At 38.3% G+C, this 72,089-nt stretch overlaps 1 protein-coding gene and 1 long non-coding RNA gene across 8 annotated transcripts; both read left to right on the top strand.

Moving 5' to 3' along the window:
* Window positions 1-14,095: 14,095 nt before the first annotated feature.
* LOC132115735 (uncharacterized) lies at window positions 14,096-14,396 on the top strand. The gene is made up of 2 exons (XR_009425551.1): window positions 14,096-14,257; window positions 14,353-14,396. It is a non-coding gene; the product is annotated as an uncharacterized LOC132115735 (long non-coding RNA).
* Window positions 14,397-20,804: 6,408 nt separating this feature from the next.
* LOC132116158 (pleckstrin homology-like domain family B member 2) lies at window positions 20,805-67,633 on the top strand. 7 transcript variants are annotated; one of them, XM_059524785.1, is made up of 24 exons: window positions 20,805-21,113; window positions 28,962-29,030; window positions 29,101-29,224; window positions 30,699-30,881; window positions 35,692-35,811; window positions 38,227-39,374; window positions 44,658-44,996; window positions 47,877-48,014; window positions 48,999-49,136; window positions 51,050-51,178; window positions 52,824-52,979; window positions 53,216-53,326; window positions 53,447-53,536; window positions 53,828-53,962; window positions 54,400-54,597; window positions 55,215-55,391; window positions 55,466-55,609; window positions 56,265-56,370; window positions 58,604-58,802; window positions 61,724-61,814; window positions 62,150-62,296; window positions 62,586-62,805; window positions 62,893-62,978; window positions 66,295-67,633. In XM_059524785.1, exons 1-24 carry the CDS (start codon window positions 21,090-21,092, stop codon window positions 66,433-66,435), a joined length of 4,413 nt encoding a protein of 1,470 aa, XP_059380768.1. In that variant the 5' UTR covers window positions 20,805-21,089; the 3' UTR covers window positions 66,436-67,633. The 7 variants fall into 7 exon arrangements, with proteins under 7 accessions (XP_059380768.1, XP_059380767.1, XP_059380769.1 ...); XM_059524784.1 differs by having other exon boundaries at window positions 47,874-48,014; XM_059524786.1 differs by lacking the exon at window positions 51,050-51,178 and having other exon boundaries at window positions 47,874-48,014.
* Window positions 67,634-72,089: the final 4,456 nt, after the last annotated feature.

Below are 72,089 nucleotides of genomic sequence, written 5' to 3'. Positions count from 1 at the left end.
AACGTTCTCACAAACGCAAGACGTGAGACAAACCAATATATAAGGAGTGTGTAATGAGTGACAGCTGCTGCTGATGACAATTAACGGAGACGCCCACAAACTAATCAGTGCAGACGCGAAACACACAGACTTCACCACAAAGTGCAAAACCCAGAGATCACAGTTTACCAACCGTGACACTATTACTATCTATGATTCTGTTGTGCAGATTATTGAGAAATGTAAATTCTTGGGTGTGACTCTTTCTCATGACTTGAACTGGAGCTCTAATACGAATAGCTTGCTAAGAAAGCGAGACAGCGGCTCTTCTTTTTACGTAGGCTTCGAGAGTTTACTCAAAATACTAAGATTCTTCAGAATTTTTATTATTGTGTAATTGAGAGTGTCCTAACTAGTTGTATTACTTTGTGGTTTGGTAATCTCACCCTGAAAGAGAAGAAGGCTTTGAACAAAGTGGTCCGCTCAGCAGCTACAGTTGTGTAGCATAATGTTTTAAGAGGTGCTAAAAACCAAGTGTGCATTATGCAGCTCGTCATAGGCACCTAGAGAAGAGGCTGACTTGCATGGAGTGGCATGCTGATCAAGAACGATGAAGTACTGTTGAACTGAACTCTTCTGAGGTCTCACAGCCAGGAGGTAGGGCTGAGCAATAGCTGCAATTTCTCGAAGATGCTCCTCGATGTTTGTGCCACTCTGAGAAAACCAAGCAAATTGAAGAGAACTATCATTGATATGTTAAATATTAAACAGAAAAAGAAAATAGAAGAAGAAAAAAAATGTCTTAAAGGCAACAAGGTGTTTTTCTGCTTGAGAGGCAGATACCTTTCCTGGTCTTTTCCGGCCTTGGACAGTAGGTGGGATCAGATGCAACAGAAGTATAATTGAAGATAAGTCACTCTCCCAAATTTTTAAACACATACATTATGTTAGCCAAATTTGACCACTAATGCAAACTGGAAGTTAAATAAAATAATAATAAAGAATATTGAAAAACAAAAGAAATAAGTATGAGGACTAAATCTTTCACCTTCAAGTTCCTTAGATAATTTGTTCAATATTTCTAATCCAATCTAAGAAGAGGCAGACAAGGATGACCCAAAATATTTTAGTCATGCTATGTAGTTAATAAAGTCTTACTTGTATCACACTTGATGTTGTTCATTGCCATGGTGGTGTGAAAAGTTGTTAAATTTAGCTACAAAATTGCTAATTTGGAAACACTGAGAGAGAGAGAGAGAGAGAGCGCACGAGAGAGCTTCTGTTGCATGATCTTGATTGCTGTTCACTTCATTAGAGCATGCATTTGGATTTGGAACTAAATCGTAAATATAAAACAAACAAAAAAAAAACATCAGGCATACACGATTAAAACTAAAGGTAAACTATAAGTGTCTATCTCATTCTGCACCAATGCAAACGTGAGCATATGTGCATGTTTAGCTTGCTTTAAAATTATTGTTATTTTTTGTATGCAAGGTTTCGCGTACAAAGTTCACTTGATGCAAATTACATCCCTAAATAGTAATTGTGTACTCTTATAATGTATAACTAGTGGTGCATTATTGTAGGAAAATTGTTTTGTGATTACAGTATTGAGCTGCTGCAACGGCATTAAAAAGAACAGTGAAAGTAACAACAGCTTTTACAGTACATTTTAACAGGTATAGTTAGGTGTGGAAATAAATGAATGAATTTTCTGTTTGCAGACTTCTACCTAACAGTCCAGTTCTTGCATTGTTTCAGTCAACTCAGAGATGAATCGGCTGAGTGAATGATTCACTCTGCGGGAGAATGGGTGAGCTCTGGATGTCACCACACAATCTGATGATAATAATAATGGCTTTAAATGTGAAAGTCTTAAAATGGAAAGTGTTGGTGGAGAGATGGTTTTAGGTCAGTGGTTAATCTGCATGATATCTAAATAAACAACTCTGTTTAGTACCTCTGTGAGAATTTGAGATAACAGCAGGTGGGAAAGAGAAACTCATTATGAGAGGTTGACCTTAACACAAACAGAACCTAGCCTTCGTCATGGCGATTAGGTGGTCAGTCATACTGAAACTAATCTAAAAACAGCTGTCATAAACTGGAAAACATACCGTTACCAATACAAATGCTAGTTCTGTCTCACAGCATTAATACACAAACTCATACACATGCAAAGCTGTTTCTGGCTAGATTCCTTTGATATCAATTTGTTGTCAAAGAAATGTGTGTATCTGATCTGCATTTGCATCAGCATTATAAATGAGATATGGAAATAATTTGATTTTTGTGTGTGTGTACAGTTTTAGTAATTTTGTTCTGTTTTTAACATTTTTAGCAGCTTTTTATTTTTTATTTCATACAGTTTTATTCTTTTATTCAGTTATAGTTTTAGTTATTTTAGTACATCAAATCAAACTAAATTAAAATGAGAAATGACACCTTGGCAACTAGCTGAAATAAATCTGCTTTTAACTTTTATTTCAGTTAACTTTTATTTCAAGAAGAGGAAATTATTTTGGGGTTTTAGTTTTACTTTCACATTTAGTTTGTTAACTATTATAACCCTGGCTGTATAAGTGCTGACGACTGTGTGTCTGTGCTGTGTTTACCAGAATTCAGCTATTCCTGCTGTGCTGACTCTAATCATCATAGGATTAATGTTTCACTTCCACTCTGATAGAGAGAGAAGTGTACAAATGGAAAAAAACGCCAACAACCCATTTGAGCACTCTATTTGTGAACACCTTCAGTTTAACAGATTCTCATGGTAGTCTTTGTGTACATAACTCATTAAGTTGACATGCAAATCAACATGTTCTGATTAATAACTAAAAAAGGTGGTGAACCAAGAAACAAATGTTTGAGTCATCTGAGTCAAATGTTTGAGTCTTTGGTTCCATCCATGTTTGTAGTTCAAATAAATTTTTGACATTTTGAACATATATACAGTATTACTGGTTATGGCCTGTTAATAAATCACAAGAAATGGAAAAGTCATGGGGCCTTTGAATGTTGTTAGTAGTCAAATCTGCTTTTTTTGGCTGTTTTGGGTAACTATGTGGCTACTAAGGTGAATGGTTCTACTACATTGTAAAGTGGTTTCTAAGTTATTTTGAGTGTTTACTATACCATATGTTTACTCGCTAGAACCCAGCATCTACCAACCAAGTCTAATTCTTGTTCCTAAACAAGTCTCATATTCCTATTTATGTGTCATTTTTTGGTCCATTGTTATCGTCTAAGAACAATAGCTTACCTCTCCTTAAAGCAACAGTTTAATTAAAATTAATGTAAAATTAAAACAAATTTACAATTTGGCTTTTTTTTTTTTGGAAAGTGTAAAAGAAGATAAAAAAACATACAATTTAAGTCAATTGGGACTAAACCTGTTTGGTTGCCACAATTTTTGTGGGGAAGTCATGGCCTAGTGGTTAAAGGGGCATTGTTGGGAAGTCATGGCCTAGTGGTTAAAGGGGCATTGTGGGGAAGTTGTGGCCTAGTGGTTAAAGAGTTTGACTCATAACCCTAAGGTCATGGGTTTGAGTCTCGGGCCGGCAATACCATGACTTAGGTGCCATTGAGCAAGGCACGAACCCCCAACTGCTCCCTGGGCGCCGCAGCATAAAGGGCTGCCCACTGCTCCAGGTGAGTGTGTGTGTGTGTGCAATTTGAATGGGTTAAATGCAGAGCATGAATTCTGAGTACGGGTCACCATACTTTGCTTTATGGCACTTTCACTTTCATTTTTTTTTAAATATCTTCTTTTGTGTTCAGCAGAAGAAAAATTCATACTTTTTATGGAATAACATGAGGATGAGTAAATGATGACAGAATGTTTGGTTAAACTTTACTTTGATTGTTCAATTAGTAGAGTTTTAGTAGACTGCAAAGTTACTTGTAGTCAACAGAATGTCTAAAGGGGACCTGGGACCATCAAAATAAATTGTTACAGTATTTTCATTTTTGAGTGGACCATGCCTTTTATTATTTGGATAATTCAAGTTTTGACTGTTGCTCAAGATTTGTGTACTGAAGTTTCATTTTTCAATACGACTTGTTCTAAATATGTGCTATACAGCAAGTATTTTTTAAGTTTTTAGCCTTTATCGTATTCTATAACAAAAACAATCTTGTTATCACTAGTTTTATTTTGATTTCCTGAGACCACTATTTAGCTTATAGCCCATTAGCATCGCCAGCTTGGTTCCTAATCCAGGTTCTAATCCCACGTGCATTGCTAATATTCTATTCACACACATTACCATTGCTTTACTTGCGTTACTTGCTTTAATGGTGGATGTATGTCTACCTTTGAGTGCAGGTGAGGACACGTTCAAGCTGCATTCAAGCATTCTTCCCAGATATCCTTCACTCCGGTGCTGGGACACACCCACAGCAGAGGTTGCTATGATGGCTTTTGTTCCACACACTTAATTGATAGAATTACTTGCACTGTCCAATCTATTAAGACTGTGTCTGTTCTCCAAATAGTGAGGTCAAAATATAAATTTAATGTAGCATCTATAAAAAAATCTGATCGTGGTTAAACCAGAAAAATTTTAAACAAATGAACAAAAACGATTTTTTTAGTTTGGGCTCATAAACATTAGATCACTCACACCCAAAGCAGTTATTGTAAATTAAATGATCACAGATAATAATTTTGATGTACTCTGCTTGACTGAAACCTGGCTTAAACCAAACGATTGTATTGGTCTAATTGAGTCTACTCCACCAAACTACTGTTATAAGCGTGAGTCCCGTCAGACTGGTCGTGGGGGAGGTGTTGTAACAATATATAGCTCAATGCTACTCAGAAAACAGGATACAGGTTTAAATTGTTCAAAATACTTCTGCTTAATGCTACACTGTCAGATATGCAAAAGAAATCTATTGCATCTTGCTCTGGCTACTGTGTATAGACCACCAGGGCTGTATACAGAATTCCTAAAAGAATTTGCAGATTTCCTCTCACACCTATTGGCTACTGTTTATAAAGCACTAATTGTCAGAGATTTTCACATTCACATTGATAATACAAATGATGCATTAGGACTTGTGTTTACTGACCTAATAAACTCTTTTGGAGTCAAGCAAAATGTCACCGGGCCCACTCATCGTTTTAATCATACGCTAGATTTAATTATATCGCATGGAATCGATCTTACTGATATAGATATCATACCTCAAAGTGATGATGTTACTGACCATTTCCTTGTATCGTGCATACTGCATATTACTGATATTAACAATATGGCTCAACATTATTGTCCAGGCAGAACTATTGTTCCAGACACCAAAGACAGATTTGCAAATAACCTGCCTGATTTATCTCAACTGCTCTGTATACCCATAAATACACATGAACTAGATGAAATGACTGGCACCATGGGCACTATCTTCTCTAATACATTAGAAGCTGTTGCCCCCATCAAACTGAAAAAGGTAAACGTACTATGCCGTGGTATAACAGTAGTACTCACTCTCTCAATAAAGAAACTTGTAGTCTTGAGTGCAAATGGATAAAAACTAACTTGGAAGTTTAAAAAAAATAGTGTGGAAAAACAGTATGTCCAACTATAGACAGGCCCTAACCGCCAGGGCTGATTATATCCACAAACTCATAGGAAATGACCAAAACAATTTTATTTAGCACAGTGGCTAAATTAACAAATAATCAGACACCACCCGATCTAAATATTCCCTCAAAGTTAAATAGTAATGACTTTATGAATTTCTTCACTGATAAAATAGATAACATCAGAAATACAATAACAAATGTAGATTCTACAGAGTCTAAAACTTCAGCTTCATCCATCGCACCCAAAGATGAACTGCAGTGCTTTACAACTATAGGACAGGAAGAGCTAAATAAACCTATCACTGCATCTAAACCAACAACATGTTTATTAGATCCTGTACCCACTAAATTACTGAAAGAGTTGTTACCTGTAGCAGAAGAACCGCTTCTCAATATCATTAACCCGTCGTTATCTTTAGGTCACGTCCCAAAACCCTTCAAGCTGGCGGTTATTAAGCCTCTTATTAAGAAACCACAACTAGATAAATTACAGACCCATTTCAAAACTTCCATTTATGTTTAAAAATTTTGAAAAAGATGTGTCTGCTCAATTGTGCTCCTTCCTACAAAAAACAATAAGTTTCAGGCCCCACCATAGCACAGAAACTGCAATTGTTAAAATTACAAATGACTTGCTTCTTGCGTCAGACCAAGGCTGCATCTCATTGCTAGTTTTACTTAATCTTAGTGCTGCAATCGACACCAAGCTAACAAAGTGTGTTCAGAAAATGTAAAAGATTGGATGACAAATAATTTTCTACTAGTAAATTCGGAAAAGAGATATTACTTATTGGACCATAAAAAAAGTACAAAGAATCTCATAGATTACAATTAGCAACTAGATGGATGTAATGTTACTTCCTCTACAGTCAGAAATCTGGTTGTTATATTAGACAGCAACCATGTTTCCCATGTTACAAAAACAGCACTCTTCCATCTTGGAAACATTGCCAAGCTCCGAAACATCATGTTACCTGCTTCTGATGCAAAAAAAGCTAGTTCATACATTCATGACCTCTACACCGGACTATTTTAATGCACTGCTAGGTGGTTGTCCTGCATCTTCAATAAACAAGCTACAGGAAGTGCAAAATACGAGTCTCTGCACTGGCTGTCTATTAAGTTCCGTATCAGTTACAAAATATTATTACTCACCTATAAGGCCCTTAATGGTTTAGCTACTGCATACCTGACTAGTCTTCTACCACGCTACAATCCCTCATGCTTCCTAAGACGCTAGACTTTTGGTAGTTCCTAGGATAGCAAAGTCCACTAAAGGAGGTAAAGCTTTTTAGCATTTAGCTTAACCCAAACTCTGGAATAGCCTTCCAGATAATGTTTGGGGTTCAGAAACACTCTCTTTGTTTAAATCTAGATTTAAAACACATCTCTTTGGCAAAGCATTCAAATAATGCATCTCATAATTTTGAACTGCAGTTTGGACTGCATATCTTATCAAATATGCATTTTTATTCTTTAATTCAATTCAATTCAAGTTTATTTGTATAGCGCTTTTTACAATACAAATCATTGAAAAGCAACTTTACAGAAAATTAAGTTTCTACAATATTTAGTAGTATTAGACAGATAAGTGGTGACTGTCAGTTTATGTGCATATGACAGGAATTAAATACAATATGACAGAAAAATTAATACAAGACGTAGTCAACCAGACGATGAACACTATTAACAGCAATTATTATGTGATTGCATAGTACTGTAAGTACAGTAGCAATATTTGTTAGTTCAGTATGTTGTTTCAGGGTTAGCATCATCTGAGGTTCTCTGAGAGGTTGGCATCATCTCTTCTCAGGTGTTCTGGATCCAGACTGGAGCTTGTGTAAATCCTAGTTACCACGGGATGTAAATCCATTGGTAAAACAGAAGCCCCTTTCACACTGCACGTTGGGCCCGGAAAATTGCCGGATCATTGCCGGGTTGCCTTCTGTGTGAAAGCAAACACGTCCCGGGCTTGATTCTGGGATTGATCCCGGGTTGGGTAACATTGCCGGGTTCAGTCCCTGGATGAGCACTGTGTGAACAAAAGCCAGAACAAATGCCGTAAAGGGTGTGTCGTAGTGATGATGCACATTATCGTGCGACTCTTTTAGCGGGTGTTTTGAAGGCAGATCAATATTCGCGGAGAAACAAATATGTGCAAACTGTAATGAAGCAGAGATCAGTTAGTTCCTCACTTTCCACACTGATGCTGAGATCATTCGCCAGCTTAAGTGAATGTTAATGTGCCTAGCATTTTCGACTCTTACATTACACGTCACATCGTGACGTCACGTGTCTTTACAGGACCTTTATGGGTTGTGTGTGAACGCACTCACATATTCCGTGTAATCACTGGCAGTGTGAAAGGAGCAAAATCTAGTGACCCGGGAACAATTGCTGGGACACATTACCCGTGTATTTTTCCGGAATCGCAGTGTGAAAGGGGCTATAGAAACAAATAGAGACATAATTAGCGTAACTGCTGTTCCAACAAAGTAAAATTAATTAGTTTAACCCAAGCTAAAGAATAAGAATGCGCATTTGATCAGATACAACTTCGAATGCTTGGCGAAAGAGATGTGTTTTTAATCTAGATTTAAACAAAGAGAGTGTGTCTGAACCCCGAACATTATCAGGAAGGCTATTCCAGAGTTTTGCGAAAAAGCTCTACCTCCTTTAGTGGACTTTGCTATCCTAGGAACTACCAAAAGTCCAGCGTTTGTGACCTTAGAGAGCGTGATGGATTGTAGCGTGGTATAAAGCTAGTTAGGTACGCAGGAGCTAAACCATTTAGTGCATTATAGGTAAGTAATAATGAATGCAAGAATGCTAGTTCATTAACTTTTCTGCATCAGAAACAGGTAACATGTTTCGTAGCTTGGCAATGTTTCTAAGAAGGAATAATGCTGTTTTTGTAACATGGGAAATATGTTTTTTTTTAAAGACAAGTTGCTGTCTAATATAACTCCCAGATTTTTGACTGTAGAGGTGTAACGTATGACAGACACAGGATGTAAACGCAAGGCGTATTTATTGATAAACAGCAAGAAGTCAGAATCACAGATCACAATCGCAGGAGACACAGGCGGCGGACACAAGGCTGATGGTGGTTGACGCAGGGACTTCTGTGGACAGCTGGTGGTGGTGCTCAATCCAGTGATGATCTCTTGTATCCCGGTGAGTGAGTAATCCACGTGAAGAAGTGGTAATCCAATGTAGCGTGACGATCCAGGAACGAACGACGAAGACAGGAAGACTAGGCAGGTACAAGGACACAGGAACAACACGGGAGCACACCGGGGAGAAAACAACGATCTGACAACATGAAACACCAGTTACTGAACTTATATAGGGACAAACAATTGAAACCAGCTGGCGCTGCTGATCATCGCTGATCAGTGACCATGCCCACACACACACACACACACACACACACACAACAGCACGCAAGACAAAAGAGAGACAGTGAATTCATGAACCGTGACAGTACCCCCTCCCCTAAGAACGCCTCCTGGCGTTCCTTGGCGGACTTACCTGACGATTGTAATCATCGATAAGAGAGCGATCCAGAATGTCTCTAGCGGGAACCCAACTTCTCTCCTCCGGACCGTAACCTTCCCAGTCCACCAGGTACTGAAATCCGCGTCCCCTCCTTCTCGAGTCCAGAATACGATTAACCAAATAAGTAGGTTACCCATCTACGAGACGCGGCGGGGGAGGAACCGGGACAGGCGGATTAATCGTGCCCAAAACACGGGCTTGATCTTGGAAACATGGAAGGCGGGGTGAATTCTCCTGTACGTAGGAGGAAGTTTGAGGCGGACTGTCACCGGACTAATGATCTTGGTGACAGGAAACGGGCCAATAAATTTAGGGGCAAGTTTATTAGAGACGGAGCGGAGAGGAATGTTCTTAGTAGCTGACACTGGTAACGAGTTATGGGCGTACTCCACCATAGAAAGTTGTTGGCTCCAGGAGGAAGGATTCTTGGAAACCAAACATCGCAATACTCTCTCCAAATCTTGGTTGGCTCTCTCTGATTGACCATTGCTTTGGGGGTGAAACCCCGAAGAGAGACTAACCGTTGCCCCTAATAATCTACAAAACTCTTGCCAAAATTTGGACACAAATTGGGGACCCCTGTCGGAGACCACGTCCAACGGGAGGCCATGTAACCGAAAGACGTGATCTATGACAGTAACCGCTGTCTCCTTGGCTGAAGGTAATTTGGGCAAGGCCATAAAATGAGCCGCCTTCGAGAACCGGTCCACAACCGTCAAAACGACAGTCTTGCCCTGGGAGGGCGGTGACGAAATCTAGCGCGATGTGGGACCAGGGTCTCGAAGGGACTGACAGCGGTTGTAGTAACCCATCAGGGGGTCGGTTGGACGTCTTACCAGTGGCACAAACAGAGCAAGCCAAAACAATACTGGCTATACTGGAGCAATGACCCCACTGAATGACTTCAGACCAATACTCCTCAGGCACGAATAACCGGTTCGGTGGGCAATCGGGCGGAGGCGTTACCCCTTCTAAGGCCTTCATGACCCTCGATTCGACCTCCCATCTGAGAGTGGAGACCACTAATGTCTCGGGTAAAATACACTCGGGAGTAGACGGGCATTCGGAATGGTCAAAAATACGAGATAAGGAATCGGGTTTGATGTTTTTGGAACCCGGGCGGTACGAAAGAGAAAAATCAAAACGGCCGAAAAAAAGTGCCCACCGAGCCTGCCTAGAGTTGAGTCTTTTAGCAGTTCTAATGTACTCTAGGTTCTTGTGATCGGTCCAAATGATAAAAGGTATCCCAGAACCTTCTAGCCAGTGCCGCCATTCCTCCAGTGCTAACTTGACTGCCAACAACTCCCGGTTACCAATGTCATAATTACGTTCGGCAGGTGATAAACGATGAGAAAAAAACGCGCAAGGGTGAACCTTATCGTCTGTGGCAGAACGTTGAGAAAGAACTGCTCCTACCCCCACCTCTGACGCGTCGACCTCCACCATGAACTGCCGTGATGGATCAGGGGCAACGAGGATGGGAGCCGAAACGAAGCGGCTCTTGAGTTTGGCAAATACAGCCTCCGCTGTATCGGACCACCTGAACGTTGTTCTGGGGGAGGTCAAGGCGGTCAGAGGAGCGACTAGTTGGCTGAAGTTACGAATAAAACGTCGATAAAAATTGGCGAATCCCAGAAACCTCTGTAGGGCCTTACGGGAATCTGGACTTGGCCAATCTATCACAGCCTTAATCTTATCAGGATCCATACGCACTCCCTCAGACGAGATGATGTACCCTAAAAAGGGGACGGACTGTGCATGAAATACGCATTTCTCCGCCTTGACAAAAAGCCCATTCTCTAGCAACCTCTGAAGCACTCGTCTGACATGCTGAACGTGTTCCTGGAGAGAGGAGGAAAAGATCAATATGTCAACCAGGTAAACATTTATGAATTGATCGACCATATCTCTCAACACGTCATTGACGAGTGCCTGGAAGACCGCGGGTGAGTTGGAGAGCCCAAAGGGCATAACCAAGTATTCAAAGTGCCCTCTAGGGGTATTAAATGCGGTCTTCCATTCATCTCCCTTCCTTATGCGAACCAAATGATAAGCGTTTCGTAAATCCAATTTTGTAAAGATGGATGCTCCCTGCAATCGTTCGAAAGCTGAAGACATCAACGGCAAAGGATAAGTATTCTTTACCGTGATGTTGTTCAACCCTCGATAATCAATGCACGGTCGCAGAGACCCATCCTTCTTCCCCACAAAAAAGAATCCCGCCCCCGCTGGAGATGAGGAAGGTCTAATGAATTTTGATGCTAGAGAATCAGAAATATATTTCTCCATAGCCTCCCTCTCTGGAACAGAAATTGAATATAACTTGCCCTTGGGCGGAGACCCACCTGGTACTAAATCTATAGCACAGTCATAGGGACGATGTGGAGAAAGAGAAGCAGCACGAGACTTACTGAAAACTTCTCTCAGGTCCTGGTACTCCTCGGGCACGTTAGATAAATTCACCACCTCCTTCTGGAAAACAGACACAGGTACAGACGAACACGCAGACACCAGACATGACTCATAACACTTATTACTCCACATGGAAATGGTGTTGTGCCCCCAATTGACTCTGGGATTGTGTTGAGTGAACCAAGGGTGACCAAGAAGGATGGGTGCCAGAGGTGAACTTATGAGGAGGAATGTTATAGTCTCAGTGTGGTTGCCGGATGTGATGAGAGTGATGGGTTCGGAGGCATGAGTAATGTTGGGGAGCTGTTGTCTGCTGAGAGCCTGGACAGTGATGGTGTGAGTGAGGGGGGTAGTGGAAATATGGAGATGATTAGCCAGTTTAATGTCCATAAAATTACCTTCGGCCCCTGAATCCAATAATGCTTGGGTGTCGTGAGTGTTGGTTGCCCACCTTAGTCTTACCGGAAGGAGAGTAGCTGATGATGTGATGGATGAGGTCTTCTCGGTGGAGATCCCGCCCGATAGGAGCCTCATAGTCACTATCGGGCTTGGTCTTTTACCGGGCATGAGTGGATGAAGTGGCCCATCCTCCCGCAGTAAAGGCACAGTCCATGGGATCTCCGCCGTTCCTTCTCCTCCCGGGAAAGCCGAGCTCTACCCACCTGCATGGGTTCCGGATCGTAGGGGGGGCTGACCGTATCCGAAACTTCAAGACGTCGATTCTCCATGCTGCGAACTGGATGATCCTGCTGGAAGCGGCCCATACGGTTCAGCCGAGCATCTACTCGAAGAGCTAATTCGACGAGCCCATTGAGACTAGTGGGAAGGTCCAGCATGTAGATTTCTCTCTGAATACGGTCAGCCAACCCATGCAGGAATCTGTCCCACTGTGCCTCCTCGTTCCAACGACACTCTGCAGCCAGGGTGTGGAGCTGGATGGAGTACTCCGACACCGAACCGTGACCTTGGCGAAGATCAGCGAGTAGTCTGGCCGCCTCCCTACCCGCCGCCGCCCGATCGAAAACCCTCCTCATCTCCTCGGAGAGTGCCTGGAACGAGGCGCAGCATGGGTCTTGATTCTCCCACACCGCCGTTCCCCAGAGAGCCGCCCGGCCGGAGAGTAGCGTTAATACAAATGCAACCTTGGATCGCTCTTGGTTGAACGTAAGAGGCTGTAATGCAAAGTGCATAGAACATCGGGTCAGAAAAGTTCTGCAAAACTCTGGTTCACCTGAATATCCTTCGGGTGTTGGTAGTCTCGGTTCGCGCCGCGCCTGCGACTCTGGAGGAGGGGGTGGAGTCGGCGGTGTGGGTGGCGCAGTGGAGACTCGGAGCTGTTGGATCTGCTGGGTGAGCTCGGACACCTGCGTCACTAGCGCTTGGACCGCCCGCCCTGTGAGGGAGATGTTCTCCTCCTGAGAGTCCATTCTAGCGATACTTCGAGCCGCGAACTCGTCCCATGTAGAAGCGCCTGCTACATCCATAATGGGTCAGATCGTTCTGTAACATATGACAGACACAGGATGTAAACGCAAGGCATATTTATTGATAAACAGCAAGAAGTCAGAATCACAGATCACAATCGCAGGAGACACAGGCGGCGGACACAAGGCTGATGGTGGTTGACGCAGGGACTTCGGTGGACAGCTGGTGGTGGTGCTCGATCCAGTGATGATCCCTTGTATCCCGGTGAGTGAGTAATCCGCATGAAGAAGTGGTAATCCAATGTAGCGTGACGATCCAGGAACGAACGACGAAGACAGGAAGACTAGGCAGGTACAAGGACACAGGAACAGCACGGGAGCACACCGGGGAGAAAACAACGATCTGACAACATGAAACACCAGTTACTGAACTTATATAGGGACAAACAATTGAAACCAGCTGGCGCTGCTGATCATCGCTGATCAGTGACCACGCCCACACACACACACACACACACAACAGCACGCAAGACAAAAGAGAGACAGTGAATTCATGAACCGTGACAAGAGGAAGTAACAGTACATCCGTCTAGTTGCAAACTGTACTAGATTCTGTGTACTGTTTTTTGGTCCAATAAGTAATATCTCTCTCTTATCTGAATGTAATAGGAGAAAATTGTCGGACATCGAAATTACTAAAAGAACTATAACTAGTGATGTGACATTTGAACCGAGGCGTCGGAGCTTGTGTCGAGAAAAAAGGGGCGTGCCAGATGAAGCCACGATTCGAGGCTTGTGTTGTTAACATGGAAATCACGTGACTGATGAGGCCTCGGTTTGTGTGGACACGTCATCGGTTCGGTCTGAGTGTCGGTTCCGCATAAAGGGGGTTTGAAACTCACGCCACGTTGGGGGGGTTGTCAGGAGTAGATGAATCAGTTGTAGTAGAGTCAGAGAGTCAGAGTTAGAGTTAGATAGTTGTTTCGTCATCGTTATTGTGTCATATATGTGTTAGGGCTGTATATTATTAGATTATATCAGGTTATATTAGTTATAGTATATTGTTATTATTAATTAAAGTATAGTATTATAGTATTGTTATATTAATTCGATAAGATTTTTTGGATTGCTTTGGTTTTTTGAATTTGGACTGGACTGCTTTTTGATTTGGATTGCTCTTTTGGATTTGTTTGCTTTTTGTGACCTCTTCCTTTTTCTTTGTAATGGAGCCAGCAAGAAAGAGGAAATCCTCCCGTCTGGGAGTTTTTTTAAAATGGTTGGTTACAATAAGGTATGTGTATTATTATTGTTTTACTGTCTTGATCTAATAATAATACTCACTATAAGGCTGTATTATATTTTATGTCTATTCGTTTATGTTTCTAGGTGAAATGCTTGCTGTGCCTAAAGGAGCCGACATACAACAATAACACCTCCTCCATGCTCAGGCATTATCGAGCACTGCACGAGCATGCACAGACTACTAATAATCTTTATCAAATCAAATCAATATTTATCCAAAGTGAATCTCACAAGATCTGAGGATCCACTAGTATATTGGGCTCAACATAAACATCTGTATCCCCATTTATACCAGCTGGCACTGACATTTTTATGTTCCTCCGCATCCTCTGTTCCATGCGAAAAGATCTTTTCCGAGGCTGGAGAGGTTCTATCCAAAAGGAGGAATCGTCTAAGCCCCAACACACTTGAAAAAATTCTGTTTCTCAATAAAAAGAATGTGTGATCCTTCCTTCACCCACCCCAAACTGCAGAGTTGCAGTTTGTTCCTCTAAATTCATAGTCCCATAAGCACAAAACTGCACTAAAACTAGTAACAGTTTAATGCACAAAACACACCAGAAACAATTCTTAACCCCCCACTTTACTGTTGCAATTTGCGTTATTACACTCCCTCCACCATAAGAACTACACTCAACACAGTCTCACTTTTGTAGTTCCTACTGTCACTATCCAAACAATTTATGAATAATGAATGAACTGTGTGTGACAGTTGTCTCTGCACAAGTAAATTCAGACAGAGAGAGAAATATATTTTATTTGATACCCAAGCAATGGACAAATGTCTGCTCAGGTCATTGATTCAGTATTTTTTTATTGGTCTGCTATTTCTTTGCACAGTAGCTAGGTGTCAGTAGTGAGCAATAATGAATGAAGCTTCGAGTAATGAACCTTTTGGTGAAGCAATGGGCTGCGAGGTCTCAGTGGTTCAGGAAGCCTCATTTTTCCATCACTAACTATAACTGAATAAATAAATGTATTAAAATCTAATTCAAAATATTAACAAAAACCATAACAGCATATTGTTGATTAAAACAACACTGATTTATACACATCATATATAGGTTGTGCATGTGTGTGTTTGGTTTGATTAGTTCCCAGGTATGTCTAGTTTTCCCTCCTCATGTATTCCGTGTCCCTGTTAATTTAATTATTCCATGCACCTGTGTTTCCCCAATTATCCTGTCTTTATAAGCCTTCTACTTTTAGTTCAGTTTTGTCAGGTCTGCAAACCACATACGTGTGTCTTCCTCAGTGTTCCATGTTGGATATCCCTGTGTTGGATTAATAAAGTTTTAGTTCACTTATCTTCGGCTCCGTGTTCCTTCCGGGCAGCACATTGAGACGTTAAGTGCTGTTTGAAGTTTTCTTCTAAAACAGATAGGTTCCTTATTTTCACTTTAATGGCAGTAAATAAATATCATCTTTGCCATTTAAAAGTAAAATAACTGAACATAAACATAAGAGCCTGAGAAAAATGCAAATTTTATAAGTGAATTTCTGACTGACTTTATAGGCTTTTGCATCTGAATGCTTCATATATGTGTGTGTATCAGTTATTATTATAAACTAAAACCATAAAACATTTTGATACATCAAATAAATTAAAATGTAAAACCCATATAAAAAAAATAATAAAAATGACACAAACACACACAAAAAAACTTTCAATAAAGTTGAAGCAGAAAACTTAATTTTCTTGTATAAGCAGAAAACATAATTTCTTCCTTCCAGTCAACTTGCATTTAATATGTGTGAACAGCCAGTAATGACCTTCTGTGACTTAGCCTCTTTGTAGAGGGTGTCAATGATTCATGAGCTGTAAGCTCTAATCATCAAAATTAAAACAAAAAACTTCTCAAATGTTTTACTTTACGTGTAATGAGTCTAGAATATGTTTCACTTTTTGAAATAAGTTACAAAAAAATTAACTTTCTCAAGATATTCTAATTTTTTTTTTAGATGCACCTGAATATATATATATGGAAAATGATTCCAACACAAGATCTGTTATATATATATATATATAACAGATCTTGTGTTGGAATCATTTTTAAATGATCCACTAGATGGCAGCCCCAACAACACTGCAGATTTGGTAAGTGGGGTCAGAGGAACCTTTTCTTGAGGACAAATGCAGGGATCCACTAAGAGCCCACCTTACCCATTGGGCCCGGTTGAAGGGGCACCTTTTAAAAATGACCAGGCCTGTTGAAATACACTACTGGCTTTTGCTGTAGTCATACAGAACATTTGTATATGGTGTACATAGTCACCAAACTATATATTCTATGCTTCTTTGAGTATAGCCTTTGAAGTTAGACTGTCTGAATTTAATAGGATATAGTGGCACATACTTACCGACACAGAAGTGTGGAGCCTTGTGCTGTGCCTTAGCGGACATCCTAGTGAGACAACTGTCTCGGAGGAAGCTGTTTAATTCTGCTTGAGTGTGGAAGTTGGATTGTTTATTATACCAGGATAAACACAGTCTGAGCTTCCCATTTCCTGGTTTTGTCCGGGCTGCTGTTGTAGATGACTGTGGAGCTTGGGAAGTTTATTTCTAGTCAGAGCTGACTCGGCTGACCTGAAACAGAATTAACAAAGTAATTGCTAATATTTTAACAGCTCCCTGAAGACGTGTTAGGGTTTGTTGCATTGATTGTACGTCTATTTATGTAAATTTTAAAATCAGTGAAAAATAAATAATTGTTTTCTATTTTAATATAGTTTAAAATTTAATATATTTCTGTGATGGCCATTACTTCAGTCGTCAGTGCCACATGATCTTTCAGAAATCATTCTAATATGCTGAATTGCTGCTCAAGAAACATATATTTTTATTGACATTGAAAACTGTTAGGCTGCTTAGTGTTTTTCTGGACACCATTGTATTTTTCCTGGATTTTTTGGATGGATAGAAAGAAAAAGAACAGCATTTATTCCAACATGTGCTTCTGTTGTTCCCAGGAACCTTCTAACCATAATGACGTGGGTGGAGGGTAGATGGGGGTAAATATCATCACTTCAGACTTCATAGAACTTGTGGACTTCCCAAACACTGTCATTAAATTAAATAACATCCTCATTCAGGACCAGCCAGGCACATTAACTTTTCAGTGACCACCATGAAAACTGAAAGTGTGCTGACCACGAGGACCTGGAATCACATGGGGGTCACAGCAGGTGATGTGTACCTATAACAATTTTGTATATTTAATTCAACAGAGCTTTAAGTGCCATCAATCTGATACCCATGTTCACTGAAACTCAAATGTTGTTTTTATTCTTTCAACAGCAGTTGTTCAGTTGTATCGAAGGAAACTATTGTAATTATTTATGATTAATTATAATATTTTAGAACATATTTTAAGAAATGTTAAATGTTTATTCTACATCACAATATCAGAGCAAGAACAAACAGGGTCATTGGGTTTTTTCTTACATCTTGAAAAATAAAGTTTCCCATATTTTATATAATATCTAGGACATTAAAAAGGTTTAGCAAATAATTGTATGTATACCTGATGTGATCAACCGTTTCTGGTCTTTATTTGTGTTTGGAAGATGTGGGTCTCGGTCATGGCAGGAACCTTATTTTGACAGCTGGTGCAATACAACAATAAACAGTTTTTCTATTTTCCATTGCCTCCATTTTCTTAGAAATTTTTCAAAATAATAAATTCTACAATGGTGGATAATATTTTATAATTTAATTAGTATATAAATATTTTTTCTCTGGGTTTTTTTGACAAGTAAATACATTCTTTACATTTTTATTGGTACAAAAATATGATTTAAAAATTAAAGTATACATTGTGGCCTTATAAATGTATTTTGTATTTTTTAGTGGTACTTTAATAGTATTTTTATTAGTTTCTGTTTTTTATATTTATTTATATTTATTATTTATTTATATTTTAATATTTATTTTTATTTTATTTTTTAATGTAATACATATTTTATTTTTTCAGTTTTATTTATATTACAGAAAACTATTTTAATAGTTTTAGTTAACAGTAACATGCATGACACAAACATGAAATGCTTTGAGAGATTTACCTAATTACTTTAAATGAAGTACTTACATTTCTTTAAAAAAAAATGAAAAAAGAAAACAGAATCAAGTGTAATCATCATTCTAACCAGTATTCACAGAAACCATGTGAGTGTCTGCACATCAAGGGCCCTTCAGAGCACAAGATCTTCCACACCTGCAATTCCCTGTGACCATGTCCACATTCCAGTGAGTGTTTTCTGTGGTCTCTGGGATGGGAAAGCCATCAGATAATGATCAGGAGTATGTGAACGAGTCCACACAGAGCATTTGAGTCCAATGAAGAAACAATTATGTGCTCAAAGCATGAAGGTATTTAGGAAGAGAGAAAGAAAATAGAGATAGATCTAATCAGCACAGCTGCTCTCTTTCTCTTTGGCTTTAAACTCACAGTTTTTGTTCACCGCCGTTATCGTAAAGGGAATGTTTCCCCTTCAGTTTTGATATTGATATTGAATTTCAAATGAGAAATGCAGCCACATTTTGAACCAGAAGACATTGGGTGCAAAAGGCTCTATGCATTTGCATTTTTTCTAATTTATTTTTCATGTCATTATAAATAATAAGCAAAACAATGTGAGTGAAAAGTTACATTGAAAGTCTCTGAAATCTGATGACCATGTTCTCCAGCTTGATTTGAGATAATTTAATGAGCTTCAAGAGAAGCAGAAACATCTGACTGCCTGTACAAAGGAGTCACATGCATGATGTCATAGGATTAGTGACCTAGAAATAATGCAAAATATGAATCATTCTTATTGATTTTACATAATCATGTTATTGTGTTTTAAAGGTTCCAAAGTCCTAACCCCTGTGCTGTGCTTTCTTTGGTGTTCTGGTCAAAAAACGATTGCGTGTAAATCTCTTATTATGCTATATTATCACCAAATCTTGGATGCAATCTTTTAATCAACTAGTTTTTTGTTCGTTTGTTTGTTTTATTCGAATTTTACAGGATTTATATTTCTTTTTAGAATGGGTTGATCACACACCTCATTGATCTGAGCTTATGCACCACAGTTTACGAGTGCAAAAGCATTATTTGTGGATAATTTTGGCTCAGAAGGTGAGTCAGCTCAGATCAATGAGACCTATGATCAATCAGTCCTAAGAATTAATGGAATTTTAGTGGTCAGATGTTTGGACTTTATATCAGTGATTTGACATGAACACCAAGCCTTTAAAAAACATCTTGCCAAATCTGAGAGACCTGGCCAGCTGCATTTTGAAATTATGACATTCTTTGATCTTTCCATGAAAGTGTGCACCAGTGGTCTTTTTAAGACCTTCTCAAACAAAATTCTTTTCTTTCACACTCTTGCCTCTGCTTTTGTTCACTCCCACTCTTTATTTCATTCCAGGTCCTGAAAGAATGTCAGGGGTTGTGTTTTTTTGTTGTTGTTGTGTTTTTTTTCATGTCGGCAGCAATGCAGTAACTTATATAAATGGACACTAACTGCAGTGTAATTACACGCCGCTGTGGCCTTGTGGGTACAGTGGACTTCTTCCAGTGTTTATTGTAACTGGCTTAACGCTCTTAGCTTCTGTCTCTTTGTTTGAGGGTTCTGCTGGGTTCCTGTATGGGGAACAGGGAGGCTGTATGGGGAACACAGGCCATCTGTGAATTGACCAAAGGTCATCCAGCTCTCCATTCCCTCTGTTTGTCCAGCTCATTTAGGAACTATAAAATGTAATGACGCATTTATGATGCCATTTTAGGCAAACATACATGCACAGCACAGGTGATCCCAAGAATGCTCTTCGTTTCATTGTGTATATTTTGAGTGAGAGGAGGAAATCCTCTTTTGGGTATTTGATATATTCAAAAATCTAAATTCAAGAATTTGCCAAGTAAACTAGCAAGAAAAGTTTGTACTCATCATATAAAATTGCATTTACATTACATTTACATTTAACAGACGGTTTTTATCCAAAGCTTACAAATGAAGAAAATAGAAGCAATAAAATCACATTACAACGCATTACACCTTTTTTTATTATTATTATTATTATTATTATTATTATATAATAAAGAAAAAGAAAACAGACAGAATAGAAAAAAATAGAGCAAGCTAGTGTTAGTTTTGTTGTTGTTTGTTTGTTTTTTACTTTTCTTAATTGTATTTTATATATATATATATATATATATATATATATATATATATATATATATATATATATATATATATATGTATATTCCTGTTTATGTAGGATGCATGTAGACTATGTGTTAATGTCAAAATTTTGATAAAGTGAAGATGAAATCGTAAATTTGTGTTAATATTGTTTAACATTTTATCAATAATTTCTGCTATATTTCAAACTGTTGCTTTTAAAAACTAAAGTCAAGTGAATGTTTTGTCCCATGTCACAAGAACAAGTGAGCTGTCAGTGCTGGCTGAACTGCACGCGCCGCTAGCACCAGTGCGCATGCGCACTTCAGCGCAAGGTCTAGTTCCAGCTATTGCGCATTCCACAGCACAGCGGAGTCGCCGCTGGCCAAGAGCGACAGGACAGCGCCTTGAGGTCACCCAAGAGCCACACGACTTGCTTAATTTCTTTGAAAAATAACTATTTGTGACAGAGTTCTTATTTTCAGCTTTATCAATAACGCTCGGCGGAGCTTTTGGAGTTTACAGACAAAGGAAAATATTGAATAGGCTTGATCTCCCTTTCTTTTCTGACATTTGGAAGCGCACAGGATATTTGGGGAAGAGCGCTATACGCAGCTTCAGTGTAAGTGTCTTTGGAGCTGCCAATCAGGATGACAGACATCGTTTCAGCAATGGTGAGACTTTTTCCTGTTTTACACAAAATATTCCTTAAAATAAAACTTTAGCTATTTAATAGAAAGCTGTTCTTTTAGTAACTTGAAATATTGGAAGATCAATCTTTCAATCTATATGATTTTTTGGTAATATATTTCTTCACATATCCTACGGCACATGGGAAAGTGTGGGTTTTTCAGTTTCACAAATAATGATTACTTTGCTTATTGACATCTGAAATTCCTCTTTTTCTGTGATAATGTAAAAACTTTCAGTCTTCTCTATAAAAGATAAACTAAACAAATGATTCATGTAAATACAAAATTAACTGAAATCATTTTCTTTTTAAAAGTGTCCCTAATTGTAAGCTAATGTCTAATGTTTTGTAAGTTAAATACTGATAAATATGATTGATAAGGTTTATTTTGGCCGCAGTATTTATTTAACTTAATCTATGATCGACTCTTGGCACAAGACTTGGCATGGGTCTAGAGGTGTTTTGTCTGTTGAATTCATCATGGGCACTGAATCATGACTCCGAACTGAGAGATAGGCATCATACAGTAAACATCAAACACCAGAGAATGAAATAGCCCATTTGTAAAACAATCTGAAAGGAACTAGTGTCGTGAGGTACTTTATTGAACAAAGAATAATCAAACTGAACCAAACAAACGATTTGAGGGATATATTGTGTTTTTTGTTTTTGTTGTATTTGACTTAAATGACCCATATGTGCACAAACAACAGTATTAGAACCATCAAACCAGATGTTTTGGCTGTAAAGTAACAGTCTATGACACTCAGAGCACAATTGTTAGTTACATGCATAAGAGCAGCAATTATTGCATGAGTCAGTGTGAGGGGATGCAAAGAAATAAACACCGGGACAGATACAGAGAGGGATGCTTGATGCTATAAGTGGAAAACATGCTATAGTTGTAAAAACAGTGGACATGTCACTGACTGAATCACACAGCTCTCATTGGAAGACTTGATGGTTCAGATGTTACAAAGACAGTAATCACTTGTTCTGAGTGATGATTCTGGCAATCAGTATAACCATGGCAGCAAGAAAAGAACATCTGCATGAGGTTTGTTTGCATTCAGATGATTTACTGTGGACCAAACATAATCTCTTGGTTCCATATGGGAGCTTTCACAGTGATGCCATACAAGAACCATTGTGAGATCCCCAAAGAGTGTGCAGTTTTTAAGATAATTATTTGTGTTCTTTGTGTGAAGAACATTTTAAAAAAATCTAAAGAACCTTTTGTGGAATGCAAAGGTTCCATGAATGTTAAAGATTCTACATGGAACCATAGAGGCCAATAAAGAACATTTTCAACCATCTGGTGACATTTTTATGTTCTGAATTGGTTCTCAATGGTAGAAAACTTTTGGTATGAATTCTGTGGCATTTGCTATATGTACACAACATTAACTTGTACAATGTAGAAAATTCAACAAGTATTTAAATAGACTGACTGTTTAAATTTGCTTTATGTGTAAAACAATACATATTATGGTATTGAACTTAAAAGAGCTTTAGAGGAATACTGTTAGAATAATATTACGCAAGGTTTTGCAGCCTTATGTGGATTTCCTTACGTTCTTATTCCTGCAGCCAGACACAGCTGTGACAACATTCCACACTCTTTCAGTTGTTAACTTTGGAATTTGAGGCTAATGATTTAAAAGGTCTTAATGTGTTTTTTCAGACAATTTTGGAAATCTTGCATTGGACCAATTATTTATTCAGTTCCTCACATCTTTAATTGAAAAGCAATTTATATCTCCAAATCACATTCACCCTACCACTACAAAATGTTCCAAATTGCTGTCGCAATTATGGTCTTTATAGTTAACTGTTGTTATTTTTAAACATGACAGCATTAATATCACCCTCCTAATGCAACATAATGATTTTCAGAGCCCTGATAGTCAGTGATGGACTAGAAGGGGAGGAAACGCAGAACAGAGAGGGGTTTGTCTGTACCTAAAAGATGTCGCATCATTAAGTGTGTCCAGGGGAAGCAAGGGGCTGCTTCAACCCTTCGTAAATGAGCTGCATGCCATGAAGGGAATCCCATATTAAGCTGAGGGCCAGGCACAATGAGATCATTGTCACATGGGACAAACTAGACTAAATAAGCAGTGCTCCTTCGCCACCTTTGAGAGATCAGATGGGTTTTCTATGCTGATATTGTATAATGAGGCGAGTGCTTGACCTTTAATCAAAAGATGAGGACCCCTAATAAAAGGCAAACATGTCAAAGTATCTCTTTAACATGGCACTATAATTTCAGAGCAAACACAAAGCTTGCATTCATGATATTTCTTGTATCTAAGGCTATATATGAATATCCCTTTAGAGATCGTTGCAAATCTGAAAGCTTCATTTCGACATGGACATCACTGAAAATAATTATAACAATCAGTTAAGTGAGTCAGATGTTGATTCAGTGATTCGTCTCCATGGCATGGCGGCAGCGGCGGTGGCAACAGCGAGAATAAAAAATTAATCCATCTTTCTTTGCGTGAACATTTGGGCTGTGTCATGCAAATCTTCCCACATCGTGACGTAGATGTGGGGGCGTGTTAGAACGAGCCGTTTTAAGTAGGCATGGTTGACTCTTAACTTTTATAAAGAATATCTCTTTGGGTTGGATTTTGCAACTTTACAGATCTTCTTTATGCACCAAGAGCTTGTAATACTCCAAAGAGAAAGGAAGAATTGAAAGCGCATCATATGACCCCTTTAAAGATTCTTCATGGGACCATAGTTGACAATAAAGTACACAGTAAATAGAAAGCTAGTATTCCATTCTGAACACAGCTCATATGTAGGCCAGAAAAAGGAACCCAACCATCACAACCAAGATCAGCCTACGTCAAACACATTTGGAAATGACCTGGAAAGCGACCGTGTTTCTGCCAGTGTTCTTGTTAATTCTGATGAGGGAAGGGAATGAAAACAGGGGGAGCTTGACAGACCGTTTCCCTTTTTAAATCTCCCACCCATCCACAGAAATGCTAACCTTGTGTGTGGCTGTCACCACCCGTCCTACAGCTCGGGGTGAGACTTGAATGTGTGATCCTTCTTTGATCATCCATGTGCGTTACAGCTGAGTCGATGGAGTTGCAAGGAATGTCCTCCCACATCATGTCTTGCGTAAAGCACAAGGACTCAAAAAGCCCTTTGTGTCAAATTCTGGCCTTGCTTGCTTCTTCTGTTTCTTCATCATAGATCTAAAGTCTCAATGTTCTTGTAACACTCTTGTCTGAGTCTGTCTCCGCAGTCTTATCTTACAACCCGAATTCCGGAAAAGTTGGGACGTTTTTTAAATTTTAATAAAATGAAAACTAAAAGACTTTCAAATCACATGAGCCAATATTTGATTCACAATAGAACATAGATAACATAGCAAATGTTTAAACTGAGAAAGTTTACAATTTTATGCACAAAATGAGCTCATTTCAATTTTGATTTCTGCTACAGGTCTCAAAATAGTTGGGACGCGGCATGTTTACCATGGTGTAGAATCTCCTTTTATTTTCAAAACAGTTTGAAGACGTCTGGGCATTGAGGCTATGAGTTGCTGGAGTTTTGCTGTTGGAATTTGGTCCCATTCTTGCCTTATACAGATTTCCAGCTGCTGAAGAGTTCGTGGTCGTCTTTGACGTATTTTTCGTTTAATGATGCGCCAAATGTTCTCTATAGGTGAAAGATCTGGACTGCAGGCAGGCCAGGTTAGCACCCGGACTCTTCTACGATGAAGCCATGCTGTTGTTATAGCTGCAGTATGTGGTTTTGCATTGTCCTGCTGAAATAAACAAGGCCTTCCCTGAAATAGACGTTGTTTGGAGGGAAGCATATGTTGCTCTAAAACCTTTATATACCTTTCAGCATTCACAGAGCCTTCCAAAACATGCAAGCTGCCCATACCGTATGCACTTATGCACCCCCATACCATCAGAGATGCTGGCTTTTGAACTGAACGCTGATAACATGCTGGAAGGTCTCCCTCCTCTTTAGCCCGGAGGACACGGCGTCCGTGATTTCCAACAAGAATGTCAAATTTGGACTCGTCTGACATTAAAACACTATTCCACTTTGAAATAGTCCATTTTAAATGAGCCTTGGCCCACAGGACACGACGGCGCTTCTGGACCATGTTCACATATGGCTTCCTTTTTGCATGATAGAGCTTTAGTTGGCATCTGCTGATGGCACGGCGGATTGTGTTTACCGACAGTGGTTTCTGAAAGTATTCCTGGGCCCATTTAGTAATGTCATTGACACAATCATGCCGATGAGTGATGCAGTGTCGTCTGAGAGCCCGAAGACCACGGGCATCCAATAAAGGTCTCCGGCCTTGTCCCTTACGCACAGAGATTTCTCCAGTTTCTCTGAATCTTTTGATGATGTTATGCACTGTAGATGATGAGATTTGCAAAGCCTTTGCAATTTGACGTTGAGGAACATTGTTTTTAAAGTTTTCCACAATTTTTTTACGCAGTCTTTCACAGATTGGAGAGCCTCTGCCCATCTATACTTCTGAGAGACTCTGCTTCTCTAAGACAAAGCTTTTATAGCTAATCATGTTACATACCAATTAACTAGATGTTCTCCCAGCTGAATCTTTTCAAAACTGCTTGCTTTTTTAGCCATTTGTTGCCCCCGTGCCAACTTTTTTGAGACCTGTAGCAGGCATTAAATTTTAAATGAGCTAATTAAGTGGATAAAAGTGTAAAATTTCTCAGTTTAAACATTTGCTACGTTATCTATGTTCTATTGTGAATAAAATATTGGCTCATGTGATTTGAAATTCCTTTAGTTTTCATTTTATTAAAATTTAAAAAACGTCCCAACTTTTCCGGAATTCGGGTTGTACATCCAGTTTCAGTGGCTCATAAAATAAATGTTGTTTTCAAATTAACACTCTCCCCCTCTTCCTTCCCCCATTTGATTTCTTTCCTGCATGTAAATAACCGTCCGCAGCCTTTATGAACAGTCTGGCTTCTTTGTTTTCTGTAAATGTCTGAACATGCCTGAACATTGCAGCTTCCACCTGAATCAAGAGGTTTAATGACTAAAGCCATAGTCAGGGTCATCTAACAAAGATCAGCCAGTGTTTAAACAGCAAACCTGCCCTTATCGCCCCACGGTTGCCCACATCTATAATCCCAAGAGTTGATTGGATGGAGAGGTGCTAGAGAGGAATGTAGATGGTATTTTGATCCTTGGATGACATACCAAAGTAGCTCTCAGAAGCAAAACACTGGGACATTCCTGCAGGAACAGGCCTGTCTACCTGTCAGGAAAAAGGGCAAAGAAAGTTGAGGAAGGGGTTTATGGTTCATGTGCAGTTGTTGTTGAGCTGTAAAGTAGGTCTTGTTATTGTCAAGTGCCCTCTTGGGATGTGGCCAGACGTGAACTTAGGATCTTAAATATCTAAAAGGACGTAAAGTACTTAAATTTGAACTTTTTTTACACAAGTAAATTATCTTCCGTTTGAATTGAAATGTTGTTTAATTTCTGTTCACCTTAAATCAAGTGAGTTTATAGTATAAATAACCTTATCCAAATACACTATAATTCAAAAGTTTCGGGTTAGTAAGAATTTTTATTTTTATTTTTTTGGTAAATAAATTATTACTTTTATTAAACAAGGTTGCATTAAATTGATCGAAAGTGACAAAAATAAATTATTTTAAATTGTAATAATATTATAATATTTATATAATACCTATTTTTGATTAAATAATTGCAGCAAAAGATGGTTCGTTCAAAAGCATAAAAAAGGTACCTCAAACTTTTCCGAAATAGTGAACTTAAGCAGGACTAAAAAGTTGTACACATTTTCCATTCCTTGTGTGTTTGTTTATTAAATAACTACAACACATATCTATATTAGGGCAGTGTTAAATAAATAAATAAATACATAAAATGCAGTTTTTATGATCACTTTTTGTTGTTATACAGATTCCGTACAAGCATAACTGTACTGCTAACATGTTACTAACATGACAAACAGTAGTATAGAAGCATGACCCTGGCGTGTGGATTGGAAATGAGGGTGTTTGAACAACAATGACCTCATTCAGGAAGTCAGTTTTGTATCTGAGGAAACAGGAACAGCGTGAGGCGGTAATGGTCAGATGTTCCTCTCAGGCTGAGCGGGAATGGCACATACAATTCCTGCTTTCAGGATTGGAGAACCCCAAAAGAGTATGTGGACACTCAAGAAGCACTTAACACAAAAAGGTCCTAAACTGAGTCAAACTGACTTCACTAAAAATCATATTGGAACTAATTCTGCAGTCCAACAGCATTTAGCATTTGTAACCACATGGTTTGATATTTTGGGTTTCTAATGCAATGAAATTATTAGAGTTTAATGTTGAGTCTTAAGTGTCCAAATACTTTTCGCAACATCATTGTCTATGTATATGCATGTATCTGAGCAGTGTTAGAATAAATGTACATAAGCCCTTCTCTATGAAAACTGCAAATCTGGGATGGCAGGACCGAAGCAAAGGCCATTTCTCACCATATCTCCATTGGCATGGTATGCCAAACACTCCCAGTGACTCGTGGGAAATAATAGGCATGGAACATTCCTGCCTTTTTCTACCCCTCTGTTTTTCACACACATTCCAACCTATCTTACATGTGGCTGCTGGATTAGAGAGTGAGAGAATCTTTGCTCTGATGTTTATGGCCCTCAGGGGCTGTTTGTGGGTGTCTTTGCTGTACCTATCTTGTTACTGGAGTGCCATTAAACATAATAGCTTTTTTCTTATCTGGATACTGATAGATAACCAGAAATTGTTTGCTAATGTTGGATTTATCTAAAACATCATGTTGGAGTAAATATTAAAGTATAATTTTCTTAACATCATACAGACATAGTGGAAGGACAGTTGACAATTGGGGGTCCCCAACCTTTATGCTTCTCTATACTCTTAAAGTATTCGTTCAGGAACACAAAATAAGTAGTTCAATGTTCTTTCTGCTCTTTTACATACAATGAATGCTGAAGGCTGACAGACACTGTTTGCCTCAAAAAAAAAAAGCACAATATAAATAGATTTTAAAAAGGTATCAAAGTACTCACGCACTGTATCACAGTTGTTGTGAATCCACAAATATATCTCATTATTTACAGAAAAATATTTTCCTCCACCAGAGCAATAATAAAACCAATCCATATATACAAGTCATATTCACATATACAGCATTGGTTAGCACATGGAATATAGAAGGAATCTATAGGTCAGTTTTTATACATTAAATATTTATAATTTATAATTAATTAAATGGCAGTAAAGAGATTTATAATGTTACAAAAGATTTCCGAAACAATGTAGCAGTTTCCACAAAAATATTTAGCAGAACATCAAATTTAAACTGATAATATTAACACATTTTTTAAGTGCCTAATTAGCATATTGTAATGATTCTGAAGGATCATGTGATACTGAATACTAGTAATGGATGCTAATAAATCATCAAAAATGCCATCAGAGAAATTGATTTATTATTATTTACATATTAAAATATATTGAAATACAAAACAGTTATTTAAATGGAAATAATATTTCACAATTTTCCAGTTTTGACTGTATTTTTGATCGAATCAATTTCTAAAACGCCAAAGTTTGTATTTGTGTTCCACTTAAGAAACAGTGAAAGTAAGTGAATAGAAATGTTAGAATCATTTTAAGTGTAAATTAAATACCTTGGTTAAGTACACATCATATTTTCTGAGGAGTTAAGTCTGTAAAGCCCTTTGATGATTATACAAAAAGTATGTAAATGTTTAAACACATCAGCTGTTTTTTCTTCTTTTGTGGTACAGGATACAGAGCCAAACTCCCCAGCGAGTATCCTCGAACCTGAGTCAGATCAGAGCCTTGGTTCTCCTAAGGTTAGTGAACCATTTGATCTTCTGTTCTTTGAGGTAGGAACTGTTAATGAGCTGTAATGCACTGTTTTAGAGTCCACCACTGGACCTGATTGACACAGGAAAAGGACTGAAGGTACAAACCGCGACCCCTCACCTGGTCAGCCTGGGCAGCGGAAGACTCAGTGTAGCCATAACTTTACTACCTTTAAAGGAGGGTATGTGCTTTTTCTCTCTCTATGTTTGAGTTTGTCTATCTCCCAATCTCTCTCCCTCAAACCCAAATAACCATGAACAGTAGCTTGCAAAGAACAGATCTGAAAATAAGCCCCTCTATCTATGTGTGCCTGCATGAAACAGTGGATGCATGTGGCTTTTGTAAGTGCACTTAGGTTATCATAGAGGAAGAGGGTGGAAGGATGGGATGTAAAGCTGCAAACCGGTACATCTTATTTAATCTTTACCTTAAAGAATCAATAAGAATGTTCCACCTGTGTCTGATTACACGCAGGTTTTAGACTTGTTCTGATGACACCACATCTGTGCATATGGCCCTTGCTCATTCCTCACCCCTCTTATCACGGTCACCATGGTAAACGCTGGAATGCAATCTGAGAATGGTGCAGGAAATGAAGTGTGCATCCTATCAGAATAGAGACAGGACAAGGAGTCATGCTGACTTCCTTCCAGTGGGACGGAGTAATAAAGTCACAAGTAATACAGTATACAGCCATAGTACTGAACACACACAAAAAATGTTTTAAACTTGCTATTTCGTGTTATTATGTTTTGATATAAAAAGAGCAAATATTTGACCATATCTGTTAGTAATAGACTGTGAGGTGTTGTAGTAATGCTGTAAGGGGGTGATTTGCGTCACTGGTTGAGTGTGTGAGCCAGCAGAGGTCAGAGAAGAGTGGAAATGTAAAACATAAACACACACACATACACCATTCCTTTGAACAGTTACTTATCCATGCCAGCAACAAGTCTCCAAACTGTGACTAAATTTAGCAAAAAATAAGAATAAAAACAATAAAAAAACAATTTATTATTATTATAAAACATTTTGTCACTGGCAACAATCCAGATGACTTCAGATGCATTTATGTCAAATGTCAAGAGCGCAAACAAGGCATTCAACAAACACACAAGCAAGAGTCAATTGTTTTTATTTTTTAAATGTATTGAATTAAAAAAATATTAAAATAGTATTGGTTATTGTATAGTATATTGATGTGAAAGTTTTTGTAAAACTGAGTAACATGAGTACCATTTCAAACTAAATTTATACTAAATATACCCCAAATAAACCTTTAGAATATTTTTACTTAATAATATTTAGTCTGGAGCCCTAGCTATGGTTTACCTCAACATTGCTTGCAAATCACAGACAACTCTAAAAGCCTACTTCAATTGTACATTTTCATCAAAATTCAATTTAATAAGCCCCCTGGAGGTAAAAATGTAAAGCCTCAGAGTTGGTGAGAATTTTTTGGCACTGAATAAACCTGTCGGCTGAACTAACAGCAGCACAATGTGCAGGATTTATGGATGAACTGATTAAATATAGAAAACCACACTTCAGGAATATACATTTACAGTCTTACATTTCTTGCAGTAAACATTAATTTAAATCAAACTCACAGCGGCACTAAAAGCAGTTAAAAATTGTATTGATTTTTATTACAGGAATAACGCGCATAGGCCGTGACGATGCCCCTGTACCTCAGGACATTGCTATTGAGGGTCCCGGCATTGAAGCAGAACACTGCAGGATTGAGAACAGAGGAGGGGTCATTACTCTTGACCCATGCGGACACCTGTGTTCACTTGATGGAGTTCCTGTTACTAGGCCCACACAACTCACGCAAGGTAATTACAGTATGAAAGTGAAGTGATGTGTGGCCAAGTATGCTGATCCATACTCTGAATTTATGCTCTGCATTTAACCCATCCAAGTACACACACACTCAAACCCATGACCTTCGGGTTACAAGGCAGACTCTCTATCCATTAGGCCAAAACTGCTCCAGAAATAGCAGTAATAGGTGCACCCAACGTGGGGCTCAAATCCACAACCTTGAGATTACGTCTCATGCTCTACCGATTGAGCTAGCTGGGCTGGTGGTGTATGATAGCGCTTCAGTGAAAATGCATTTAAAGCATGCATGTTTTTGTTTGTTTACTTTGGAAAACACAGTGTCTGAGTAAATGAAAAGGGGAAGAGGTTTATGACCTGGGAATGAAGTGTGTTCTGTATTGGAAATGCATAATGTGTCTTTCCAGCAGGGTCTTGGTTTTGGACGTCACATAGAGTTTAATTGGTGGGGTTTTGGATCTTTTCTTAATGCGACACTGTGACTCAGAGCTTCCAGAAGTGTTGGAGTGAGCTCCCGAAGTCAGCTTTTCTTCCCCCAAGGTTGTATTTTCCCATAATTCCATTCTTTAGCCTCACCGAGTTCCTCAACAAACGATCCATCATTCTCTATGCTTATTTTCTTTCGCACCTCAGTGAGAGCGAGTCAGATAAACATTTACTAGACTTATACTGACACTTTTCAGTCATGAAGTGTAAATATTGACGGGACTGGGAAATGTGTCCTCCGCTTCGGTCTTTGTTGCTGTTGGAGGGACTGTCAATAGGCAACACTGTGATGCAAATGAAGACAAATTTCTTTCTGTTTTTGAATGGTATTAGAAAACTACAGAGAGACCAGTTTTGAAAGAACTAATTTTATACATCTGTATTGTAAAAAGACGACACATGCTAGTTGTAAAAAAAAAAAAAAAGAAGAAGCTCTGTTAATGAGAAATAGAGGCATATTTGAGGCTAACCTCCCCTGACTCTAAATGCTTTGAGTCAATTAGATTAAAGCTGAGAGCACGAGAGCAGGACTGGTAATAATCAACAGAGCTCAGTTAGAGCTCAGTCTGTTCCACCTCCTCCACTCACTGTGATGCAACAAGGGACGTCACTTCAGCCCAGGCAATTGCAAAACTTCATTTGATTGGCAAATTTTCTGACTGGTGTCAGACTCAGTCCATTATTAGACAATTCCAGACTACAGTATGTGAGTCTGTTGATCTAATCGTGACTAAGGTGCCTGGTATGTAAACAGCAGAAATCCTGCTATTGAAAACAGACTCTGAATTTAAAAAGAACATGGGGGGAAAATTGTGTATACACAGACAGACAGATAAACAGACAGACAGACAGATATATATATATATATATATATATATATATATATATATATATATATATATAAGTTTTAATTCATTTTTGTTAACAATTGTGGGGGGGGTATATATCAGAAACAACACATTACACTCTTTTTTAAAGTATAAGGGTAGATATACAGACAGTAGATCAAAATTGATTCCTTACTATTTTTGAAAGGGGGTCCATTTTATCATATTTAAGTGGTCTTTGTTGTTAAAAAGATTAAAAGCATGATTTTCAATGTTACTTTCAATGTTGTTGACTTTTGAGCCAGACTGAAATCAGATTAGGCTACTCATTGTCTAGAGCATAATGATTGATGTATGCTGGAAGTTTTGTGCTGTCATCATTGGTGATGTGGAGAGGTCAGAAAACTGAAAAAGATTATGCTCAGTCTTGTGTAAGAGGAAAAATGGTTTTCCATTGAGTTCAGTCAGAGTTGCACAAATTATTACTCAACAGGCAAATCCTGCAGAGGCTGTACAAATATCTTGGAAAAATGCATATAAACTTGGTTGATTCTATAATCTACATTTTGTAGGTTGTTTCTTCTCCTCAAGTTGTTCACTGGGGGTTCTCTCAGGTAACTTTATCTCTGAGAAGGTAGACAAAGAAAATGGAGGGGTGGGGTTAAATCTCCCCTTTCACTTACTTTTAAAGTGTTTGCTATGAACGAACAGGGCAAAATTCGAGATTACCCGTGTTCATAGTAACACATCATTAAAACGTAAAGCGTTGACTTTCTTTCAACAGCGAGTTACATCTTCTGTGAAACAGCTGTACTTCCCGGCCGTTTGTATTTGAGTATGTAAAGCGCACCACCCCTTTAGGTTGGGTGTGGAGCGTTTGCGTTATTCTCTTTTACCTCAGGACAGGAGAAGAGGACAGTGAAGCGTCGCGTGAGACGCACGAGCTTATATCAGTGAAACGCACGCGGGTCATAGCTTTCGGCTTCAAACACTAATTGGCTACAGAGCTCCGATGGTCCTTTGAGGTACTCGCTCAATGGGACTTCCTAAAAGGTTTGTTTTCCTTTCTTATTTATCGTTTCCTCATCAAATTGATTAGATATGTGGCTTAGTCCTTTACATTGAAAGTCAAAGACGCGAATGTTTCTATTAAATTAATCTAAGCGTCACAGCGTCTTCCATTATAACAGAAATGTTCTTATTTTGTTGTATCAAGACATAGTGTCACTTAAAAAAAAAGTAAAAAAAATTTTTTTAATTTTTTTAATCTGCTTGAACAAGTTGACTAGTTTTTATATTTCTTTTTTCTTAATTTCATAATTTTAAAATTAAATGTCAATAACATGGAAATGTATTGGCGTGCGTAGGCTATAGGAAAACCCTTTTTGCGCTGTATACAATATTCCCACATCAGTCTGTTACAAATTGCAACTCGTTTAGAAATCCACAGCTTATCTCTGTATGTAAATGATTGTCAAGTACAAAGACTGCTGTTGCTACAACTTATTACACTGTTAGTCAGGGTGGACGGTAACGAAAAAATACATATTTTAAATTAAATTTAAATTTATGCATTTAGCAGACGCTTTTATCCAAAGTGACTAACAGTGCATTCAGCAGGCTATCAATTTTTACCTATCATTTTAAAATATAATATTGTTTTGGCTGATTTAGATTTATTGTGGTTATCTTATTAAATTGGTCATCTATTTTTTAATTTTATTTAAAATGATTAACATTTTAAACATTAAAAAATTTTCAATAATAAATTGGTTTTAATGCATGCATATATAATAATTTAACTTTCCTCAAATTGTTTTAGAGTATCATATGGTTGACTGTAGTATGTAATTGTCATTTTCTTAGTGTTTGCACATCAGCACATGAACTGTGACCATCATGTTTCCTGAGCAAAAGGCCAGATAATGGGTTTTCTTCTTCTTAACTATCAAATAACAGTTCCCTAATATCCATGCTATGATCTTAACTGTTTCTTTCCTCTAATTTATAGTGCTAAACAGATATATTAAATGTTTTATTTGTACCAGAATATTGTTTCCTTGTGGTGCTGGGTTAATCCAATAATTTGAACAGGGAACTGTTCATAAAGTAACATGCACATTTGATTGTGATCAAAGGACTCTCATTTTTAATTCAAGCCGACTTTAGAAGAAAGTGTTTATAAGATGCAGCAGCTGTGTTTGCGGATTCATTTGAGGGGTAGAAGGGCAGGAAAAATACTTGCAATAAACTACAAGTGTAAACTCTTTTTATGAAAGTCTTGGAAACATTTTTATGAACCTACACAGATGCATTCTGCATGGAAGTACATGAAACATAATTGGAATACAGTCACCTTGGGTGCCGAGCTTAGATGTGTACATCTTTGTTCTTTTGAAAGTGTATTTATTTAGCTTTAGGAGCACAGCTGTGTAGGCTAAACACTTACGAGCGTGTGCACACACACACACAAACACACGTGTGCCTGTTTATGTTTCTGTTTCGTGAGTGTTTCTGTGGACGTGTTATGCCTATGGAAGTGTGTTGACTGACTCAGGGTTTTATTTTCCTGCACATTGTGTCCATCTGGTGTTATGAAATCAGTGCATCCCGGCCGCAATTCAAGCTGTATTTTTCTGTGATGCATTAAAGGGAAGTCCAGAGAAAGCTTTGAAGAAATGTTCTGCCAGTGTACCAAAGCCGGGAATGTGTGAGACAGATTTAGGAGACTTGAGTGTCAAGGGTTTGGCATGTTAATGACACACATGACTGGACATTCAGTGAGCTCTTCATTGTTGTAGCATGTGGTTCAGTCAGTGACTAAAGTGCTGGAAAATAATATTCACTATATGAAAATCTACTTAATGTAACAAGTCATATCAGCTCATTTTTTGAAAATCTTGTCTTATTTAACTAAAAAAAATGAAGTTGGTTAAATAATTTAGATGTGTTTCTTTCATTAGGCTTCTGTAAAGATGTGTTTGCATTGAAAACCAGTGATAATTTACAGAAAGTTCCCATTCAAAATTCTTCTTTTGATGGAATTGTTTTTGCTCACACCAGCTCCTAGATCCTCACAGTGAAAAGACCACAGAGGCAAATATTTTGGGGTTTCACTGAGGAGGAAAAAGAGGTCCTACATATTTTCCATGAGCTGTTATTCCGCTTTCTGTGACTTTTTTTCCGGGCTTGCATCCATCTGCCGTTCTGTGGTCTCTGATTTCAGATTAGTGGAAAGAGCAGACCCGGACCCTCAGGATGTAGTACTCTTCAAAGAGACAATAAGGAAAAACTGATGTATAAATCAGTTTTTATGATGAAACAAGCTTTTCTTATTCAGAATTTGCAGCCCTGCTGACTTACAACCAGAGTAATTGAATACTGAAGTTGAAAGATTAATTTAAAGTGAAACATCTAGGGTTAAGTGTTGATTATTTCACATTTTCAAGGAGTGATGTGAACACTAATTTGTTTATTTTCCTCTCTGCAGGTTACACGCTCTGTCTGGGTAAATCCTATATCTTTCGCTTTAACCATCCAGAGGAGGCCAATCGTATGAAAAGCATGCTGCCTCAGAAGAGTCCTGTCTCTCCACTGGTCTACAGCACAGGTGACCTTTCCTCCTTAACATCACTATAATATTCCCTTCATTCTCTTCATCTTTTTTTCTTTAACTATCCATCTTATGCACCCAATCCCCCCTTAAAAACTGAAACCACTAATCTTTTGTACACACAGATGGCCTATATCCTATATCACAACATGCCAGCTCAACCTCCGTGGATGATGATCTCTGTCTGTGTGTATGTGTAATACATGGTTTCAGTTATCTGTCACAGCTCTTTTGCAGTCTGAAATAGGATCCTCTAAACCTTTGATGTAGCAGAATTCTTTTAAGAGTGCTTAATGTCTACTTTACAGACTTTACAGAAGTTAAGTCTGCTTGGAGCAATATCTGCTTCAATTTCTATATAAAAAGCCACTTAAAAGCCATTATAAAATGTGGCAGCTCTGACCCACCTCAGCCCATAGCATCAGATTAAAAAATATTTTTATTTTTAATAAATTTTTATTTTTTTCACATTATTTTTTATTTTTTTGGGAGCAAATGCCGTCATGCTATGTAAATGCATTTTCATATTTTTACTTGTAATTTCATATTTGTTCATTCATTTTCTTAACAAAAATACAAAACAATTCAAAACAATTTCACCTGTTTAAAATGTAAAAAATGCATTTATGATTTTTGGGTGCATTTATTTATATATATATATATATATATATATATATATATATATATATATATATATATATATATATATATATATATATATATATATATTTATAATTATATATATTTATAATTATATAGTTTCCTTTTGCTATATTCATAAATTGAATATAGATCTATGCGTCCTCTGTGGAGCATTTAACTGTAAAAGTTTATTTTTAATCACATTTTTATGGTATGCAACTTTAGTGCCACAAATAAAGCAATGTGAAGATTGACATTAAGATTAACATTAATTAATAACTTTCATTAGATTTTTTTAATTAAGTGAATTACAATTGCTGGACTAACAACAACTCAAACTGTATATCTCTATATGAATGACTTTTACCATTGAGTACATCTCCAAGGGTAGTTGTGTCAGAGTATATCTAAGCAAACCCACAGACTCAGGAAGCCAGTCTGTCTCATGGAATGTGTGATCTGTACACAGATGTGGTTTGGATTCTCCCTGTTGATTGATTGAACATTGAGCAAGGTGTAGAGAGTGACATAAATCATTGCCACCTCCTCTGTCTTTCCCTCACTCACACTGTGTTGCTAGACAGCAGGAATGAATCTTCACATAAACAAATGTGCACCCACTCACTCAAAGTACATTGTGCATAGCAAACCTGGGAAAAACAAACACTCTGGGCCTTACTGTGCTCGGTATACTGGTATAAGTTAAACTTTAACCCTTATATTGCTGTTTAGTTTGTTTATAGGGGTGATGGCTTTACCAGTGTGGTATACACACCAGCATGCATTGGTTTCTTTCTTTCAGTGACTATAAAAAGTGACGCTTGTCACAAATGGTAAGCCAGAACCTCCCCATGTATGGTTAAAGTTTGTGTGAACTGCATGCCTTTTATCCTACCCTGTCATCCTTGGGATATAGCTTTCATTTTCTGCTCTATTTCCTTCGTTACCTTCATGTGCGAGATTCCTCCATGGTTTAAGTTCTGCTCCAGCCTAATGCACACACACATGCACTTTAAAGAGATAAAGGGATTTTTCTTGGCATGTGCAGGTTTATGTGTTTTATGAGCATTCACTTCAATCATCTGAACTGGGATTTCTTTGATCTTCACTGTCTTGGCACGTGGCGGAGTGAAGCTTACGTCTCGTCCAGAAAGCAGAAGAGAAAAGTGTGTCTGTAAAGGAGGGAGATAGAAGAGCAGACATAGAAGCCAAATTAAACACATACCTCTTTTGTCCAAACTTTTACTAGCCTGGATCATCTACAGATAATTTGTTTAACTTTTAAAATAAGTTAATTAATGACGTTTTTGTGTCTTTTGAATTCCTGGTACACCTCATTGTGCAGTGTTTTGTGTAGAGTAGACTTTGGACAGTTTCTGTTTCTAGAACTTTCTGGACTCTGGTCAGTTTCTGTTTTTAGAAAATGTCTTAACTGACTAGGTTTGTGTTAGTTTAAGCTGTAACACCACATTGAACACTTGGAAAGCTAGATAGACATGCCTAATTTATTGGCCCCTGAGAGAAAACTGATTATCCTTTGGTTACAGGTCAATGCAGGTCAAACGAGTGTCAGTTATAACAGTCCAAGCTCCCCATACTCCTGCAAACAATTAAAGCAATTCCAGGAGTTTACAAGGACCAAGCAGATAGTTAAATAACTCCTCCTAACTTTATCATGTTTGTAATAGTCTGACCTTTTTAAAAATGAAGCTGCTCCTAATAAACTCTTGTTTATTCTCCTGAAGAACCTTTCTTGTGTTTATTTTTTAGATTATCTGAAGTTCAGCAGTGACTTCAGTCATTGTCTAGGTGGCTCTGGCTCTAGAGGGATGCGCTCCGTCTCTGAACTGCGGGATTTGATGGACACTTTACAAAAAAAGAAGCAGGCATTGGAGAATAGTTTGCGAGCCAGTGGGGACTCAAGCCCCTCCTACTTTAGCATGACGCAGTCTCCTCCCACCACACCCAATCTGCTGTCACCCATCACCACATCTTCCCCAATATCCTATCAAGAACAAACCCGACGATTGTACAGCTCCGAAAGGCCACCACTTGCTGCCAAAGTACCAGCGCATTCATCCAGCAGCATGCCTCCATCTCCTCGTCGTTCCGACCCTCGAGAGCGTGACGCATCACTTCCTTATTCTCGACCCATGACCCGGAACCAATCTCAGGATAGTCTCCTCCTCAATACATCAGACAGTCGTCGTGTTGGGACATCAGGTTCTGCCCTCTCAATGTGGAACGGTTCATCCACTGGTGTGACCGATTCCCTCCCACCAGTGCCACTGGGAGGTAGTGGTGCAGCCAGCATGCCTTCTAGTCCTCGTCTGTCTCGTAGATTTCAGACCCCAGATGCAGGCCGCAATGGAGGACTCGAACCCACTCCACGGCAAAGAAAGTACTCCGCTGGGTCACTTACAGGCATGAGCTCACACAGTCGCTCTCTACCACGCCTCTATCGACCTGCCGACACTCAACTCACCCTCCTGCAAAACTATCGGTCTCCTGATGGCCAGCTTTCTCGCCCAACTGGCTCCAACCACCAGAATGGTCATTCTGAAGTAGTCTCTATCTCACTGTCCAATAAACCTGGAATCAAACACACCGTAACCCCGCCAGATGTCACCATGACATCGGGAGAAGCCACCAGCCCCCGCCAGGCCAAGAAAGTGAGTTTGACATCCACCAGGTGCTACTCGGAACTGGACAGGCAAGTCATGCGTGGTCCCTCCCCAGCTCTGGAGATTGGTCTTGGGGAGAGAAGGCAGTCATTCGGAAAAGCAGGCCTGGGTCCGCCGAGTGGCTTCAGGGAGAGAAAAGGCAGCATCAGCTCTCTCAGTGGGAAGGAGGAGCTTCAAGACTACCATCAGCGACAGAGGGATGAAAGACTGCGGGAACAGGAAGTGGAGAGACTGGTGAGAGACTTTTATCACTTAAAGGGAATTTTTTTTTAATTCTGTCATTAATTAATCACCCTCATGTCATTCCTAACCCATAAGATCTTTGTTCATCTTTAGAATATAAATTAAGTAATTTTTGATGAAATGCAAGAGCTTTCTGACCCTCCATAGACAGCAAGGGAACTACCATGTTCAAGGCCCAGAAAGGTAGCAAGGACATAATTAAAATAGTCCATGTGACATGAGGACTAATTTTAATTTTATGAAGCTACGAGAACTAAAATAACTTTATTCAACAATTTTCTTTCATTTATGGAAGTGTTCTCATCAGGGACATGTTAAGTGTTTTGGGGCCCACAGCCAGTGGTCCTGGAGGGGCCCCCCTCGGTGGATTTTGTGATCGATTCCTGGGTAAGGATGGGTATTATTTACATTTTATCGATACAGATACAATACTGCTTATCGATATAGTTATTCATACTACTCTCTAATTTGGTGCAAAAATTAATTATGTAAAAATTTCTACAGTTTAAAAATGCCTCCAAGCAAACAGAAAAAGGCACATAAAAACGCCCTTCAGAGAGAGAGAGGGAGAGAGAGAGAGAGGGAAAGAGATTTCATCAGCATACCATAGCACAACATATTTGAACACCATGTGCATACTTGCATAACAGATTGTAATAGAGAATCCTGGCGTCTCTAGCGATTTTTATTTAAGAAAATTCAAATATTTTTTTTCTCAGGGAGTGGGTGTGATTTCTCCTAACAGAGAGTGTCCCTCTCTGTTTTAGAGGGATTTTTTAATTCTGCTTTTATCTACATGATAAAAAAGGCTTCTTTTTAACATGTAGAATTATTTATAGTGATACTTCAGTTGGGATTTTTACAGACATTCATTCAGTTTTATGGGGTGAAACATTTATTTTTATTTATTTGAGTGGTGGAGGGGGGAATTTTTTATTTATTTTTTTAAATATTTTTATTTTGTTTTTACAATGGGTCAGTTGTTGAGTGTGCTGAATGGTTTAAATAACTGGTCAAACGTAAAAAATATATTTTTTATAAACTTTAGTGTTAATGCATGCAAACTGTGACAATTTCTGTGTCAAACCGTGCAGTGTGCAGCTCACTTTTAGTGCAGATGCGATGTAGTGATATGAAGCCATTTGCGCATTTGAGAGGGAAAGACAGAGAGAAGGTCCAAAAAATGGTTCTCGACTCCCATCAGAAGAAATCATGTTCCGCGGGGGCGCAATTGCGTGGTGCCTAAACGTTGATTAAAGTTATTTTAGTATACTTTGCACCAAAAAAAATATTCTCATAGCTTCATAATATTAAGTTTGAACCACTTATGTCACATGTACTATTTTAACAATATTCTTGCTACATTTCTGTGCCTTGAATGGGGTAGTTGTGTTGCTATATGCAGGGGAAAAAAAGGGGGAAAGCGCCCAGATTCCATCAAAAATATCTTAATTTGTGTTCTGAAGATGAAAAAAGGGTCTTAAGGGTTTGGAACAACATGAGAGTGAGTAATAACAGAATTTTCCATTTTGGGTCTTTGTTTTTGTTGTATTGCTTTAAAGTTAGCATGAAAATGTAAATAAGTAGTGACTGTCATACCTTTCACAATCTAATCAATTCCTAATGACTCCTAGTGATCCCACCCTACTTTTTCACATCAGATCTTCTAGTTAATGTACAAATGTCACATTTCATCTCACATTTTCAAGTAAAATGGGTTTTAAATTCTGTTTTATGTTGACTTTAACACACAATATGCATATCATTATAGAAGAACTCAAACATCTTTATGTCCAATCATGTGTTTCATTTTTATTATAATTCTTTAGAAGCATATGTTTCTTTTTAAAGACTCACCCAATATAAAGAACAAATGACTCTGAAGATTGATTTCATCTAGAATATTTAACATTCCTCCTCCATGACCCTGTTTTCTTTTCTCATTGTGAAGGGGGTATCACATTAAAAGTATGTAATATTTCACCTCTTCTTGCAATATGGGATCTTGTGGGAGCTCAGATATGGGGGACCCCACCTGCAGCCTAATTAGTCTTCCCGCCAAACTTGCGCTCTGGCATTCCTCTCGGCTATAACAAACACACCATGTGCAGGAAGGCCCGTGGTTCTCTGTAGTGGAAGCAGTGGAAGACCTAACCAGAGGCGTGGCTGCATAAACCTACTATTATTAGACAGCTCGACAGCCCAGAACCACATCCACTTTCACTGAACCTGGCCTCTCGAATACACTCTATCTGGGAGGCCGCTCACAGCAGCAGATGATCCTGGCAAATTGCCCATGCAAACATGCCCCATTTTTGCTTCTCAGCTGCTCTCAATGGGGTTCAAATGAAAGGCAACGGAGTTTTTGCAAACTGTGGTTAAGGGAGACCACCTGTGTCGCCGCCCTGCTGGGCAGAGTCCAAACCATCATCGTAGGTCACCCAGTCATTAGTTAGCACCACAACTACAGGCTGGTGATCATTACAAGGCCAGCACTGAGTGAAACCAAGGCCACTACAGGTGGAGAATTGTATCCACTCATAGACTTTCACTGGGTTTCTTTAAAAAAACATACTCTCAAAGGAATGTAATATTACAGGCTTTAACCATGGTTGTACATTTCCAAAAAAACACCGACTCATTCCATGATGGCACAGTTGCGTAGCATGTGCTGTTTTGTGTTTTCTGTTTCAGAGCCCACTGAGGTCTAAAATACTGGGAGAAAACTAGGGCTGCTCCGATCACGATCGGCCGATCGTTATGCACATCTCATCAGTAAAGCCGGTTCTCTAATCAGCGGTAAATTCCCTCAGGTGCGTGATTTCACATAGAGCAGCTGTTACTACACGGAGCCATTGTTAACTGAGAAGATGCGCAAATCCACACCATTTTCAGCGTTTATTTGCGCATCTTCTCAGTTAGAGAACCGGCTTTACTGACGAGATGCGCATAACGATCGGCCGATTGTGATCGGAGCACCCCTAGAGAAAACTATCCAATAGCATTCCCAAATGGCAGCAGCATTGGAAAAATCGATGTAAAAAAAGTTAAATTCATGCATTTGAGATCTATTTATGTATTTACTGGTAATTTATATGTCGATCACAAAGATATTAATTGCTTTGCCAATGATTTTGAATGGTTGTCAGTGGGCAGAGATGCTTTTTTTCAGCTTTTTCCCCATGCAAGACCTGTTCCAGTTCCCTTTTAAGTTTGCATTTGCTTGTTCTAGCAAGAACTTTTCATTACCTGTTAGAGCTATGCTAAGATAATAGTCTAAGTTGCTAGTTTGCTAACAAAAGGTGAAAACTTAAGGATGTCAGACTTGTGTTCTATTAAGTGTTTTTATCTTTAAAGGGATACTCCATCTGTCAGCCGCGCCACAAGGATACATTTTCTACATGTATTTACCATAGACTGTATAAAAACATGGATGTAGTGTAGTGAAGAGCATTTTTGAAGCTCAGAGTATGCGGAGGCAGCCGTCGCCATCTTGGCACCACGTCACTCCCAAATCATCGCAAAAGGCAAAAAGGCTGCTGAAGCCACGCCCACCTACCTCAACGGCAGTGTCAGCAACGGCAATCCACCTGTCACTCAAGTGGCCACGCCCGTTAATTATGCAGAACTTTAAGACTTAATATAATTTAAATAGATGAGTTATATATAAAAATATATATATATATATATATATAAATAAAAATAGGGCAAAAAGGGAATAAAAGGCAAAATTTGCTATATAGACCAAAATGATTTTTTGTACCAGCTGAATTGTGCTTCATAACATTACAGTTGGACCATTGATGGCAGATGGACTATACTGATGATGTCTTTCATACTTTTCTGGACCTTGACAGGGTAATTTAATTGGCAATCTATGGGAAAGTCACAAGCCCAAGGTTTTCATTCAAAATATCTTAAATTGTGTTCCAAAGACAAATTAAGCTTTTATGGGTTTGGAACTACATGGGGGTAAGTAATTTATGAAAAAAATTCATTTTGGGGTGGAGTATCCATTTAACTAAAACTATTGAAAACATTTTTGTGAATTTAAATAAAATTAAATTATGTAATAAACTTTACAAAATTAGTTGACATCACAATAACATTGGATGAACCATATGCATTTGACTGGTTATATTATGCGAAAAGTTATTTCAATAACATTGTGTTTATTTTATTAAGGATAAATACACTGCAAAGCAATATCCTATCTTTTGACAGAACTGTTCTATCACTGATATAGAGTTTATGTAAACTGATTAGGATTATGGGAGAGGATCCCGTGAAGTTTTGCTGTTAGCGTGTCATGAATAAAAGCTGAAGGATTGAATCACCCTGCTCCTATTTGTATATCCTTTCCCATCCAGTGCCAGCAGTGTTTTTATTGGGTCTAATTTCACTCTCTCCTAAGTTTCTGAGAGCTCCCCCTCTCTCTCTCTCTCCCATTTGCAATCCCCCTTCCCACTGACACATCAACCTCCCATCAGAGGGTTTGTGTTTCTGACACCAGCTTGGTTCGTTCATGTCTCTCTGTAATTTGTAGGAACATAACTAAACCTATCATCTTTTTGATGAGGGCATGATCTCCTCCTGTGAGGTGGAGGTCACCATGTGTCCTCTGACCTCTGGATCCGTTGATATGGTGAGTAGAGCACTCTGAAGAATAGGACCATGCAAATGCATAAAAATTCCGGGCTTATTTTGCAGACCAGGTTTCAATTTACAAGGAAATATCATCTTTATGGATTTAATAGCTGTTAACATGCCGGTTTGTTCATTCGCAGCTATATGAACCAGTGAGATCATTTTTCCTGGCTCAGGAAATGCTCGCCTGAACTTGCTGTTTGCATTTCCATATCAGTCGATAAATACAGGGATTTTTTCAGGGCCAAGTGCACTCCTTCATGGTCTGGGTTGTTTTTAGATGTATATGCCTGTTTGTCTTCATCTGGTCTTTCTCTAAACGCAGTTTGGGGGTGTCCAGAGTGTTTTTGAAATCAGAGATGTTTGTTTATTGGACCTTTTCGGAGAAATAGAAGCAGTGATGTTCTTCTTTAGGCTACATATGGGCTATTAGTGTGGAATATCTGCAGTGGTTTTTTTTCAAATAAAAAACATGTTCAGAACTGCTGCAGGTAAATCTGTTTGCATTTCAAAGGTGAGAAAGGGTTTCCAGATTTATAATTTCCTACAGCCGTCTGATTGTGAGTTTTGATGCTGCAAGTGTCCGAATATGCATTTTTTTTCATACCGTCTCTGTCTGATCCATAGGAACGTCAGCGTCTGGAGACTATCCTTAATCTGTGTTCCGGGCTGGGCCGTGCAGAGCAGGACAAAACTGGCTTGGCCGTCGCAGACTTGCAGAAGATCAACAAGGAGCTGGAGAAATTACAGGTGTCAGATGATGAGTCTACGTTCTCAGACTCTGCAAGTCTGTCAGCCAGCATTTCTGCTGAAAACGACTATGGGGTTAAAGCCCAGGAGACCCAAGCCAGCGAGGAGAGACAGGTACGGTGGCGCAAGAATAGTGGACACAGAGAAGCCAGGGTGGAAACAGCTGTCCTTGGCTCCGCTCCCACCCCTTCTCCTCGGCTGACACGGATAAACAAGGTAATTGGTAAAGCTCCTTTTAAGCTACTTAAGCTACTCTTAGAAGTGTATGAATGAGAGGAACTGACTTCATGCATCTACTAAAAATCACCATGGAACCATTTGGTAAACAATCATTGCATTTGCATTGCGTCAAAACATTTTAATTTTACAATACTTTTTTGGGCCACTTATTAAATACTGTATGTACTCTAATTAAACTATTTGATTAAAAGTGTATATTATATTATATTATATTGTATTATATTATTATGCTGGAATGGTAATATACACTTTTAAACTATTCATTTGATTAAAAAAAATAATATATATTATTATATTATGATTTTAATAAGTTTAATAAATAGTTGTAGAATAAATAAGTGTATTATAATTTCAGGAATTTATAATAATTGTATTTTTTTTTTATTGAATAAATATTTTAAAAATAGTATATTTTGTTTCTTCCATGTTTTAAATTATATTATATTACGTTATATTATACATTTCTGTAATAGTAATTTCTCCTTTTAAACTATTTATTTAATTAAAAAATAAGTGATGTTATAATAATTTTCACTTTTAAATTGAATAAATATTTTAAGGAGTATATTTCGTTGTCAGTATTTTTATATTATAAATACATTAAATGGTAATATACTCATTTTCAACTGTTAAATTACAATCTAATTAGTCTTCATATATATTAATATTTTCATTTGTAAAATTGAATAAATTGTTTAAAGAGTATATTTCCATTTTCGTATGTCACCATTTTAGTATAGTATAGTAAAGCTGATTGTCTGCGCTTGTCAGATGACCTTCAGCTATACTTTGATTACTTTCTATGGCTTCATGCATGAAGTGTTTTTTTGCCTGCAGTGTGTGTTTTAATCTCGTTAGGTAACTGAATCATATATAAAGCTAGTCTTTTTCCATACTGCTAATTCCTGTGACCTTTTGGAGAGGTTATAAGAGTTTCCCACCCTTCCTTGGCATGCACACAACATCACGCACACTTTAATCCAACAAAGAATGTGAGGGTGTCTTCCCTTCAACTCCTGTATGGGCTAATCTAATTAGTCTACCGCGCAGGAGTAGCAGTAATGCTTTGGTTCTGTTATTAATCCATCTAAAGGTATACGCAGTAGAACACAAAATGTCCTTGGAAACCAGTTTATAGAAACTATAAATCTGTATTGGCCCTCTTTCTCTCGTGTAGCCCACACAGAAACAGCTGAAGCAGCTCAGAGTTGTGCCCTCCTTAGTATAAACTGTGATGAGCAGATATAAACATCACTGTCCAAATATAGCAGGGTCATGTGCATTGTGTTTAGTTGATCTTTGCCTCACACAGTGGGAAGAATGGCGGTCTTCTCACCCATATGTGCTGTCCTAATCATACATGCACGAAAATGAGGAATCTTCCAGGTCAAAGGTCAACTTTTTGCTTCTAAAACTCAAAATAACCAGATCACCTTCCACGGATATTAAAAACCTAGATAAATAAATGGTTTAGGAAATGGAGTGTGTGAGGCCGCCCCTCTGTTCCTCGAAGTTTCCATTGAACCCATTCATCATTGTTGATGTTCATTCAATGAATTCTGTTTCTAAGAGCTAAAGATGTGAGCAGCTGCCAGAAGGGGGCATGTCCATGCTATAGATGGCTTGCATTAAAGGGCTTTACACTACTAGCATTGCCATCTAGGCCAGTTCTAAATGTAGCATTAGGAATCAATTCAAAACCCAACATTACTAATTATATAAACATGGGGACAAAATGCACATGATAGCTTCAAGGCCTAGTGAGCTGCCCTGCTTTTTGCAGTCTACATAGGCAGCTAACTTCTAAGTATCCTAACCAATACAAAATCTAATAAGAGGCTTTTTGATGCAGAATTTTGTATATTATATTCTGTTATATTATTTATTAATATTTTTAATTTTATTGTTATATTTTTATTTTAAGCTTTTATGTGCTTGTCATTTTTGTATTAAAAATTATTATTTTTGTATTATTATTTTAGTAAAGTTTAAGTGGTGTGTAATTTTTATTTTATTTATTTTTTATTGTTACTTTAGTATTATTGGTATAGTATTTTGGTTAGTGCTGTCAAATGATTAATCGTGATTAATTGCATCCAAAATAAAGGTTTTTGTTTACATAAACCTATATACTGTGTATACACATACAGTATATATTCTGAAAGTATTTCCATGTATATATACAATTATATATTCATATAATTGATATTATATATAAATATTTTAAATGTATAAACTTATATAGATAAACATATTTTTCTTAAATATATACATGCAAGTGTGTGTAATATTTATATGTACATAATAAATATACACAGTATACACACATATATTATGTAAACAAATACATTTATTAATCATTTGACAGCACTAATTATAGTATTTATTAATATTTCAAAACAGATTTTATAATAAAAATTGTGTTTTTCAGTAATTTTATGTGCTCCCGTCATTTTTATTATAAAAAATTATATTCTATTCTATTTCCTTTTATTTTTATTTTATTTTAAGTAATTTTAGTGCTATTCATCTTTTATTTAAAAAATGGAATGTTAGCTAGCTTTATTCGAATTTCCAAAAATTATATTTTCAATAATTTAGAATTTTTTTTTTTTGCTGTTTTTTAGGATAGGACAGTATTTAGGTAGGACACAAAGTGGGAGAGAGAGAGGGGACTCAAACTTGCGACGCCAAAGCACAATGTCGCTATATATCAGCACGCTACCCATAAGGCTATTGGCGCTGACTCAGTCATTTCGATTTTTAACTGACCTAATGTATTTTATGTGTTTTACTTTTTATTGCATTGTTCAGTATAGTTGTGGGTGGTTGCTTACATTGTTGTGTCTTTAACAGAATGCTGAGGACGACGCACAACTGAAGCTGGACGTGAGACGTTTAGAGGAGGAGAGGATCCAGGTCCTGAACAATATGGAAGAGTTAGAGCTGAAGATCAAAGACCTGGACAACCAGATGGAGGAGTCCATCAGAGAGGTAGAGTAGACACATCTACAGGTCATGGAGGAAGTGGGAGAGATCGGGGGTGGTGGGAGTAGTGAAGGGAGAGTGTTTATATGGGAGAGTTGTGCATGTGGCAAAGTAATCAGGAGCTGTGATGAGGACCACAGCTAGACATGGAGGTCTGAACTGCCAAGAATAAATCTGTTTTACTTTCTCTCACTTATAGCCTTATATTCTCTGTTTTGTTTCCTTTAAACGATGCACTTCATTCCTGATTCAATTTCAGTATTTGAATGCTTCTCAACTGTAATACACTTTCCCTTCCTGTCATCCTCATTTCTCCTTTTTTGTTCTTTTCTTTCCATAACAGTCAACTGAGGTTAAGAGTCCTAGGTAAATTTAGAAGTTTTTTTTCAGAACCTTTTGTGCAATGGAAAGGTTACGTGGAGTTAAAAGGTTCATGGCTGTAAACAATATTTTGAGTTTAGCTGACTTTTTTTCTATCTGGCCTACTTAATGGTGTCTTTATTCTTGCAAATTGCTTCTGTTCCATTGTTTTTCACACTGTCAAGTTGGTTTTGAACATAAGAACGTATATCCTATTTCTATGCCCTCTTAGACACTGGAAAGTTGTTCATCAAGTCCAAAGCACAAGAGAAAGCTATTGCTAAGTTGGCCTTAAAGCAGAAATTCCCATCTCTTGATTAATGTTACGTAGGTAGGTTAGTCTTGAGCCAGCAGTTCCTGCTAAGTCAGCTGTTCCATTAGAGCCCCATTCAGTAAACCCAGAATGTCAATGTTGTGCTCTAGTTTTATGAGGTTGGGCTTTTTATAGGTTTAGAACATGGGCCTCTTTTTATTTGTCTGAAATTAGGCACCACCTAGGTGGTCCAGATCATAATGTCATGACACCACTGTTTGCCACGGAATCATTGAAATTTGTGCAGTAGTTACTTTAAGTGACAGTGAACTTGAGATTGAGTAAAAAATGATGAACAAGTTTGTGTGTGTGTTTAGTTGGAAGTGGAGCGTGCCTTGTTGGAAGGCGAGCAGGATTCAGAGATGGCTCAGCTACAGCAGGAGAAAGACGCTCTGGAGCAACTGAAAGAGAAGATGGCTGTAATTGAGAACAAAGCGCAGACGGAAAAATCTCAGGTATGTGCCATGATAAAGTCTGTATATCAGTGGTAGTACTTAACTATACCTAGTGACACTTCTAACTTAACTCAGATGTGCTATCCTGAACTGTCCGTTCTTTTGGTGTGTACAGTAGTCAGATTCATTTTTAAGGATTTAGTTTATTCATTTAGTTCATATAATTATCAAAAGTGTACCATTTTATTTATACTACTGTTCTTTTTAAGAAATGAAGATTTTTATTCAGCGAGGATGCATTTAATTGATCAAAAATTGTAGAATTGATTTGTAACATTATAAATGTGTTTACTATTTCAAAAAGATTATTTTGACTTAAAGAATCCTGAATAAAAGGTATTACCCTTTGGAGAAAAAAAAGCACAACTGTTTTCAACATTTGGTTATAATAAGAAATGTTTCTTGAGCAGCAAATCAGCATATTAGAAGGATCACATGACACTGAAGACTGGAGTTATGATGTTGAAAATGTGCTTTGTCATCACAGGAATAAATCAATTTAAAATGTTTAAATAGAAAACTCTTTAAATGGTAATACTATTTTACAATATTACTGTTTTACTGTATTTTTCACCAAATAAATGCCAGTAACTTCTTTTAAAGGAAATTGTAAACAATACAACCACAAACTTCAATATACCAAAATTAATTAATTATTCAAGGTCCAATGTGTAGTCCTTGTATGGTATTTTGTAGCCAATTGCTATTGTGCATCATTGGTTTTAAGTCTGTTATAGAATGTAGCATGTTTCATTCATCTATGGAGGGTCAGAAAGCTCTTGGATTGCATCAAAAATATCTTAGTTGTGTTCCGAAGAAGGGTTTTTATGGGTTTGGAACGACATGAGGGTGAGAAATTAATGGCAGAATTTTCATTTTTGTGTGAACTATCCCTTTAAAGGACATTGCCCCCATAAATAGCTTTAAGGCAGTTGGCTACTTTTGCTTTTAGTATTGCTAATGACTTTTTTAAAGGTTGCTTTATTTAGTTATGCTAAGCTATGGTTTCAATGCATCTCTACCAGCACCTTTGTATACAGAATGTTAAGTCTACAATACATAGTATTATTTTTTTAAATCTGAATTATAGAGCATTCGATTGATATGCAGTTCATATGCATTTCTCACACACACACTTCCTGGCAGCCTCTCAGTCAGTGTCAAAGTTGGTAATCCCGGCTCTGCTCTAAATTCACCTCTGCTAAACTGAGTGACACCACACACTGTGTTGATGCAAGGGGTTTCTAAGCTAAGAGCTGGTGGAAATCCTGGCACCTGCGTCTCAAGTTCAGCCTGACTTCCGGCTCATTCATTCATTTAGCCTGGCAGCTGCAGAGACACTTGAGATACTTTAGCTAACGGTCCATTTCTGACACACTGACTCTTAAATAGGATGGTTGGTTTGTTCACATGTAAATTTTCATTGCGATTTGGATGCTGCTCATGTAGGTAACAGAACTAGAAAGCTTGCTAGGTTTTGGAACCTATCAATCAAGGGAATATATTAATATATTATATTGATATTAATGTGTTTCGATTCTAAACAACCATAATCCACCTACAATTGCATAATATTGCTTTATGATTATTAGTAGGATTTTAGTTATTGAACAATGGTGTTTGTCTGTTGCCGCCACCTGAGGCCATTCTTTGCAGTGTTGTTAAAATGCAAAGTGGCCACTTGTTAATTTCAGTTCAGTTTGAACTGAAAGCTGAGGTATTTTTCGGTTTCTTGAGTGTTGACGTCAGCTATCATTTTCCTGCATTTTCATGTTCTTCATTTAATTCAGCACCTTCACATCCATCATGCCTCACTTGTGCTGTTACTGACTGTGTAGTAACTAACCCTGCCCACCCCACCCTGCACTAACCCTTCTCTCCTCTCTCCCTGCTTCCTATGCACATATGTGCAGGACAAAGATAAGCTAGATGCGGAGCGTGTAAAGTTAGAGCGACTGGCACATCTGCTTGCTGAGCAGAAGACTCAGTTGGACACCTGCCCCGAAGCCTTGAAAGAGCAACTTCAGCTGCAGCTCTGCAGGGTCAGTACTCACACACAGCCTTCATCCGCCTCTTCCTCATAACTGGGTCCTTGTCCTCTTCATTCCTAGTGCTTGCATTTGTCTCACTTCCATGAAAGACATTTCGGCTGGCTTTCTTCTGTTATATCGCATGTGCTTCCTGTATGTCTGTAATGTACTGCATAATGTTTTTGAATAATAAAAAAAATGATATAATCAAAATATCCTGGCACCGATGGGTCATATTTCATTCCCCCAAATCAAAAGTCTATATTAGTATATATTAAAGGGTTAGTTCACCCAAAAATTTAAATTAGCCCATAAATTACTCACTTTGAAGTCATCCTGTATATGACTTTCTTCTTTCATACGAATCTAGTCAGAGTTATTTTAAATATTGTCTTTGATCTTTCAAGCTGTTGGATGCAACTCAGTGGGTGTTGCACTCCATCGTTCCTTGAGAAGTTTAATAAAAAGTGCATCTATTAAACAGAAGTGTCTGACATGGCTCCTGGGTGAACATAGGCCTTCTGTAGCGAATCAATGCATTTTAGTAAGAAAAATATATATATTCAAAACTTAATAATTACTTTAATCTAGCTTACGCTCACTCTTATAAAATGGAAGCAGTCCCGATGTGATTCTTCAAAATCAAAAGTCATTTTCTTTAATGTTTTAAAACAAATTAAAATATTAATGATTAAATAAGACAAATTTGATTTACATTTCTAATTTTCATTTCATAAAAAAATAAATTAATAGTAATTTTAAGTAAAAAAAATTCACAGATCTTTGTGCAATTCAAATTATATTTTAGTTTTAGGAAATCAAGTTAACTACAACTTGCTGTAATGTATTTGATATTTTATTTAGATATAAATGTGATATTGACAAAAATTCTAAACTCCCAGAGTTTAATTCTTTAATAAAATGTAGTATTTTCCGAATTTCTATATTTAATTTATTTATTATAATATATATATATTTATTTTAATTCTTATAATATAGTAGTGATCATTATTATTTTTTTCTTCAAATTATTTTTCCTCTTTTTTTTTCTTTTTTTTTTGCATTACAATATTGAAAAAAAATTCTGGGGCATGGGTGCTTAATAGTCATGAAAATAATGTCACAATGCTAAAAAAATACAAATATAATTTCTTATTTCTTTACCCCATGTCTCATTCATAGGTTTCATGAGATTCACCCTGATAGGCTGGTACACAATCCCTGATAGTGACAACATGAAATGATAATTTAGTCAAAATTAAAGCTGGCAGGCCTTAAATGAAAGTGTGGCATACAGAAGCTGCTTGACGTGTGACGTGGAATTGCTGCAGAGTTTCTTTATGTCACAGAAGGTCATGTTATGTGAGTGCTGACGTGATTGAACTCTAATGGTCAGTGGTGATGGGTGAAAGTTGTGGTTGGTCCTCTGTTCACTGGCATGTGGCGGCGCACTCTTACAGCAGTTATTGGCCTGCTTCCAGCAGAGTGAAACCTTAACCCCTGTCTCCATCCCTGGGGAGGCTGTTGGAGCAGAGGGGATTTGGTGTGAACTGTTGTTGGGTTTCTTTGAGGCTTGTTGAACTGTGGGAGTATTACGACTTCATTTCCTTTACACTTTGAAGATATAGATCTAGACCTTCATGTCCTTTTGTATCAGGATGCAGAGACGCTAGAGGTGGAGACCAAGCGGTTTGAAGACCTAGAGTTTCAACAGCTGGAACGAGAGAGTCATCAGGATGAGGAGAAAGAGACTCAGACCCAACATATTCTCAGGGAGATCGCAGAACACCAGAGGAGCACCGTCACACGGAAGGTGAGTTTCCTGTTGGTGCCTTCAATCTTCATCTTACTCATAAGAACATTGTGCATTTAAATGATGTGATGGACAGAAAGAGAAAAGGCTTTTATAAGGCTTATATAAAGACCAAATTAACCAATACTAGTTAGCTTCAACAGTGTTTTTCTATTTGACTCGTCTCCAAAGTTGAGGCTCAAAGAAAATCTGTAAATATGATCATTCAAACACATTGATATGTGTGACACCTTTAGGAGAGGCTGCTCGCCCTGAAGAAACAGTACACCCAGATTTCCCAGCAGGCTCAGAGGGACAAAGACAACTTTGTGAAGGAAAAGAACAACCTTCAGATGATGCTACAGCGGGTATGTCTGTGTAATATTACTACAAATCTATGCTACACTGCCTTTTTTGCTCCCTTCTTTGAAAGCAGTTATTGGTGCTTCTGAATCATCATCATAACAGAATTTCTCGTTTTTTCCCAGGAAAAAGAAAATCTCGCCAACTTGGAGAAGAAATATTCTGAGCTCACTGGGGCATTGGGTTTCCCTGTCAGTCCCATCAGTATGAAGGAGGTACGTCTGACAGGATTGTGTTTTTTATGTGAATTTAAGGCAGATCTTCTATTGACATCCTCTCTTGGACTGCACATGTGTTTTGGGTCTGAGTACTTCAACCATGTGTGGCTTCCCCAAAAGGTTACAATAACACCATGAATTGATCTACAATAAATAAGGAAGCCTTCACTTATGATCGCTTTTCACCCAAGCTTTCATTATGACCCTTGCAACCTGGAAATCTTTGGTTGCAGAGGGATGTTTGTGTTTCCTCACCATGGAAACAGGGTCTTTTTCCCTGTATTCCAGGATTGTTTCCAGTTGGCCGATGTGTGTCCACCTCATAGTGAATTTTGCCATGCCCACAAAACCCTGTCTCCACTTCCTGCTGACCTCCTGATGTTTTCTTCTCTTTTTTCCTCTCTGACTATCAAAAATGCTGAGGTAACGCACTAGCAGTGTGCATGCAAGATAATCTTTGGTGCTTGTTTGCTGCTTTCCAAAATACCTCCTAACATGCCGCTTCTCTGGGTAGTTCAGTTTATAATGCTCTTAAAATAACTTATTATTTACTCTTTTACTGCTTTATCTGTGCTTTAAATTGTTCAACATTAACTGAATTATTTATTTATTTCATTTAAAAAAATACTTTTTTTATTTTACTAATGCATCTTTTTTATTTTTATTTTCTAAATATAATTAGATTTTTATATATTTTTTATATTAATGATTCATTTTTTTATGATTCTTTTAAAAAAATTATTTTATTTTAAAATGTGATTCATCTGTTTTTAATATGCTTGTAATTAATCATTTTAACCTACTTGAATGTTTTTCCTATTCACCCCTCTTCCCCCCATTTTCCGAATGGTTTGTTCCAGGGCTATGTTACAGTCAATGAGATCAATGAACTGTACTCTCAGCTGGGGGTAGATCCCACCCCAGCCCCCCTCCCCACCCAAGCCCAGTCCTCTCCTGACACCCCTGCTACAGGGACTGACCCAAGCCCTGACCCAAGCCCTGAACCCAGTCCTGAACCCAGTCCTGCAGAGAGCACTGCCCCGCCAGGAGAGGGTGAGGTGTGTGATCAGGATGGTTAGGCATTTGTTAGACATTAAGCGTGTCCAGGATTTAGTTTGGATTTTGGAAATTGAGTAAAGGTCATGTTACATGGTCACTGTGGGATTTCAAGGTATTTGTATTGTGTGAATTATTTATTACTTGATTCCCTTCCTCTGATTCTTTTTAAATTAAAAGGATTATATCATATATACAAACATAATAATGTTAATAATAATTATTATTATTTATTTTAATTGTATTTAATTGATTTGATTTCCCTTTTTCTTAGATTTTTTTTTTCAATTAGATGTCATATTACAATTAAATGTCATATTATTCTACTGTATAATTAAGTATTATTAATAATATAATAATTCATAAAAAATTACATTTATACATTTTTTTATTAATATTGATTATATTATTATAATTTTATTGAGTTTCTCTTCTCTTCATATCATATATGCTATATTATAATAATAATTTTTATTATTAACTTTTAATTCATCATTTTGCCTTTTTAGCATAAAACATAAATGCAAATTAAAAAAATATATATGATATGTCCCCTTTAAGCAAACTATAGCCAACCTTCTTCTTGCATCCTTATTTTCTGATTTCCTCTTTTCCAAAGCACTCTCCCTCTTCCTGTCCACTGTCGTCCTCCATCCCTTCTTCCTCTTTCACTGCATGTTCTCGTCCCAATTCTAAACCTCCCTCTGTGCACTGGCCTGAAGACATGGTCACCTTCCTCAACCCTTCTCCTCCTCCTCCTCCTCTACCTGCCAAAAAACAGCGCCATCACAGACAGGTAAACCTTGCGAGTATGTATGTATGAGTGAAATTATTAGAGACATCTCTTACCTTTAACCTTCTGTTCCTCAGCATTTCCGCACCCTAGAAGAAAGGAAGTGGTACGGTAAGGGAGGCGGAGCTCATTTGAGTGATACTCTTCCTCGGAAGAAGACCCAGCCCACCATAACCCCACAGTTCACCTGTGCCACCCTTGGTCGTAACATACCCTCTAAAGTAAGAATACATTATACATTTACATATTTAGAAGTCTCTAATCTGCATTTAATTGCATTTATATAGAGTTTGTTATAGTCTTAAATATACAGTGGCCAAAAATTTCCTGTTCATTTCCAAGGACCAAATAAATAAAATATGGTTATAATAAACTAGATATGTACTGGATGATCTTTTTTTACTATGTATTCACTATTTTGTTTGCATTTATGAAATTTAACCAAGAACAATTGTTTAATAAATGTCTATCTGTAAATGTTGCCGTTTATCATTATTTTGAATTGTTTTGGTGAACTTAAGTAAAATTCATTATAAATAATTACCCCATGTTCAAATCTGAAAATATTTTACTCATTTACGCAAATATTTTACACAAATATTATCTTCTTGGTTAATATAACATAATATAATATAATATTATATAAACATCCAGATATTTTTAACTATACAATACTGTAGTTTTTTGTTTTTCTTTAAGAAATTAATACATTTAATTAGTAAGGATGCCTTAAATTAATCAAGTGACAAAGACATTTATAATTGTACAAAATTGTACATTTATAATTTTCAAAAACCATCCTACTGACCTCAAATGTTTGAATGAGACTGTATGTATGAAGTAAAAACTCACTCAAACATCACCCCCTGTGTTTAGTCCCATCCACCTTTAGCTCAAAGCTCCAGCTGTGGGAGTGTGTTGAACCGAGCCCTTGCCATCACCCCTAAAGAGACACACATGGATACACACCGCCTGCACAAGGGTAGGGCTCTCCAACTCAAACACACTCTGTTTAAAATATACAGTGTTATTATGCTGCATTTCATCATACACATCAGAAGTGATGCTTCATAAGTTAAACGTGACCTAATCTTGAATTACTTTCTCTATCCTGCAGGCAAATCTAAGAAAGGTACAGTAGTCTGCCTACAGTAGTCTCGATTGCCTGTTATATAATTTCTATTAAAATAACGTCAAAGTCTTTTAGCATGTCCTCTCTGGCGAAGAATGTCCTCCTTTGGGAGACATTCATTGCCTCAGTCATTGACTGATATCAACCCAACTCTCATTGTTTTTAATATGTCTGGTCTCACTGAAATGGAGAAACCTGTAGCGTTTCTTCAATTTTATGCACTGTTTGCCTCACCAGGGCCTTTTATGGGTCTTATTTGATGAGGTTGACTCTTGTATGAAATAAAGCTTCCATTTTATACACATTACAAAGGCATGAGATGATATATTTCATACAATGGTGTGATGTTATTCTAGTAATTCAGTCCTGCATGATGAGGTGTGTCTGTAGTCATTTGTTTTTGTTTTTTCTATTCATAGACTTTAATTATTATCTCACACTGCTGTTTATGGTCTAGTTGATGGTGGGTGTTTATGGGCATTCTGACAGGAATGAGGCATGGCTTCGAATATACGACGTTTAGGTGCGGTCAGGTGCAAAATCCTTTCACCCACAAGCGCATAGATTTCTATTCAAACACCTGTAAAAATGTTCAGAATAGTGGTAAATGTGACCTCACCTTTTTTGAATTATAAAAATTTCATCACCCAGCATGCAACAACACCATAGTCACACCTGGTTTTACGAGTTGTTTATGTAGGAACTCTATAACCTTGCCACATGAAGGCTCTGGACCATCAAAACAAGCCAATCAAGACCAATTACATTGAGTCTCCTTATAAGGACTCGATGTCCTCCAATAGGAAGCGTTTGTTCCATCTGGGTGGAAACTTTCTGCATTTATTTATTTGTTTTGTGAAGATAGTGGAAGAATGTTGGGACGATGAATGACAGGAAATTCTTCCATTCTATTTGTCAAACAAATATCTGACCTGATGGGTTTATTTGTGAACTTTTTCTTTTTAATTCCGCAGCTTTGATTGTTAAATCACTAAAGCTTTTTATTTATTTATTTATTTATATTTTTTTGAATACGTGAGCATTATGAGTTCACTGTTGTAGATGAAAAGCTTGACCGTATTATCGGATGGTTTATCTGAAGGTCCCTTGAGTCAGATCATCAGAGAGGCGCGTCTCTGCTTTTTCTTGATGTGGTTGATGTTATCAAGGTTGTAGTGAAGTCAAGTCTCATATCCTCAGCTAATTCTAGTAGTACTAGTTGTTCAACAGTGTATCTTCAGGAGACAGCATCTAAATCGACATTAAGCGCAAATATATGAATCCATCTCTTTGTTCTGGACTTGTAGCTGAAGAAGGGCATCATTAGGGGCTTGGGATCCAGTCTATGAATCGGAGTAAGGTATTTTCTTACATACACTGCCATTCAAAAGTTTGGGGTCAGTAAGATTTAAATTTTTTTTAAAGTTTCTTATGCTCACCTAAGCTACATTTGATCAAAAACTATTATTCGAATTTTAAATTTTAAAACATTTAAACTGTTTTTATTTTAATATATTAAAAAATTTAATTTATTCTTGTGATGGTGAAGCTGAATTTTCTGCGTCATTACTCCAGTCTTCAGTGTCACATGATTTTTTGGAAATCATTCTAATAGGCTAATTTGGTGCTCATGAAACATTTCTTATAATAATTATTGATAGCATTTTTGTGGAAAGTGTGATACGACAGCATTTATTTAAAATATAAACTTTTGTAATATTATAAATGCCCTTACTGTTACTTTCTTTCAATTTAATGTATCCTTGTTGAATAAAATTATTAATTTCTTTAAAAAAAAAAGAAATCATAGCCCAAACTTTTGAACAGTAGTGTGTGTTGTCAGGACATTATTGCACGGTGGCTGGTCTTTGTGAGCACAGTAAAGGGCCCCAGGGTGCCCTGGGCAGTGTCTGGCCAGAGGAAACTGAGTTGGGCAGCACAAATGGAGAATCTGCTCCTGGAAGTGATGCTGAACTCTCAGGTAAAGCGGAGATGGCCCTGAAAACAGGAAGGATAAGTCATGTGGTGTTATTTCATATTGTTCATTATTGCTAAATTCATGTTTTCTTGGCATGTTTCTCAGGGCACAGTCAACAGCACATTGGCGAGGAGCACAGAATGCGGTTAAGTGATCTTGGTGGCCGTGCATCCTCACAAACCAATGTCTATCTAGACTCTTTTGGTTACCAAGATAACGGCCGTGCCTTTGATACGCTCAGTGTGGACAGCTCAGACAGCATGGAAACCAGCATTTCTGCCTGTTCGCCCGACAACGTCTCCAGGTAAGGGAGTGTTTTATTTTTTTATTTTTTTGTCTTCTGTGTGAATCTGACAAAACTTTGTTTGGTGGCATCTGGGTTTTTTTGTAAAAGCCTATTAATTATAGTCATTCAACGTTACAGTATAATTGAAAGCCATTATTTTTAAAATTTAATCGCCTCTGAAATATATAACAACTTTTAATTTAAGTGCTTTTAAAAGAATCTTGATATAAACTTTATTATATGCATAAACTATACATATCAATCCTTATTCAAGCTAAAAAAGTTAATCAGCGACTAGAACAGTCTAAGGATTTTTCTTTTTCTTTTGTTCTTTGATTTACATCAATGACCGACTTCAGCAGGTTTAACTTTAAAATCAACGATGTCTCGTTAAAACCTGATGCATATGACACGTATCTGACACATCCGATTTTCCCCCATCTCTTTACAGTCATTTAAGACTGAAAATCATTCATTGATCAATCATTGACACCTTCCACAAATAGTGTAAGTCACAGAAGTTACTGTTACTGAAAGGGGTGGCTATTCACAGAGTGCTGTATCAAAGCATATTAAATGCAAAGTTGACTAGAATGAAGAAATTGCGTAGAAAAAAAGTGTACAAGCAACAGGGATGACTGCAAGCTTGAGAATACTGTCAAGCGAAGCCGATTCAAAAACTTTGGAGAGTTTCACAAGGAGTGGACTGAAGATGGAGTCAGTGCATCAAGAGTCAACACACTCAGACGTTTTCAGGAAAAGGGCTTCCAAGCCACTTCTGAAGCAGAAACAACGTCAGAAGTATCTTACCTGGGCTAAGGAGAAAAAGAACTGGACTGTAGCTCAGTGGTCCAAAGTCCTCTTTTCAGATAAAAGTAAATTTAGCATTTCATTTGGAAATGTCTGGAGGAAGACTGGAGAGGCACAGAATCCAAGCTGCTTGAAGTCCAGTGTGAAGTTTCCAAAGTCAGTGATGATTTGGGGTGCTGTGACGTCTGCTAAAGTTGGTCCATTGTGTTTTATCAAATCCAAAGTCAATGTAGCCATATACCAGGAGATTTTGATAAAGTAAACACAGCCTTGTTGAGCCTAAGATACTGCTCTAATTCTAAACTATATATATGTCTTTATATTATATAGATGTCTTTATATTATATAAAAGCAGTAGAAATCTGTTGTATGTCCCCACTTAGATTCAAGCTGTAGTTTGTTTCTCCAGATCTACAGATGGATCATATAAACCCATGACACATACCATGTCTTTGTAATTGAAAACATTTCCATAGCTCTTATTGTAGTTCACGCCAAGAGTTCTGTCTGGGGTACAATGAATGAAATATTGAGAACAAGGACAACGTGTGAGGAAAGAATAGAGAGAAAGACAGAGCAACTGAAATCCTGGTACTAAATTTGAATGCTCTGGTGACTGGTTTCATGTAGGTTACCATAAACCTCAAGTCTGTTTGAAAGTGACTAGTTGAAGACTTTGATGAAAAAACTTTGAAAGATGAGACCACATGAGGTCATTACTCAGAGCGATGTGTGTTTATGCTGTATGCGTGTGTGTGTGCGTGTGTGCTGTAGGCAGCAGATCGGCACTTGTGTAATTTGAGTGGTTTGCTTGAATAATGTGAGTTCTGAGGGGTCTGAGAAGGACCGTTGGTACCCCCTCCTCTGCTCCGGGGATGGATCCACTCGGGTTACAGCAGGAACAGTTAGAGGAAACCGATTTAGGGTTTCTTCCCTCCAGTTTGAATGTAATCAGCCACAGAGCGCGGGTTCAGGCTGTTCTTGGGTCTTTGTGTGTTATGTTCCACTTTTTTTGGCTGGTTCTTTGGGTTCTAAATCAGGAATGACCTCTGTTCATCTCCGGCATCACTGGTAAGATACCATAAAGATGAAAGAACTGATTGATGAAGGACATGAGAGGAATGGAAAAGATGGAAACAAGGTGGCCACATGTTATGGTTTTGGTGATTTATTTTAAATCCGTTATAGACATAATGGAGCAGATTTGCATGATGGGTTTGATGTGTGCATGATGAGATTGTCTTGATTTTGGATTTGAAATCATCTTTGAATTGCATCTTTATTCATGAATTAACAAATAACAAGCTTTTGTTAACCTACTATAAGAACTATAAAGCCGTCTTCATCATGCATGCAGAGGCGGCTTGTTAATGACTGACAGTTGTCCATCATCAGGTTCCAAAACGAAACCAGTTGATTGAAGCACATGTTTATAGAAACTTCTAGAAATGCTTCTTTACATGCAAGACTGGCACAGTAATTAGAAATCTGTTTGACAGCTATGAAATCCTCAGTATCTGCTGTATAACCAGTTAGGCTTCAACTTTGCTCCGTTCTTTTGTAGTTTGCAAGAACTTTCTTTGCCATTGTCCATCATCAGTTACTGGAAAGTGTATTATTAGAGGGTATGTTTTGTTTTATGGAAGGCTGTTTTGGGAATGCCAGTAATGAAAAAAGGGACTGTACAGGGTTTGAAGTGGAAGATGATTCCCATATATTCTTTACAGGTGAAGATTTTAAGGATGTTATTGCAGAGCCAAGCTGTGAGGTGAAGGTTTTAGGGGGAAATTTGAAGTTATACGGAAAGGAGGGGCTGGTCAGATCTATTCCACGTGTTCTTTTTGAAGTCTAAATGGAAAGCATCAGACGTCAGACTGTGGGCTGCACTCTCAAGCTCTCTATGCCTGAACTGTTAATGTGTTCCAGTGCTGACCAGCTTTATTGGTTCCTTCTGTGTTCTCCAGCATATACATGCATACATGCCAATACACATAGGACATGTTTACATTTGCAAGTGTATGCATTCTTTTCACATGCCTAGTTGAGATTTCTTTGGTGTAGCATTCGCTCTGAAAAGTAAAATGTAATGCCTTATTTCATAGGCAATATTTTTCTTTTTTATTCTGCAGCGCCAGCACCTCCAATGTTTCCAAGATGGAGGAGATGGAACGTCTTCTCCGGGAAGCTCAGGCAGAGAAGCACCGGCTCTTGGAACACAGGGTAATGAAACGGCCACACAAACCTGCCACTTCTTGCTAGAGCTGACCTCAGTTTTTACAATCCAGTCTTTCGGCACGCCATAAACCCAAGTGAACCCCATGTGGCTTCATGGATCTTAAACCGTGAGCTTGTTTGCTCTATTAGAAGTTTCTCGGTCAGCCATAAACAGAAACAAATTCAGCTAGAAATGAAGGAAAGCTGTGGGAAACGAGTCGTTCTTCCTGTTTCTGATGTCGTTCGTGGGAGTTTAGGCTGGAACGGAGAGTACTAATTGTGTGCAGCTTTAAAAAGCAACTTGTTTTGGTACAGAGCAATGTCATTTCTATGTGTCTCAGGAGAGAGAGATGGAGAATAAAAGCAGGGCTCTTGAAGAGGAGAGGAGACGGCGAGAAGAGCTAGAAAAACGGCTACAAGATGAAACCTGCAGGAGGCAGAAACTCATTGAGAGAGAGGTGAAACTTCGTGAGAAACAGAGAGCACAGGTGAGTTCTGTGCTAGGACGTGCATTGCTATTACTCGTGTTTAACTTAAAGATTTTATACAAATTCACCCCATAACATCACAAACATGAGTGAAACCCAAAGCCGCATTAACACTCACACACACAGCAACATAATAAAACACTCAGAACAGATTATCAGCCTCATAATACACTAGAAACTACATGGAAACATGCTTAAACACATTAGCTGCCACATACAGTAAGAATTAACTAAAATAAATCTAGTTTTAAATTGACTGATGCACAAATACTTTGTGACCCTGCCACAGTCACGTCCCCTCACTCGCTACCTACCTGTAAGAAAGGATGACTTCGACCTTCGTGGCCACATCGACTCGGCCGGCCACAATACAGAGACTTGTTACCACGTCTCCATCACAGAGAAAACCTGCAGGGGCTTCCTCATTAAGATGGGCGGCAAAATCAAAACCTGGAAGAAGCGCTGGTTTGTCTTCGACCGTAACCGCAGGACCCTCAGCTACTATGCAGGTCATTTTCCCTTCACTTATTCACTCATGAAGTTGGTGGTTTGAAATTATATCCGTATTGATTTTTGTACTTGTTATACGGTTTCAGATAAACACGAAGCCAAACTGAAGGGAGTGATTTATTTCCAGGCCATAGAGGAAGTATATTACGACCACTTAAAGAGTGCCCACAAGGTACTTTTCCTCTGCGACTGATAATTATCAAACTAATGAAATTTATATACTGTGTATATAATAATTTTTATTTTTGATTTTAATAAGTTAAAATAATTAAAATATTTAATTATTTTCAATTTCAATTTCAATTTTATTTCTATAGCGCATTTACAACAGCCTCCCAGCTGACCAAAGTGCTTTTCAGAAGAGCAAGAATATAACACATACATAAAAAATAGACCAGACAAAAATTTAAAACCACCCATTTACAAAATTTAGCATATCACAGTAGTCAGTACACTAAGGAAAATAAAAAAGTTTTTAGCAAGGACTTAAAAATAGACAAGGAAGGGGCCAGTCTTATGTCTAAAGGCAGGGTATTCCAGAGTCGTGGCCCAGCCACCGCAAATGCATGCTCCCCTCTACGCTTTAGCCTAACGCGAGGGACCACCAACAGAGCCTGGTCACAGGATCGTAGGCTTCTAGATGGAGTATAGGGATGGAGTATAGGGATGGAGAAGTTCAGATAAATAGACAGGAGCTATGTTGTGAAGGGATTTATAAATGAAGAGGAGAATTTTAAAATCTATTCTCTGAGAAATCGGCAACCAGTGAAGGGATCTAAGAATTGGAGTGATGTGTTCATGTTTACGACAGTTTAAAAGAAGTCTGGCTGCAGCATTTTGGACAAGCTGAAATCGTGCAATTTGAGATTTGGATATACCGCAATATAAAGAATTGCAGTAATCTAGACACGATGTGACAAATGCATGAACAGCCATTTCTAGAGTTTTTGGAGTGAGAAAGTTTTTAATTTTAGACAGTAAACGAAGCTGATAGAAACTGGATCCAATAACAGAAGAGATATGTCTATCAAATTTTAAGTGTTGGTCAATAATAATACCTAGGTTCTGCACCCGTGAGGATCTAAAAACGGACAAACTTTCTAGCTCAGGGCTTATACACTGAGAGTTCTCATTAGGACCGAAAACAGTTACCTAGGTCTTGTCCTCGTTTAAGAAGAGGAAATTTTGGGCTAGCCATAATTTAACCTCCTCTAAACATTGGAGAAGAGAAGTGATCACAGTGGAGTTGTTTTTCTTAACTGGAAGATAGATTTGAGTATCATCTGCGTAGAAATGAAAAGACACACCATGTTTTCTTAGAATAGAACCCAGAGGTAGCATGTACAGAGAGAATAGAGAGGGAGCTAAAATAGAGCCTTGTGGAAGGCCACAGGTCAGAGGAGCAGGGGAAGAGAAAAAATTTCCCAGTTTCACTAAAAACTTTCTGTCAGATAGGTATGACTGAAACCATTTCAGAGCGTTTGCTTTTAGACCTACCCAAGACTCTAATCTAGATAAAAGTAAGGAGTGGTCGATGGTATCAAAAGCAGCCAATAAATCTAAAAGAATAAGAACCACAGAGTCCCCGGAATCAGTGGAGAGGTAAATATCATTTAACACTCTCAGAAGGGCAGACTCAGTGCTGTGAGCAGACTTAAAACCAGATTGAAAAACCTCATAAATAGAATTACTAGTCAAAAATTGTTGAAGTTGCTTCAGCACAATTTTCTCTAAAACTTTTGAAATGAAAGGCAAAACAGAAATTGGACGAAAAATTTTTAGAACAGTGTGGTCCAGTGAAGGCTTCTTGAGAAGGGGAGTGACTGTAGCAACTTTAAAGTCGGCAGGAACAGAGCCAGTTTGGAGACACTTATTAATAAGAGACAGCAAACCTGGCCCAATCGAATCAGTAATTAATTTTAAAGATTTGGGGTGAATGATATCGCTAGAACAGAATGAGGGTTTAAGACTGTCAATCACCTCCTTCAATTCCTGGAGACTGATGGGTTCAAAAGCATCCAAAAATGCAGAGGAGGATGACATGATTGGAGAAATGGTTAAAGTTAAAGTGGGGCCGACACCAAGTCTTAAGTTAGTAATTTTCTCACTAAAATATCTCAAGAAGCTTTCACAGAGAGCATCAGAGGCACCAGGCAAGGTGTTAACAGAAGGATTGGTAACAGATTGAATAATTGAGAACAAAACCTTAGGTTTAGAGTGATTAGTTTTAATAAGGTTAGAAAAGTATGCAGCTTTTGCAGACTTAGCATCAGCCTGGTAAGAAGTAAGAGAGTCTCTGAACATTTGAAGAGAGATATGCAGCCTGTCTTGTTTCCATTTACGTTCTGCCTTTCTACAGTTTTGTCTTAGAAGACGGATATCAGAGTTTTGCCACGGTACAGATTTTGATTTTTGCTTGTAAGGCTTAAGGGGGGCAGTTGCATTTGCTGCCTTAAGCCAGACAGAGTTCATGAGGCTAAGATGTTGATCAGCATCCAAGTCAGATAACGGTTGATCCAAGTGCAACTGTGAGCAACAATCAGCAAAACACAGGTTGAAATTTGTGCTAAACTGTGGAGAATAGAAGCGATAAAGACTTACAGTTGAATTTGAAAAATAAGAGAGCTCTGGAAGAGACAGTGTGAATAATATAGGCTTATGGTCAGAGATCATAAAATCTGAGAGCACAATATCAGACACATCAAGCCCATATGAGAATACAAGATCCAACGTATGTCCCTGAATATGAGTAGCGTCACTGATCCACTGGGATAGATTGAAAGCATCGATAATATTAAGAAACTCATGTGATAAGGGGTTAGACGGACAGCAGACATGGATATTAAAGTCGCCCACCAATAGAAAGCGATCGTAATTTGTGGCAATATTACTGATCAGTTCAGTGAAATTCTGTATAAAATCCTTAGTGTGTTACAATTAATTACAATAATTGTAACGATTAAATGTTCTTTTTAATGCAATTTCAAATTTAGCTTAACATTTGATTTTATAATTTATTGACATTGATTATTAATAACATGTATTTTATTTAACATTTTAACATTTAAAATCATTAATAAGAGCTAACATTTGCCCATGACATTTATTATGAAAACTATAAATGGCTAACGTTCAGTATGTTACTGACTTTTAAAATAAAGCCAAGTCTATAATAAGATAATTAATGTTATTTAGCACTAAAAAACAAGGATTGTTATTGTTTTTTATTCAGGGGTGTCCAATCCCACTCCTGGAGGGTCACTATCCTGTAGAGTTCAGCTCCAAACCCATTTAAACACACCTGAACCAGCTAATAAAGGTCTTATAAGATATCCTAGAAACTTCTAGGCAGGTTTGTTGAGACAAGCTGGAGCTAAACTCTGCAGGACAGTGGCCATTCAGGACCAAAGTGTGGACTCCCCTGTTTTAATGTTTCATTGCTGCCCCCTATAGGCCAAACTGTAATCTTACCCCTCTCTCTTTCTCAGAGTCCAAACCCTTCACTTACGTTCAGTGTGAAGACTCATGATCGCGTCTACTACATGGTGGCACCCTCTCCAGAAGCTATGAGAATATGGATGGATGTCATCGTAACGGGGGCAGAGGGATACACTCAGTTCATGATTTAGATGTCTGCCAGCAGAGAATGAATAATATGTGCAGTGTGTGGACTTAAAAACCCCTGGACTTGATCTGCACTCATTCACATGCTGATTTCAGTACTGATTCCCCCAAACGCTGAACTGATCGTATTATTTTTGCATTTGTATCAGTTCCAATCTCAATCCACAGTATTGAAGCTTTTCTCTTCACTGCCTTTATATATATATATTTTTTTTTATGCAACATGAACTTTTGCTTGGCGGCCCAGAAGATGGAATGGAACACATATCCTATAATTTTGTGTTTATGTTTGTGTCTTTTGGTATTTCGTCTGTCTGATTGTGTGAAGAGAGAAAGACGTGTTAAATGATATTTAGTGCCAGTGTGTGCCACGTTGTGTGTGGTCTGTTTGTTATCTTGTGTACAGGGCCTCAGGGACACACACATTATAATATAAACAGCTGTCAGTTGTTGTGCCAAAGATTAAATGCACACTGACCACACGCTATAGAGTTTAGATGCATTGCGTGTGTTGGTGTTTGCCAGTGCCTTCACTTCTATATTATATTGATATATACTTTTATACTCAACATTCAGATTAATCAAAGGTGCTATAAGACACGCATGTGTGGCTATTTTAACACTAAAGTTATTCATTACAAACTTCCGAAACACTAAAGCTGCTTGCCGTTCAGGTATTACACAGGATAAACATCCTCCGTTTAGAATTATACTACACAAAAACTAAGTTTTTAGTATGTCTTATAATACTTGATCATTTTATCATCATGCATATGTAACTTTTTCATTTTTATGAACTGTATTAAATGCTTTTGGCCCGTTTTTAGGCTATGATTACTTGTATTTGGTTTGACGTCAGCAGAAAATTTAAAATGCATTTGATCCCAAGAATTAAGCTTCAGGTAAAGCCAGTACTACAATACAACATGTCTTTATTTTCCTAGTTTGTGTGGTTTTATTAGTTCAAGTCCAATCAGACTGAATTTGTTGTGTAATTTCATTACCACCAGCAGGAGGCGACAGCCATGCTGAAAATGTTATCCATAAGCTTTTATCTGTGAATTAACCAGTAGTCTGTTTTGAATATTGTTAATACCCATTTGAGATGTATATTTATACTTTTGTTTACCATGCATGCATCTTTATTTTTGCATATGTATATTGTTTATGATCTCTGTCTACTTGATAAACCTTTGACTATGTCGTGTGAGTATATAGTCGTCCATGTAGACGTATTACATCGTTTCCCGCAGGCAAACAAGATACACTGGACCGAAATCAAATGAAGGATTTGAGTAATAACAGGGTGGTGAGTAGATTAGTCAGTTTGTTCAGGATTACCACATAGATTGAGTGTTCTTCCAGGTCTTCTTACTTATAAACTTGCTTTGCACTCTAGATAAACAGATTTATTTACATGCACATGAACATTTCAGCCTAAACGTCCTCCGGGCGTGTGCATGAGTATTGAGCCCTGCAGGCCTGCTCTAATTTTTAATGTACAGCCTTGTTAGTATGTGAATGCTGGGTTTAGGTTGTCTGACATCATCCTTGCTATGATTAATGTCCTATATTTGATTTTCTTTTGTGGGAATACTGTCCTTTATTTGTCCTTCATTTTGAGCGAATACGCAGGATTGTCCCATGAGGAGGTGCAAACTAGAGCCAAGCAAATCATTTGTCAGTTCCTTTTTAAACCGCACTTTCTAAGGAAGGTGTTTGGGCTGCGGTGTTCCCAATAAAACATCCTGTTTCCATCTATGTCCTTTGTTCGGTCAGTCATCTCCCTCTTTAGTTTCTCCCTCCCGTGGTTTTGGCTAAATTTCTTTCATAGCTCTCCCTGCAATGAGATGCTTGTGGACACACTTGTGTGCACTCACATCTGGCGTGATAATAACATTAATATATTGAACGCATTCTAATATATTAGAAGGGGAAGGACCCCATGTTGTCAAGCGTCGACCTGTCTGTTTGAGGATAACTGATGCCGGAGAGATTCCCGCTCAAATGCACTTACGCGGAGACATCTGTCCTCAGAGAATACACATACAGAGACAGGAAATTTTTCTTAGGGTTGATCCCGAGGGAGTTTCCTCATGCATTTAGACCCCATCTGCAGATTTAGGAATGGCATTAGGCCTCAAAATACATCTACTTTCTACATAAACATGATGTACACTGGAAAAAGTGTCCAATGCATGCACACTTCAAAATCTCGCTGGAAGTAGTAAGCCATCTGGGTACTTTTCACCTATTGTTCTGCAGACACAACAAATTTGGACATAAATACAGTTCTTTGCCTGCTGTATAATGTGTTAGTATTCATTCGGATACAGAGCTTACTCGAAATGCATCATGTTTATATTGCCTGCTATTGGAGTTTGTTACTTCCGCAGCAATGCAAGAATGCATGCTGCGTATGTACAACAAAATCCCACACTTGCTAGCATTCACATAATTATTTGACTATGTTTTGGCCAGCATAGACACTAACAGCTTTGTGAGCTCTTAAATGACCTCATTCCTGAGCCTCTGACTTTCACACAAATCATACATTTTTAATCTGTTTTTTTTAGTTAATGGAAGAAGGCACATTACACTTTAGCAGGGTGAAATTATAGGTTAGAGACTTGGGCTTGGTAATGACTCAGTGTCAGAGGCATCACAGCTGCTGTTTTGTGACTGCCTTGTCTACTAACTTGAGGCAGTTCATCAGCAAGTGAACTTGACCTCAGGCTTTTGTGTGTGAAGCAGCCGTTTCAGGGGTGTGTCTCAGTGGGGGAGGGTCTACGTTTAGTAAATGTATGTGTAGAAGGAGTTGTAATTTGGCCCCACCTTTGTTTTGGTTTTTGTGTTTTCATGGTGGTCCACATATATGGTGTGGGGCCCAGCTGGTGTCCAGCTTCAGTGTCAGATAAGCCTTTCCCTGTCCTGTCCTGTCCGGTCCTGTCCTGTGTGGGACCATGATTGTGTTTGATTGGTGTCTGTGTCTGTGTCTAAGTGGGGCTTTTCTGTAGAGAAAGTGATTAAGCACATATGACACCAGCAGACAAGCAGCAGTGTTCCCTCAAAACACACATAAGCTACATTAACACTACAAGCCAAAGAACAAAATTCTGATTTCTGTTCAAATGCAATTTATTTGAGAGGTTGTTCTCATAACCTTTGAAATATGGCCCATACTGGACACTATGAGTTAAACTGATTTGTGTGTGAAAAACACCCTGTCCTTTTATGTTATAATACTTCGATACATTTTACAATATAATTTATGATAATTTTGTGTTAAAATCTTCCAATCTTAAAACATCCCGAATTAGAATTAATATTTATACTGTTGTTCAAAGAAAGTGTCACAGTTGAGACTTGTGCTTTTAGTAGTTTGGACTTGGCATGATTGACTCAGGAGTATGAACGTCTGAGGATGAGGACGCACTACTTCATACTGCAAAAACAGCCTACTTGATAACGTCACACAGTTAGCCTTGACATACTTTGATTATCATCATTGTATTGGATATCCATGATAAAACGAAATATGGTATAGGCTAAAACACAGTCCTGCCTTATTTTCTTATTTTCATTTTAAAAATATGAATATGTTGTTCAAGCAGCACAAGCAAACTCTGGTAAAATAAAACATATTCATGCCCCTTTTCATTAAATAATGTACAACAGTGTAATGAATGTTCGACTGAGGTAGAGGAAGGAGACCAGGGTCGGCGTACGGGGCTCGTGAGATATTTTATTTAACAGAATTTCAATAAAACAAAACAAACGCGGCAGGTGCGGGCACTTCACACTCTCGCTCTCTGTGTCACTACTGCAGTCTTTGCTGAGCCACTCTCCAGCTTCAAGCTCTCACGAGTCCCCGTCTCTCTCCCCTTCGCCAGCTGTCGCGCTCCTTAAATGTTGGTTCCCCACGCCAATCACTGCAACGAGATCCAGCTGTTACTTGTTTCTCACCTGAACCACTTACCGCCGCTCGTCTCTTCACTCGCTCTCCCGTTGCAGACTTCACTAAACCACGCCTCCCCCGCCACATACCCCCACCGCCCAACTCAGGCCGGGGAGCCAAATTAGGAGAGTGCAGGAGCGCCCGCCACACAGGGCCGCCTTAACTCGGGTAAAGGCCTGTTGGCACTGCTCCGTCCATTGGACCGTATCCGGTACCTCCTTTTTAGTGAGGTCAGTCAACGGGCTGGTGAGGTCCGAATAATGAGGAATAAACCTCCTATAATATCCCGCCAGCCCCAAGAACTGCCTCACCTCCTTTTTGGTCTTGGGCCTGGGACAGGTTGCAATTGCTGCCGTCTTATCAATTTGGGGACGCACCTGCCCGTGGCCCAAGTGGAAGCCAAGATACTTTACCTCCACCCACCCAACTGCACACTTCTTCGGGTTGCCCATTAGCCCCACCCATCTCAGCGCCCTGAGGACCACCCTCACATGCTCCATATGCCGCTGCCAGTCCCCACTATAGATGATAATATCATCCAGGTAGGCTGCGGCATATGCAGCATGTGGCCGCAGCACTCGATCCATGAGGCGCTGAAACGTAGCCGGAGCCCCAAACAAGCCGAACGGAAGCGTAACAAATTGGTGTAATCCGAACGGCGTGGTGAAGGCTGTCTTTTCTTTGGACATGGGAGATAAGGGGATCTGCCAGTATCCTTTGGTTAAGTCCAATCTCAAATAAAAACAAGCCGTGCCTAACCGATCGAGCAACTCGTCAATTCGCGGCATTGGATAAGCATCAAATTTGGAAACTGCATTCACCCTGTGATAGTCTACACAGAACCGTACCGAGCCATCCGTTTTGGGCACCAAAACTACCGGGCTCGCCCAATCGCTGTGTGACTCCTCGATTACCCCCATCCCCAGCATGGCCTCTAATTCAGTCTGAACTACCTTTTTTTTGTGTTCAGGCAATCTATATGGCCGGCTGCGAATTACGACACCCGGCTCTGTCTCAATGTGGTGCTGAATCAGGTCCGTACGACCAGGTAGGGGCGAAAACATGTCCGCAAATTCTACCTGCAACCGCGCGATGTCAGTGAGCTGCGAGGGCGAAAGGTGGTCCCCTCCTAGGGCCAGTGCGAGGGGTTTTCCTTTAATAATCGCTTCTGGCCCGAGATCCTCCTCCCCACTCACTACCGTCGCTAGCAACACTGACTCCTCCCTGCTCCATTTTTTAAGGAGGTTGAGGTGGTAGATTTGCCGTGAGTCGTCTCTATCTGTCCATACTACCTCATGATTGAGATCCCCTATCCGCCGTGTGACCTCAAAGGGTCCTTGCCACTTGGCTAACAATTTGGAGCTAGAGGTTGGCAGTAATACGAGCACTTTATCTCCCGGTGTAAATTCTCGCAGCTTAGCTCCCCGGTTATATAGCTGGCTTTGTCTGCCCTGGGCCTGGAGCAAATTCTCAATAGAGAGCCGCCCCAGTGTATGGAGTTTTGTGCGCAGGTCCAGGACATATTGAATTTCATTTTTGCTATCCGAGTGTCCGTCCTCCCAAGTTTCTCTCAGGACGTCTAGCACCCCCCGGGGCTGACGTCCATAGAGAAGCTCGAAGGGGGAAAACCCCGTGGAGGCTTGGGGGACCTCGCGCACAGCAATTAAGAGGGGTTCTAGCCAACGGTCCCGATTTTTCGCG

Source organism: Carassius carassius, chromosome 35 (genome assembly GCF_963082965.1).
Source record: "Carassius carassius chromosome 35, fCarCar2.1, whole genome shotgun sequence".
NCBI classification, from domain to species: Eukaryota; Metazoa; Chordata; class Actinopteri; order Cypriniformes; family Cyprinidae; genus Carassius; species Carassius carassius.
Note: the sequence above shows the minus strand (reverse complement) of the source record. Positions and strands in the feature narration are given on the sequence as shown.

Excerpts from the sequence above, each read along its gene's own strand:
- LOC132116158 (XM_059524784.1), top strand. The coding sequence starts at position 21,090 with ATGACAGACATCGTTTCAGCAATG. Across the intron at positions 35,812-38,226 it reads TCCACTGGTCTACAGCACAG|ATTATCTGAAGTTCAGCAGT; the intron begins GTGACCTTTCCT and ends TTTATTTTTTAG. Across the intron at positions 51,179-52,823 it reads TTCAGCTGCAGCTCTGCAGG|GATGCAGAGACGCTAGAGGT; the intron begins GTCAGTACTCAC and ends CTTTTGTATCAG.